At 40.8% G+C, this 72,089-nt stretch overlaps 2 protein-coding genes across 2 annotated transcripts; both read right to left on the reverse strand.

Annotated features, from left to right (window-relative positions):
• Positions 1-2,586: 2,586 nt before the first annotated feature.
• On the reverse strand, positions 2,587-39,767 carry PIWIL4 (piwi like RNA-mediated gene silencing 4). Its single transcript, XM_058545388.1, has 20 exons — positions 39,681-39,767; positions 38,436-38,520; positions 36,235-36,360; positions 33,847-34,061; positions 29,391-29,512; positions 27,658-27,738; positions 26,060-26,257; positions 24,518-24,629; positions 22,172-22,295; positions 20,970-21,087; positions 18,540-18,651; positions 15,656-15,840; positions 13,506-13,578; positions 10,696-10,896; positions 9,611-9,714; positions 7,363-7,433; positions 5,818-5,971; positions 4,038-4,163; positions 3,782-3,929; positions 2,587-3,077 (listed from the first exon to the last, which is right to left on the reverse strand). Exons 1-20 carry the CDS (start codon positions 39,765-39,767, stop codon positions 2,961-2,963), a joined length of 2,559 nt encoding a protein of 852 aa, XP_058401371.1. The 3' UTR covers positions 2,587-2,960.
• A 17,734-nt stretch (positions 39,768-57,501) lies between these two features.
• On the reverse strand, positions 57,502-63,577 carry FUT4 (fucosyltransferase 4). The gene is made up of 2 exons (XM_058546207.1): positions 63,282-63,577; positions 57,502-63,134 (listed from the first exon to the last, which is right to left on the reverse strand). The coding sequence occupies exons 1-2, from the start codon at positions 63,575-63,577 to the stop codon at positions 61,571-61,573; spliced, it is 1,860 nt and encodes a 619-aa protein (XP_058402190.1). The 3' UTR covers positions 57,502-61,570.
• Between the last annotated feature and the right edge of the window lie 8,512 nt (positions 63,578-72,089).

The following is a 72,089-nucleotide window of genomic DNA, read 5'->3' on the forward strand; positions in this document are numbered from 1 at the left end:
TTCCAAGGTTTAGCACCATTGGTCTACTCCAATCTCCTCTCACACTACAGATTGGATAAGTGATTCTCAGAGAGGGGAGGTTATCGCATCCCACAGCTAAAAATGTTGGAACCAGAGCTCAGATGATTTTCCTAATCCCATGGTGCCCTCTGAGAGCTTACTTGAGGCTGACTATTCTTCCACCATCTGTCACACCACAGGGCAAAGGAGAAGGGCTCTGCTCATACGAAAGTCCTTTTGTGCCCCCTGGTGGGTTAAAACGGTAAGGAGCCATTACCTTGGGCATACTTAATAGGTCAAAGGGTAAGGAGCTCTACAGACCTATCTATGTATATTGCCTAATCCAAATGCCGCATGGAGATTTATACAGACTGGCTGTTAGGTGTTGGCGCTTTATAGCATCCTTGTACTTGGAAGGAAGAAAACACCACCACCAACACAAAAACACAACCACTCTGGAATGGCACAGTGCCTTACTCCAAAGACTTGCGATACAGTGCCAACGCTAAACCCTATAATGCACTCCCTCATGTGGGAACTCAGGGAGAAATTTTTTAAATCTTATAGTACCTTTTACTAAGGCAGTACATTCTTGTGATTCACCTCACAGGTTTTGGAGTTAAACACACCCAAGGACAAATTCTAGTTCCATAATTTATTAATTTTATAAACTGGTGAGCTACATGGCATCTTTACTCCTCAGTTTTATCATCTGTAAAATGGTCATTATAGTGCCTAATTCATACAGTTGTTGTGAAGATTAAATGTGTACGCAAAGTCCTTGGCACTGTGCCTGGAATGTATTAACCCCTCTCTACCCTCTTGCCCCACAAATGGTTTTCATTACTATTACTAGAATGGACCCACGTTGGGTGCATTTTTGACACGCCTGGAAAGAACTCTCAAATAGGAAAAGAATGTGTTCAGCAGCATCTCATATGATCTCTGCATTGGCGTCTGCTTCTCCTCACCCCTCAGAGTGAACCTTCAGCTCTCCACAAGCCCCTTCGCTACAGCCTTCCACTGAATCTTTCCTCTGCAAGAGGAATTTGGAACTCGGATCTTTCTTTCATCAAAATACTTTTTGCATGTAGCCATATTCTCATTCTTGGGGCACTCTCACGTGAAAAGGATGAGATGAGGGGAAACCAGCAAAGGAAACTAGGATGAGTGATCAATGCAGTAGGAGAGAAACCAGGAGAGTGTGTTATCCTAGAGGCCACACAGAGTGTCTCACAATGGAGGAAATGATCAAGTGGATCAAACGCTGTGATACGCTAGGTAAGAAGAAGACCGAGAACTGACAAATTCAGCAAAGTGGAAGTTATTGCGACCTTGACTAAAGCAATTTTGACATAGTGGTTGTGATGAAATTCTGACGGAGTAAGAAATTGGATATATCAAGCACAGACTACTCTTTTGAGAAGTTTTTCTGTAAAGAGGAGCAAAGAAATGGGGTGGTAGCTGGAGGGGGAAATTGTTTTTTTTTAAGATGGGAGCAATAATAGCATATTTATAATGCTGATGGGAATGATTCAGCGTGAAGGGAAAACTGATGATGCAGAAGGGAGAGGGGAGAATTGCTAGAGCAGCATGCTTCATGGGTCAGGGGGAATGGGATTTAGTACACAGGTGGAAAGCCTTCCACAGGAGTATAGATAGGGTTCATTTATGACACTGTAGGGGAGGAAGAAATATTCCTCTACTCTTCTAGGTTCTTATGGCTGATCTAAGAACTAAATTGATGTGAGACAGAATAACAGGAGAAAATCAAACAAACTTAATAAGATGTATACATGAGAGAATCCCAGAAAAACTGAGTAACTCACCAAAATGGCTGAAACTATCACCTTAAATACCATCTTCAGCTAAAGACAAAGGAGGATGTTGAGGGTAGTGGTTTTGAAATTCAAAGAGGAGGAAGGTAATTCACATCGAGATAGAAAAGCAAATGTTTGGTAAACAAATGTTTGCCACTACTTGCAAAGACAACGGAGACAGGGAGAGGACTCTGATCAAATGGGCTTTGCTAGGTTCCTCGCTGCCTACCACCCTAGTTCATGTTATACTATAGTTAACTGCAGTATTAGCTCCTTCCTGGAACAGGCCTTCTATCTTAAATTCTTTTAGGCAGTTGGGGGAAGGTCAAAGTTTCTTCCTGAGTCTTTTGTTCTTAAAAACAATCAAGCCAAAGAGACATATTTTGGGGTAGCAAATTCTGCTCCCCCAGGGAGGGGGGACTATACACACAGATGCCCTTAGGTGGGTAGAGGGAATGGGAGCCTGTGCAAGTGCTCTTCTGATGGAATCTGTTTTCTCAGTGCAGTAGGAAGCAAGGTCATCAAAGAGAGTAGTTGCTATTAAGTGAAATAAAGTAACGTCAAGATAGCAAGTGATATATTCGGTTTTAGAAATATAATTCAAAAAGTGATGGTGACGTGGTCTAGTGGTTGAGTCTGCTGAAAACACTTAAATGAGATTCACACGTAACTTCAAGTGAAATTCAAATAACAATAAACACATATGCAATGCTCTGAATTTTATTTTCTAACAACTATTTAAACCACTCTACAAAATGCTCTATAACATTATTTAAGAAAACTTCCATAAAATTTAGGGTGGGAATTAGACCCCCTTTACCTACCATCAAAACATCACGCAAACACTTATTTTCTTAGCGGATATTTAGCTTTGTGGAATTACTTACAAGTGATGGTACATGTTAATTCCATATACCACAATGTGAATTCACTCCAAGCATATAACTCTTTAAAATAAAACAACATAGATTTCTTTTGAATCATTTCAGATTAAGTTGTTTGGGATTTTTTTCCCCCAGAAGTTAAAACTAAGCTTGATCTCCTTTCCCCAGTCACAGCGGGGAGCTCACGGCAGATTTGTACAAAGTATACCAACTACTCCTCGGACTCCTCCTGTAGGGATGCCAATGGTTCACGTCATCACAGGTAGAAGAGAGAATTGGCTAATTCCAAACTTGGTTCTTTATGAATGCTTTGGGCCACCAGAAAGGTCAGCTTGTGTGCATACTGACATGGCGCTGGGATACTGATTAAGCCCTGAGGAGGGAGAAGGATTGACAGTAATTAAGAGGACAACTTGTTCTTCAAAACGATTTTTCTTTCCCGAGTTTTTTCATCTATTAGTTACACAGACAATAGAATGTGTTTGTGAGTAAACGATACACTCAACCAACAAAGAGCAACCTTGCTCACTGGGAACTTACACTCACTGGGCAAGATGCGGTGGAGGGGCAGTCTGGTGGCTTGGTGCTGGGAGCTGGGAGCCATCATACTCAGGGCTAACCTAAGTTTCCTACGACTTGCTGTTCCGAGGGGCTCAGAGCAAATCTTGGCCTGAGACTTTGAGAGCAGCTCTTAGCCTCATGTACAGGAAAACAGAACAGAGCCATGCCTGTTCCTTTCCCACCAGACATAAATCTGAGTTGGCTTTGACTTCCTCATCTGTAACATGGAAACAACAATACCCTGATTTCCTCTTAGGCTTGCATACGATAATGTATATAATAAAGTCCTTTGGAAATTATGAATACTAATCTGTTACAATAGTTTATTTCGTTTCTATGACAGACAGAGTTTCTCCCACTGTGGACTCAAGGAGTCATTCATTCATTCATCCATTCCTCCCTTGTCAAAAGTCAGGCATTGTGGTAGGAGTAGAGATATGAAGGAAAACTGTGTGACAATTCCTGAGTAGGAACTTTGAGTATTAGGACTCACATAAGTAAACAGCTGTCACTCACCGGCCAGTTATAGTACAAGTGGCACAGTTTGAATGTAAGTCTCTGCATGTGGTCAGGTTTCAATCTGTTGTCATCGTAGATGACATTATAGTAGGTGGGATTAACAGTTCCCTGACACGCCACCTGGCTGATCAAGTAAAAGTCATACCTGAGGGAAAAAACAGAATGAATGTGGAAAAGAAGGCAAACATAAGGCCAAACCTGAACAACACACAGTGAATGCTTTGCTAAAAATTTATTTTCTAAGAGCACTTGCCATTCAGAACGAGTTGCTTCTGAATCCACCACGGTGCCAAGTGGTGGGTTCTGTAAGGTCTGGTTCATTTCCATAAAGAATCGCAGCATGCACTTCTTCCTGACCACAACCACTGATAGTTTGGAGCTAGGAACCAGAAAGGCAAAAAATAAGATGGAGAGGAGTAAAACCAAGCCATGCAGCTTTCCATTTATCTTTTTAGGTAATTTTTAAATGGAATAAATAAATTCACTCATTAGAAAAACATTACAAAAGCAAAGAAAATAATAATTACCCCCAACCTCTCCTTCCCCAGAGATACAATTTTTTAAATTAGGGTTTGTCCTCATTTGTTGCAAAAGTGCAGTGTGTCCAGTCTTTTGGCTAGTTTACATCATTTAAAGCAGACGGGGAGAAATGTTTAATAGGGCAATGAACTTCAATTAGCACTTGCCGAATTATCCATGGAGACAAGATTATTTTTCCCATTAGCAATAGTCCCCCATTTTCACCTTCACTCCTCCTCTCAATTTCTGAAAAGCAAAGGAGAACCACAAGTTCCTTTACTCCTCAAATCATCACTCCTGAATCCTGCAAAACCCACACCTGGGAGGATGGACGGACAGACCAAATATACATTTGGGCCAAATGCCGAAGAACCAGATGATAAAGTCAGTAATCAGTCAGGCCAAGGCCAAATCCAAATATTGGCCATCATGGAAGGAGCTTCTGGGATGCAAGGGTCACTGTATTTTATTTATTTTAAGCATTTTAATTATTTAAAAAATATGCTGATGTTTTTAATTTTGAAACTTTCAAAAGTTGATATTATAGTGCGAGAGAAAACTAACTCCTTAGCACTGTCAGCTGCTAAATTTACTCCCGCTATCCCTAAATTGCAGACTTGCGATTCTGAATAGACACGGTCACCTGCCATCAGTGGCGGAGGGAGCTATTTTGGCTGACAGTTTGGAGCCGCTGAAGGTGATACTGCCCCCAAGCTATTCTGCTCTCTGCCTTCTCTAACAGTCACTGATGAGGTCAAGACTCTGCTCCTTTGCGGCTGGGCTCGCGGCTGCAACACTTCTGTTGCCGGTGGAGATGAGGGTGTAACCCTACAGAGCAAGCGCTGTGCAGCTTGGAATAAGATGCTTTCCAAATATTTTACGATGCCAATTTGAGATGATCATCCTCCCCCATTTTCCAGTTATAATATTTTTCTTGCACTTGCCACTTGACATAATCACTGAGGAAAATGTCGTACTGAAACGTTGAACCGAGAAATGCGACAATGGAGCAAGATGCTTGGTGTTCAAGATGGTCTGAGCCCCACACGCAGCTCAGCTCTCACAGCACTCGCACCTTTCCGCACCTGCCGCAGACCTTCGTTGCCCAGCAGTGCCTGCTCTTTAGAGGCTTCAGCCCTGTGTGTCACTTCAGCCCTTCAATGTGAAACCACAGCTTGTTTCTTGCCCTGGCATGTTAATATGCGTGAAGCGTCCTCACCTGCCAGCAGCCCTGCAGGCTTCCTGCTGAATCTCAGTGTCAGCTGCTCAGGAGGTACCTGCCTTCCTCCAGATGCCCCACCCAGGGCCCCCAAAGCTCACACCACCCAGGCTACCACCCGACTACCCTCCAATCTAGGGGAAACCATCCATCCAGCTACAGCCGCATGACGCAGAAACGGAGCGAAACTTAACTGCATGAAAAAAAAGATTTGCTGGCACATAGTAATTTTAATAGTTATGATGAATGTGCTCTACGTAATTGGGAGCGTGGGGAAATAACAATAATTTCATACCTGGTATTTGAACATGCTTCTGTCACGCTGCTCAGCAGCTGTGGAACTTCATACTCAATAAGTGTTTTTAGCTGACCATCCCCTACACCATCACGGTACACAATTATCCGTGCTGGCAAACCATGGTTGTGTTTGTACCATCTGTTGAGTGCTCCTGCAGAATTTGGTGTTAGTAAGAAGAAAATGACTTGTCCAGCGCCAACAAAGAATAAAATTCCCATATATTTCAATGTTTAAATAAGTTTGCTATTTCAAACCACTGTAAAATAGGGTAATACCTAATTTGGGTTGTATTTGCAATAATACAAAAATGGATGACTTTAGGGAACATTCCTGCATCGCTGCTATTTGAGGAATCATTACGGTTTCTATGGCATAATATATTCTTAAACTCAGCATATCTTTTTAGTAAAATTTTAATATTTAAGCAATAAATTAAAATTTAAGTCATGCAATAGACAAATTCCCAAAACCAAAGTAACACTAATTTAGTTTCTTCAAGTCTTTAAATCCTCTCAATATAGACTAGATAATCTTATGTCATTTTCTTCTCTAATGAGCATAAATATGAAAACATAAGGAAAGAACCTGGCTGTTCCTCTGAAAGCATCTCTTCACATGGACACTCAATTAGACTCCAACTCACACTGATAATATGAACTCTGAAAGCATTTCTACCCACTCTAACTAGAAACTGCCGAAAGAGCAGAGCCTAGACAGTAACTCCTACCCAAGAGACACTTTTCATAACCACTAAGAAAAAATGACTAGGTTTTGAAGTGAGGGGAAAGTAATTTGATATAATAATTTTTTTCATGTGTATATTGCACAATTGTTTTAGAAGAGTTTGTTGTCCAGGAAATTTATTTTAGTTCAACAGAAGATGATCATATATGTAAGTCCATTACCAACACATATCACCAAATTCACTTTTTTGGAAAAAAATATTTACAACCCCCCAAAGTTTATAGATGGGAAAACGCAGATGAGGAGAGGGAATGAGTTGCACAATTTGCACTGCTAAAGACTGGCAAAGCCAGATTTGGGCCAGGGCTGGTGAGGAGGCGGGAACCCCAGACACCTCTTTCCACTGCATCCTGCTGTGAAGAGGGCACCCTTCCTCACCTGCTGTCTTTCCCATCTTCTCCTACTATGCCACACTTGATCTGCCAGCATCCCTATCCCAATCCCAAAGGCTTCACTCCTATTTCTAGACCTAACACTGCTCTGTCACAATCCTTGTAGGAATCCTCCAGAGTGGGTTTCTTTTGGCCTTCAAGCTGCTTGCCAGAGCCACCAGCCACTACAAACGCTCCTTCCTCTTGGCTTTCTGTTTATCACACACAGATGACAAATGTAAATCCTATAGAATCTGACTGTTAGCCTGAATCAGAGCACAGCCTTGGGGATCTTCAACTGGGTGACAGTGGACCCAGGCAGGCTTGAGGGGTCTGCTTCCACCCATTTGGTCTGCTATAGGCATGTGGACTTTGGGTCTGAAGGAACAGTTCTTGAAGCCCACCCCCATTGCTATATTTTTAGTACCGGTCATGAAAACTTTTAAGCAATCTGCAACATCAGTTGTTGTTCTCTGAAGGATACAGCGGGAAAACCACCTAAAGTAAGAAAAGAGGAAAAGTAAAGTTCAACTTCAAAATTTCTACTATAAACATGCATTAGTATTAAACTAGTAGAAAACAACCTGTGTCCATCAATGGATGCATGGATAAAGAAGATGTGGTATATATACACTATGGAGTATTATTCAGCCATAAAAAAGACTGAAATCTTGCCATTTGCAAAAACACGGATGGACCTTGAGGGCATTATGCTAAGTGAAATTAGTCAGACAGAGAAATACAAATACCAATGATCTCACTAATATGTGGAATTAAAAAAAATGCTCAGAGATACAGAGAACAGATTGCTGGTTGCCAAAGGTGGGGGTTGGAGGGTGGGTGAAATTGGTGAAGGGGGCCAAAAGGTACAAACTTTCAGTTATAAAATAAATGGTGACTATAGTTAGTAATACTGTGTTGCATATTTTAAGGTTGCTAAGAGAATAGTTCTTAAAAGTTCTCATTACAAAAAAAAGGTTTTTTAATTGTGTATGGTGACAGATGTTAACCAGACTTACTGTGGGGATCATTTCACAATATATACAAACATTGAATCACGACATTGTACATTTGAAACTAATATAGTGTTATATGTTAATTATACCTCAATTTAAAAAAATAAATTGACACTATGAGTAAAAATCAATGCTCATAATTTTGTATATGCTATATGATCACAATTATATTAAAAATCTCCCTTCCCCAAATGAAATTTATTGATAAGAGAAGCTAAAGCATAATGCTGGCCTCAGACATATTATCTGGGTTCAAATCCTGGCTGCCATACACATCAGCTCTGTGACTTTGCTATGTGAACCGAAGCCTCTGTTTCCTCATCTGCACCAAGGAAATATACAAGCTGGTAAGGTGGTTACCACCTCATAGGGTTGTTGTAAAAATTAAATTAGACAATATATACAAAGTACTTAGCCCCATATTTGGCACATAATAAGCAAGAATAAATAGAGGCCACTATGTTATTACTATAAAGGAATTGATTAGTTTAGCAGATCTACTTCAAAATATTCAAAGATTTCTCAAGCATAAACTTCCACTTCTATAGGTGAGCCTTTCGGACTTGAAATCTTAGCATGATTAATTTACTTAGATTTCAGAAGCAAGTTCTCTGGCTAAAGTCATTAATTAAATAAAAGCATTTGGAAAATGAAGATCATGACTTGGTGTTAAGTATGTGTGAACATTATTACAGTTCTCTAAATATATGCAACAGTAATGACACAATTAGGAGTGCTGCTAACAAGCTGGAAGTCCTTTATCTGCTTGATTAACGAAGTGACACACATAACAAGGATCTCACACACCCTGCAATGAAGTCGGCGGCATGCTGCTACTTTTCCTATTTCCCCCAATCACAAATATATACCCGACCACAAATTTAATGGAGTAAATCAAATACTTAAATCTAGGAAGAAAACATGTTGCAACCAGCTCCTACAGCCTCAAAACACATTGTTTAGTTACAAATATTGAAACAATTCTAAGAACTACAATTTAATAAGTACTATAAGTCGATGTTTAATGCGTTATCCCTAATCCTGCTTATGTTCTTCATAGCTGTGTGAACAACCACCACATCAAATATCTGCAAGTAATAATAATAACAATGACAATGACAAGCGGGTATTGAGCATTTACTATGAGTGGTGATGTTCTAAGCACTTTATCTTACATAATTCCTATAGATGCCCTATGAAATAGGCATCATTGTCATTCCCATTTTACAGATGACTACAATGAGGCAAGGTTAAGTAACCAGACCTCAGACACAGAGTAAGTAAGTGGCAGATCAGGATACAACTCTAGGCAATCTGATTCCAAAGCTCGACTGCTTGACCTAATGCAGGTCAAGTTCCTAGTGCCCAATACAGTGCAGATGTTCAGAAAATAAATGCACAAAAATTTCCACGTGTCCATCATTTTGGGAATATGACTGGCATACAAGCAATAGCTTGTCCCAAAGTATGCATAAAAATAGTTCTTAATGAAGCTACATATTACTCCAATATTACCAATCACATTTTTATAAGTATAATTATGACCATAAGTGTTCATATTTTAAATGAGTGAAGATTACAAGCTATTTCTTGCCGTATGGTCTTTAGTTAAACCACAAATAATAATTAAAGAATACGTTAGGGTAATTTTTAAAGTACCTGGTGATTCTGGGGTTCATACTGGCCACAAATCCAACCACCGTCATTCCCTTGTTGAATGCGTCCTTACAGACATCAATGCCGACCACCATCAGGGACTTTAACTGTAAAATTAAATTTTTCATGATATAATGGGATGAGGTATCATTTCCCCAAACAATGATTTAATATAAGGTTTTTAAAAAATGGTCTCCAGTTATTAAATTATTTAAGCTAAGTTACGTGCTGGGGAGATCAAGGACCAGGTGAGGCAGATTATTAAACCAGAAACCAGAGACTTGAGGTGGAAGGAAGAACATGGTACACACTTTGCTTAAGAGACTCACTGTAGTCCAAAATAGCCATCATCCTTTGTGTGGGCGGGCAAGGGCCAGCAGTGGCTCAAGAAATTCTGGGAATGTAGTCCATTTAACCCTTGCCTCTGGGCTGAAGGAATCTGAAGAGGAATTCCCTTCCCATTCTTCAGATGGCTAAGGAATCCTCACTTGGCTATGCTCCTCCAGGAAGGGGCAGCTGGGGGTAACTGTGCACATTCTGGTGATGGAAATGTCAGGGAATGGGCAACATTCCCTCATTTCTCATCCCCTCACTTCATCTCACAGTGGCCATAGTTCAGGAAAGAGAAGAGGGTGTACTCAGTTCCCCCAACAGTTTGGAGGTTCAGATCAAAGGCTCTGCCAGTTCCCCAAGCTCTGGGGAGGCGCCATCCAAGGTGCAACGCTACTCTGAGAGTTAGCACCTGCTGAAGCAGGTGAACGTAGAGGCCACGGAACACAGATTTTCAATAGCAGCTGGAAGGCTCCAAATTAAGTCCCTCCAAGTCCATGCCAACCTCGATTCTCTTTCATGACACAGTCTGTTATCAGCTTAACCGCAGCTCCTTGAGAACAGGAGCCACGCCTCACCTTCTCCTGGGTATCTTCACGGTGGCTTGTGTAATCCCGGAACCCAGAGCAGAGGCTCACCAAACAAACAGAGCAAATACTTCTGGTGTCATGGGAAAATATCTCCTACTTCGATTTAATTTTAAAATTAACTAATATATTGATTGATCACTAAAAGGAAAAGAGAGACAGATTCCTCACAGGGATCTCGACAGCCCACAGCTCGCCTCCGAGTTTACAGGTCATCTGCATGGCAATCTTAGCGGCGACACTCATCAGCATGCCCTGTTTATTCAAGGTCCGGGCAAGCACACACTGGCTTGCGACTGGGCAATCTGAGCTCAAATATTTTTTAATGGAATCATAATAGCTCTTCTGATAAGAAGGCAGAATACACATTACCTAAAAGCAAAAAAAAAGAGCAGAAAAGAAAATCAATTTACTTACACTTAGAAGTAGCTTTAAAAAAAAAAATGAATACATGGATTCTGCAACATCTCTTGCCCTTCAATTCCCAAGGAGCAAATATTAACATGCCTATAGTTCTCTTAAATGGCCTTTAAACCACTGACAATTAATCAATGCCATTTGAAATGCCGTCTCATCAGCCATCCACTCCGCAAAGTCCCACCCCAAACCTACCCATCTCCCTTGGCTTTTCCTTCCTTCTTGTTTCTCTGCTGATTTGATTCTGTGAGTCTCCTCAAATTCCCTTCTAGCCTCGCTTTCTCCAGCTCCCTCTCCTTCTTTTCCTGTCGCTCTCCAGCGCTCATCCCCACTGCCCACTCGCCCAGCTTCACCCACAAGTAAGAATTGGCTTAAACTGTGGTCTTTTTCCCATTAGGTACTAGACAACCAAAATAAAAGAAACGAACAGCAGCAAATGTTTTGTTTACTGGGACTTGAGAGTAGGGATATGGGGGGAAGGAAAGTAAGGAGAAAGAAGCTTCAGCTCCCTGGTTTTTTATTTCCACCCATTTCTGTCACTGGCCCTACTTCTTATCAGGTGTTTCCCTCACAGAAGGACTTCTCCTGGCCTACCTCCATCTTCTTCCCATATTTTATTCCGTACCTTCAAAAACTTGCAAATTATAGAAGAGATAGGCACTGTCATGATTAGCAGAAGAAAATAAAGTGATTTTTTTTTTTTTTTACCTGTACAAGTGTTTAAAACCATAATGTCAAGGGCTAAAATTTTTTACACATAATTATATAAAGCAGGAGAAAATATTTTCAAGTGGTCGGCAAAATTCTCTTAGGGGACTTCCTTCCTTCCATCCTACGAGTTTGGGGCCAAGCGAGGTAGGTGGCAGAACAAGGGAGCAGCCCAACAGGGACCAGGGCAAAAGAAGGCGGGAGCCAAGTGAGATTGGTTACACACCAAGGGATGGAGAAGTAAGCAAACATGTGGAGAATAAGAGGAGCCCTGTTCCTCACTATCAGAGAAAGCAGGAACAAATGAGAAAAGGGGGAACACTTTCCACAGTGTTGGATGGGAACTGGAGGTATGTTTGAACATGTTTTCTATATACATTGATACATATAGTAATAAAATAGATGGAAGTGTGCGTGTATGTGTATGATAGATAGATACATAGATACATGTACATATTTCCCACCTTTGCCCATTGAGAAAATCTAGGGGCAGTGATACCCTAGTATCAAATAAGCACACTCAGTGCCCAGATCTAGGTTTCTAAATACTATTCTCTACTAAAAGGAATCAAGGCTCATTGGAGAAATATCTGATTCCAATGCTGAGAGAGGGAGGGAATGATAAAGCAAATATAAAATATTAACAATTGGGGAATCTGGGTTGAGAGTATATGGGAGTTCTTTGTACTATTCTTGCAAACTTTCTGTAAGTTTGATTTTTTTTTAGGTAAAAAATAAATGCTCTCGGGTAAGAATTCTTTTTGTTTACTATGTAACATCCTTATGGACCATGTTTTGTGTCTGAGCTAAACAAAGAGCTAAACTGCTTTGCAGGGGGGTTGAACAGGAATGTTGGGAGGTGGGATGAGTGAGCTAGGGAGGGGAGATGAGGAGATGGGGCAGGAAAGCACTGCAATACAGTGGGAGGTGAGGCCTGGGAGAAGAGTAAACACTTCCAAAAATTAGGAATGGTGGGGAGCTTTTAAGAACAGGGTAGTCAATTTTAACTTGTCTGGAATGTTGGGATGTGATGTAATCATGCCTTGGTTCCAAACCCACTGCAACGTCAGCTACACACCACACACACCACACACACACACACACACACACACACAGAAGACACTTTGGGAAACCACAATCGCGGATGTCCCACAGGGTGATGCAATGCAGGAGGAAAGGGCACTGGTGAAAGATGAGACACACAGAGGACGGCAAGAATTCAGAGGAAGCAGGAACATGGGGCCATTGGCGACATGGAAAAACCTAAACTCTCCAAGAATCCCCTGAAACACTGGGGAGAACATGGGGTACCCCAACATTTATGGGGTAAGGTGGGAATCAATTTATCTCAAATCTTAAGTAAAAGATGACCCCCAACAAGTTGGAAATATACAGGCATCCAAGAAGCTGATATAGGGCTAACAACAAGCATTTAAAAATTAATATTAGGGGCTGGCCCTGTGGCTTAGCGGTTAAGTGCGCGCGCTCCGCTGCTGGCGGCCCCGGTTCGGATCCCGGGCGCGCACCGGCGCTACCACTTCTCTGGCCATGCTGAGGCCGCGTCCCACATACAGCAACTAGAAGGATGTGCAGCTATGACATATAACTATCTACTGGGGCTTTGGGGGAGAAAATAAATAAATAAATAAAATTAAAAAAAAATTAATATTAGAAATCTGAAAGGGAGATAAAATATCGATTAAAATCCTAAGATTAATACTTCAGTGCTTGGGGAAATGCACAGCGATTTGCAAACATATCATGGGAGAATATGTTCCAATTCCTTCTTTCAATTTTTTCTTTTTCAAGAAAAAATAAAAATTATACATGAAACACAAAGATTATCCTATACTTACCAACTGAACATCAGGATCGACATGTTTCTGTATAGCACTAAGGAACGCAGCTGGATTTTCCTGTACTTTTATGCTACATAAAAGATTAATTTTGAAGATATATAATTCCCTTCTTAGTAGCACATATCATCAAGAATTAAAATAATACAAATGGATTTTTATAACAGACTAGGAATTTGAGAAAAAATCATTAGAAAAAAGTGAAAACCTTTTGAAGCCTAAAATTGTTTCTCCCACTACAAGATACACAAGAAACATTTAACAATCATTTTTATGAGCTTAAAAAATAGTTTGGTGAAAAATGACATTTTCTCAATTGCATGGAATCCCTACAATTAATAATTCTGTTGTTCAAAACGGGGGTGAAAGTGAAGTTTTGAAATCACAAGTCTCAATATCAAGTGTCTGAAACAGGGTTCTAGTTAAACTGGGATTAAGATTTCCCCAATACTGAATCTCCAAGGGAACTTAAAAATAAATGTTTCAAAAATCATCAGGTTAATGAGACCTAGACATTCAGCTAATCTGCATGATTCAGACTAAAAGATTTTTTTTCCTTAGTGGCAGCTTGTTTGGAGCCTGGAATATTTAGCTTTAATCAATCGATCAGTCAGGAAGTACTTATCAGTTATCTGTTCTGTGCTTACACTATGTTAGGGGCCAGAGGCTACCGAAATAATTCCCACACAGAGGAATTTCCAGATCTAGTTTCTTTATGTAGAATCAGTCTCTCATACCTGTATATGATTCTATTGTCCCAATGCCCTGTGGCCTTTTAAAACTTGCCCAGCAGGTGGCAGGACCACTGTCTCCTGCTTGCTGATTTTAACCGAGCTTCAGGAATGGCCTGCAGGTCTGTTAAAACAACTAAATGTTTCTGACTTTTCCAGTTCAATCGCTTGCACACAGATTCAACCGCTATCTTACTGTCCATTCCTTCTAAACTCATCAGGCAAATGTTTCAGATGGGAGAAACTATGCATATAAATCTAACAGATAAATAGATACATCATGGGAAAGAAAAAGGATGGAATGAAATATGGGCTTTCAAATAAAACACGCCAAGAACAGAACGTGAGCACGGGCTTGTTTGTGGAATTCGTGTAAGAAAGAGCCTGTTACGCCAGCCCAGGGTCTGCTGACTGTGGCTTCTTTCATTAATCTTTTCCTGCTTTGTTAGCTCATGGGTTAAGAGAAATTAGAGCAGGTGTAACTCAAACCAGGCGATTTGTTAAGATTTGATAAGAGGAGAATTCTAAACTACAGTGTAAAATGAGACTTTGCGAATATCTATGGTTTTCAACAATGCTTGCACTGCCAATGTAATTAATTAGTAACCATTTGTTTAAAGAATAACTTCCCACCCTGCCAATTAGGATATTTGCACCTCCACTATAACAAAGAAAAAGAAGTTTTTATTGCTCTTACCAAGCATATGAAGCTCAATAAAATGAGGCATGACTAACTTTATGACTTTTCTAAAGCAAAACAATATCCAGTTTTGAGTGTGATTGTGTGATATATGTACGGATCCCTTACTGAACTGGAAGCAATGTATTTATCTTTCTCATCCCCAGCAACTGGCATAGTATCTAGCATATAGTAGATGTTCAATAAATATATGCAAAGACTAAATAAATGACCTTGGTTTTATCAAAAAACTACCTAAATGACTAATCTTATGCTAAGTAACAGAATCAGAAAAGCTTATTTCAGATCTATTTTTACATTAAATTTCAAAGCATAAAATTTATCAAATAAGTCAGGAAATGCACCTTTTATTTTTTTAATATCCTGTTTTTTGTTAAGTTTCATAAATAACTGATAGAAAAGAACTAAGGAAAAAAAGTTAGGACTACAATAGATGGATTTACCAAGGGTTTATACTCCAACTAGTACTGAGAAGATTTTGAAGTGATGAGACTACTGCTTAAAAAACTGTGAAAAAAGTTTTATAAAGACCAACAACATTTTAACTGAATGAAAATTTAATCATTACAAAATCTACTTGTAACTATTTTCTTGGCACATTAGGAATATTTACAGAGATAAAGAAGCTTTTATAGCTACATCAGCCATTATTTCCTATCTTCTAACCAAACCAAATTAATATATGAAAAAGGCTAGGATGATTTTCAGTATATTCTTACATTTTGGGGTAGTCCACGTTAAATCCCATGGAACTTCCAACTCTTCTCAAGCAGGTCAGAAAGTTCTCGGTCACATTTTCAGCTATCTTACTACAAATGACCAACCATTTATTCAAAGACTGTGCACTTAACATCTTGCAAGTTCGCATATCCTTGAACCAATCAGCAGCAGACGCAGGTTGACACTGAGAAAATAATGATCACAAAAGGATTGAATGCATTTATTCAGAGAGCAATTAAATAAAGACAGTGTGGAGATGGTCCATGTTTGTCATAACAGAACTATCTAGTACAGTGTGCTAGTCACAGACTTAAAACACTGATACAAGCAGGGCATATCTGAACAGAATACAAGTGCTTCCTGGAGTGGAGGCATCTGAGCACCATCCCAGGGCAGCCAGATCCGTGGGCAAGTCCCTTTACTCATGGGCCTCCGCTGTGGGCAAAGAAAGGTGTCTGGTTCAAAGATCTCTAGGTTCCCTTCCAGCTCTAAGAATCTCTGACCTTTATTATGAATGGCTCAGGCGAGTGGGCTGTCCCATTTGGTCTCTTTACTTTAGGCATCTAGATATCTCAAACAGAAAATGTTGATTATTGATACTCTAGGTCACCACACTAAAACTAACAAACCCTACAGGACACTTAATAATATACATTACGTCAGGAGTGGCTACATCTAGGAGCAAAGATGAGGCCAGGACACAAATTCCTTCCTCACTTTTGGAAGGTTCCCCAGGCGACCAGGAAAAACAAGCTCCCTGCACTGAAGAGGGGAGACTTTAGACTGGTCACCAGCCCTCTGCTTAGATCCATGGACTGGAATCCAACGGAAATATCCTTGGTGTGGCAAGCTGAGAGCAGCCACTGCTCGAATTAAAAAGGACCGCACTGTAATCTAATCTTGCTACTCCAAGTGCTGTCTTGTAGCAGCATGATTGTTTCCTGAGAGCTTGTTAGAAATGCAGAGTCCCATCCCAGACCCACTGAATCAGAAGCTGCATGCTAACAAGTTCCCAAGTGATTCATCTGTACATTCATGTTTAAGAAGCACCACAATCCCCTTGTTTTACAGACTCCGAAGCTGTGGCTGAGAGAGGTCATGGAGCCAGTTGGTGGCAGCGACAAGTTTAGAATGTTGGTCTTCTTGACATGTAATCAGGGCACTTTCCACCAAGCACTCTGACTTCCAACCACCAGCCACCCTCACAGCGCCTTGCCATCAGGTGGCCAGGTGGGATCTCAGCTCCACGAGGTGACCTTAGCCTGAGAATGATGGGGAAGGGCTAGCCCTCCATAGATGGTATTCTGGAGCCAAGGTTCATTCTTTTCTATTACAGCCAATATGGGGAGAACCACAGCCCTCACCTACACTCCTACCGGCTGTCATCTGATGGGCTAGCGGGAGACCCAGGACAAATGCCCAAGGCCCACTCTGAGGCCTGTGAACCTTTAGTTTACTCAGTTCTTAGAACCCAATTTCAGAAAAGCAGTATTTGCCAAGAAGCCCATGACACAGCAGCCACCACCACCTCTAGGGGGCCGGTTTTCCATATTAGTGCCTCTTCTCCTATGAAGACCTGTTTCCATGTCACAAAAAACTCTGATAAATGTGACTTTACTTATAGACGTAATGAAACAGATCATTTCAAATATCATTAAGTCCCACTTCATATGTGGAACTGAAACTGAGCTTCTCTGTATTGACTCCTGACCAAGATCCTAATGGGGGCCTACATTCTAGTACTTTACAAAGTGTTTTATTTTCAAAAGTAGTTTTTTCTCAGCTTCTCCAATAAGGGTTTTGGTAATTTGGATGGATTATCAAAAGAAATGAGGAAAAAAATCCCTATTCTGCCAACATGAAACATTCGTTGCTCGATTATATTAGTTTAGACATGTCAGTTTATTCTATCAAATAAAGACAAGAAGAGAGCCTTTAAAAATGACATGAGGGGCCAGCCCTGTGGTGTAGTGGTTAAGTTCCTGCGCTCTGCTTTGGTGGCCTGGGGTTCGAAGGTTCGGATCCGGGGCGCCGAGCGACACACCGCTTGTCAAGCCATGCTGTGGCAGCGTCCCATATAAAGTAGAGGAAGATGGGCATGGATGTTAGCCCAGGGCCAATCTTCCTTAGCAAAAAGAGGAAGACTGGCAATGGATGTTAGCTCAGGGCTGATCTTCCTCACAAAAATAAATAAATAAATAAAAATGACATGAAATGTAACTGGCTTTAAAAATGGACAAAACAGAAGGGAAAAGGAGAAAAATAATGCAAAGTTTTCGCATACAATAGGTTTGTTTCTTCAGTTGAAGCCCAAAAGAGGTAATGATATATCTCTTCAGGTTTCAGAATGCCTCTTTTCCTGAGTGCTACGGCTGGGATGGGTTATATGCAAATTTTTTCATGTTTATGCCAGTTCAGCTGCATTTTACTTTGGAATATTAACTCTGGAAGAACTGACACAGCAACTAAAAACCCAACTCTGGTATCAGGAAATACAGTCTATTGCAAGTAACCTTCACCAGTTAATAGAATTTTCTCTGGTACTACAGTTTTTTTTTTTTTTTAAGTGACGTAAGAGAGGCACAACACCCAATAATAGGTGGGCATGTTTTCATTGCAATGGTTTGAAATACCATCTTCTAACGCATCTTTAAAGGACAACACACTGCGCTAACCTGAATCGTGTTTGCTGGGTGCTGCTAAGCCTGCACAAGTGCACACGGATCGGAGGGAACCTCAAGGCTGCAGACTAAGGGAGGGCGGGGACATGGCCATGGAGAAGCCAAATGAAGACTGCAAGCCCACTAGTCACCTTGGCAAATGATCAAACTTACGCATATTCAAGTAAATACTTTTAAATGAAACTAAAATCACAGCACTTACTACTTGGTCTTGCACTAATATTTTTTCTGACGGCACAACCCGGCCAGTCAAAGACATCTGGCATCCAAAACGCAGTCCCCAGGTCTCCAGCTCAAAACGAGCATCCTTGTTTCTGTTGATAGATTTGAATTTTAAATCATTCAAGTGCTTATTTTCTAAATAATTTTAATCATTAGAGATGGAATTCTAAGTTCCTGAATTATTCAGGGGCTGATTTTCTTTAGGCTTTCTGATTTCTATTTCTACTATCACTTTTTTTTTCCCTGCTGAAAAGCATTATGGGACAACTGCACTCATTTGGACCATGCCAGGTGGGAAAAGGCTTCCAGCGTGGCACGTCAGTCGGTTAGCAAAATGGGCCTTTAAGCCGGACAGATCTGGATTTAACTCCTAGCACTAACATATAATATGTGACCTTGGACAAACTCTTAAATCTTTTAAAGCCTTGGGTTTCCTTATTGGCAAAAGGTAGGGATAATAAAACCAGCTGCTTCATAGGGTTGATATAAAGATTAAATATGACAATACACGGAAAGGACTGCCACACTGCCCGGCACATGCTACGTGCTAAATAAATGTGAAATATTATTCCTGATAATAAACTTGTTCATAAAGAGATATTTTGGAGTCTCTGGATGTAGAGATGTCTTCTGGGAATATTTGAATTTGCTGGCTTGGGAGTGGATGAGGGTGATAAAGGAAGGGAACATAAGGACTTAGGCTTCAGAAGGATAGGGCGGTAGGAAGACTATGAGCAGAATATTAGTATTAGCAATAATAACAGTACTTTATATTTGTATAGTACTTTAAGTTTATAAATTACTAAACTTTAATCATAGTTTATGTATTATCTCATTGGATTATGATACATGATAATCTCCATCAAGCTGTAAGCTCCTTTCAGGGAGCAACCTCACTGACTTTGTCTCCTGGTCTCTATTACAGTAGCCGGCACATGGTAAGCGAGACGCTCACAAAGGAGACTGATGAGATTCTTGTTTTTGTTTGCCCATTAAAGCTTCCATTCTCTCTTTAGGGAAGCTTAAGTCTCTTTACCTCTGTCTTTCCATAACAGCTCATTATTTCCATCTATTAATGTTATGTCTGGTCTGGTCACATTAAATACTTTGAATTATTTCGCTTCAGATACCATCTGCCCAAGACGAGATGGATGAGGCAAACACTGGACAGGAAACTGGGCTGGAGCAAATGGGACTACTGACAGGTGGCAGGTAGAAACGTCAGGAAGACGTAGCCACAGCTTGGTATAACAGGAGAGAACCAGGAGGCTTTTCTCAAGTAAGCATGTCTGGGGAATGTCCAGAATAAGTGACATAAAGTGTAGCCATAAAATGGAAAACTATGAAACCACTAGCACAATACTAGAGGTGCAAACTTATCATATGGAAATGATCAAGAAAAAGCAAGTTACAAAACATGATATACAGCACTATGTCATTTTCCTAAAAAGAACATGATCATACACATTTGAGAATATCTGAAAGAAGACACACCATTCAGTTATGATTCATTCATTTCTTAAACAAATATTTACTGAGTAGATACACACACACGTCTTTGTTTTTGCTTATGTAAATTTTCAAATTCCTTCATGAGCTGGTATTACTTCAAAAAAAAACACTTTTGTAAAGGAAAAAAGATCATTCTACAACAGTATTGTTCAGTAAAAATATAAAGCAAGCCACATATATCATTTTAAATTTTCTAGTAGCTGCATTAAAAATAGCATAAAGTAACAAAGTTATTTTTAAAATATATATTATTTAACCCAATATATCCAAAATATGATCATTTCAAGATGTGGCACTAGCCACACTTCAAGTGCCCCCTAGTCACATGAGGCTACAGTACTGGACAGCGAAGTTCTAGGCAGTGAGAAGGGAGAAGCTCATCACAGGTTACAGCAAACTGTTATCAACGAGGGCAGGGATGCAGTCTGAGAATCAGATGAGCCGAACCAAAGCGTACAAAGGTATTCCTAAGTTTAAAGAACACATAGTGGGGCTTCCTAATGATCAGTGTGCTGAGGCCACTATATTAAGATCTGAACGTTCCTGACCCTGAATACTGGGGGCCTGGACTGGCTGATTTTTTTAATGACATCCCTTTTATTCATTCAAAATTTTATCCAGAACTTCAACGTTTTAAATGGATGAGAGCAGAGCCGTCTAGTTGAAGTGAGGTGGTAATTCTGCCAGTGTGGCCTCCAACCACCTCCCTTCGACCTATAGTCCTGAGGCATCTTGGATGAACCTCTGGCTCTGGACAACCCAATTCAAAGGTGCCATGTTCTGAGTCAATAGAGATGAGACATTTTCATCAAGGAATGAAGCGTTTTACAGATTATCCAATTCTATAAACTAGGCCTTAGGCAGGGTACACTCTGGTCCCAGCAAGGCATCTCAGTACCTCTGGATGTCGTCAGCAAGCCTGGCTAGGCGCTGCTGCCTTTCCAGAGGACTGAGACGCATTCCTTCAGCCACAGCCTTCATCAGTTGGAAATCAGAGGTTGCCTTGTCAGTCAGTCCTATTAAATGTAAACGAAAACCAAGTGAAAAAGTGAACCGTATGCAATGGATCCCCAGCCCAACTCAGGTGCAGTGTAAGCTTTTCACTTAAACTGAACTGGATTTAGCATCTGGACAGCACTGTCTAACAGACATGCAAGCCATACATGTCATTTAAAATTTTCTAGTAGCCATGTTAAAAAAAGCCAAAAAGAAACAGAAGAAATTACATAAATAGTATTTATTTATATTTAACTCAATATACACAAAATATTATCATTTTAACATATAATTAATTTAAAAATTTATTAGTAAGTTATTTTCCCTTTTTCCATATGTATTAAGTCTTAGAAATCCAGACTGTATTTTACACTTACAGCATATCTCCATTCAGTCCCTCAGTCGCGCTAGTCACATTTCAAGTGCTCAATAAATGCATGTGGCTAGGGCTACCATATGGGACTGCACAGACCTGGAATATCAGAATACTACTAAGAATGAACATCCCTCCCTTCAAGGATTATATGCTTATTAATTTTTCTAATTGCAAAATAAATATATACACATCATAACTGATTCGAGCAATAGAGAAAAAAGTAAAAAGTAGAAAGTCTTCCCTCCTTAGTCCCACTGTTAATCAAATGAACATGATTAAAAGTACTGGATACAGTTACTCAGATTCTACTGTATAGTGAGACTACCTTCTGGAAGCTCATGCAAAAAGAAAATAAGGATCGTTTTGGCACCACTCAAACAATATACCTGAAGAAAATCAAAGTTATATCGCTCCCTATACTGGTGAAGTTCAAAAAATGGCGAAGAGCAGCTTGGTTTTAGGAAAGTTTCTGGGGGCCTATATTACATCAACATAACAAATAGAATATACGAGATAAAGGAAATAGATAACTGACTGTGCCAAGCAATTTCCAAAGGGCACTGCATCCTCCCACTTTCTCTACTATCAAATAAATTACTTAACAGGCCCATCCCCCATGGGTTAAATCAACGCTCTGGCGCTCAGCTAACTTAAGGAGGCTCTGCCCACTGCTAAGTATCAGGAGCCCATGACCAGGAGCCTGAGAGAGTATAAAACATAAACATTACCTGTAAGAAAGCAGAGCTCGGGTATCAGGTGGGCCATCCGAACCTCAGCGTTATCATTGCTCCTGCTTTTCAACAGACTAACAAGCACTGGCTGATTTAGGTCAGATAAAGTAATATTGTATTGCTACAGAATGCAAGATTAATGAAGGAAAAGTTAATATGGAAACACTGTAAAATGAGCACATCCTTGCTTATAAGCACCAAGTAATCCCAAAATGAATATACAAGCAAATCTTTTCAACGAAGGAAAAAAAAAATCCCATGGTTACCTACTCATTTCTACTTCCTTCCCAGGCTCTATATTTTATATCTGAGGGCCAGTTTTATGATTTTAATTATCTTTTATAATGCAAAACCATTTAAAAAAAATCATTTCCCTGCTCTCTTCTGGGTTTCATCCAGAGTCAGACTAGCCTCCAGCTGGCTCCATAATTAGTGCAATGACCCCACTGGAGCCAACTCAATGCCAGCATTTCCACTACTGATGGCTGAGGCAGACTCGTTCAGTGCTTACATTGCACCGTGAAGGCAGATAGATGACTCCCCTTTACAGACGACACTCCAGGTTTCATGATTTGTCCAAGGTCACACAGCTAGTGCCAGGACTGTCTTACCCAGAGCTTATGTTCCAACCACATTTCTGGGCAGCATTTCAGAAAGGTCTCTCTGGTGGCAGTAAGGATGACAGATCCTTTATGGCCTCCACAAGGAGGCCATAAATCCCGGAGGAAATCCCCAGGACAGGAACCCGTGGGTGGTTCTCCATTAATGCAGTGAATAGGGCTGGAGAGGGGGATGAGTTCCAGGGAGAATTCAAGGATAACGGAGGTGGAACTCATCTTGAACGAGGAAGTGAGGGTGAAGAGGAGGAAGGAAGCAAAATGATTTCCTGAGAGGCAGAATTTCCAAGGAGAAACGGGAGTGGGAAAGACAATGAATGCAGTATGAATTAGGTTAGTTTGACAGGGCTGCAGGATATTCATGCAAATGTTGTCTGAAAATGGAGATGAGCGTGTAATTTAGGAATGAGGGCAAAGCAAAAATATTATATTTGAATGATCTCAAAATTTGCAGGAAGATCCTATACGAGGGAACCATGATGAATAACAGCGTTTAACATTTGGGGGAAAGGATGGGAGAAAACGTCAAAGGAGGCTGAGAAAAAACAACCTGAAATGTAGTGGCAAACCACCAGAGACACAGAAGACAGCAGTTCAGCCACATGGGAGTGGTCACTATGTCAAATGCCACTGAAAGCCCCTTAGGATGAGATCAGTAGCTGGATTTGACCTTTAGACAGCTGTCTCCACAGGAGCAGATCAGGATATCAGACTGCTGAGGCTTCAGGAAGGAAAAATTGAAGAGGTCCTTGGAGCCAGTGTAGATGACCTTCTAAAGAAATGAGCTACTAAGGAGAAAAAGGAAATAGTTTTTCTTGAAGGTGTGGAAAGGTCAAGGAAGGCTTTTTGCTGCTGTTTGTTTTTGTTTTTTAAAACATCCGTGAGATTTCGGAGACCTGAATGTGATTGTACATTAAAGAGAAGGAGGCTCTGAAAGTAACTGAAGACGGAAGGTGGGGTCAGGGGTAATGGTGATAACTGTGAATCAAGCTCCCAGAGGCAGCAGCAGATTCCATCAATAAATGTTTGAGTATCTACTATGTACAAGCTCTGTGCTAGCCCTGGGTATCCAGAAATAAAGAGCTCAAATTTCAGGAAGGGTGTCAGACCATTTGTGTCCTGCCAGTGATAATCTGATGTAGCTAAGCGCAGGGAGGGGAGCCCTGGGGAGAGCATCATGGGGCTCCCCTAAGGGTTGAGGTGAGTTTTGAAGGGTGTTTAGTGATTGGCTGGCTGTGAAGGGTGTCCAGGAGGAGGAAGCAACATGCAAGAAAATGCAGAGGGGAGTAACTGACTCAATGAACCACAAACAGTGAGCAGAAGGTACAAAGTAAACAGAAGTGGTAAGAAATCAGGCTCAAGAGGCAAGGAAGGGCCAGATCATAAAAGGTCTTGGAAACTCTGCCCAGGAGCTTAGATCTGGCTCCTAATCCTAAGGCAACGGGGAGCCATGGAAATATTTTAAGCAGGTAAGTGATATTATCAGATAGGCTTTTAAGGAAGCTCACTCAGACTACAGGAAGAAGGACAACAGGAAAAAGGGATGAGAGTCTGAGCCAAGCTAGAGACAGTGGGGATGGAGGGGAAGGGACGAGGCAGAGCATGATGTCAGAGGAGGCAGACTCCGTCTGACAATTTGGGGGACTTGTTGGACTTGGAAAGGAATGGGGGAGATTTCTCTGAGTTAAGGGGAAGGGAGATGAGGATGAAGGAAAAAAAGTCCTACCTGCTTGTAGTAATCCACATAGGTGATCTCTGCCCCATCCCGCTTCTGAAAGGTGTGCGTGGGCTTCACTGACCAGTCGATGTCATCGATGCGATAGGTTTTGTTATTGTATCTGGTAAATGCAAGAAATCTTTAATTTTTTTGTCCAAATCATACAAGATAAGTGACTATTTCACTACACTTTTAATTCAAAGTATTAGACTCCAGAATTTCAGAAGTTATGAAAGACAGTAACCAAGAATAGTCACTTTTTAAAAAATGATCAGCTCTTATCTGAGAAGAGCACTAATTAACTCTTCAGTAAACAGGAAGACCCCAGTATTCCAATAAAACCAGTGGGAAAGTCATTAGATCACAATCTGTTTTTCTCATGGACACACTAACTTTAGGTAAATCATTCTTAAATGTTCAAGGGCCAAACCAATTGTTCAAAACTTTCCCATCAGCTTCTGGCGTCACACAGATGTTTTGAGGTCCCAGACAGTTTTTCTGATAAAAAGCACAAAAGAAGGCTGATCAACCATGCAATTCTGGTATCCTGCTTCATCTTCCATTTAGGGCTGGCCCTCAGCAAAACTGCAAAGCAGCTCAGCTAAGATCACTCTAAGCTCATTATCCCCTTCAGCACTGTGTGGCCTGGGATATCATCTCACGCTGCCCCAGCCTGGGGCCAGAAACCTCCTCATCGGGTTTCTCCAGGGCTCGTGGTTCCCTGCAAGGTGACTTGGAAATAGCCTTGATCATGACAGGAGGATAAGAGAGCGGCCTTCTCATTCCAAGTCGTGTGGAATTCAACCAGTCCCACCTCTCTGCTATATAACTCAGAAAAGCAACTTTCAGTGGAAATTCCAAGCCAGACTAGGAGAAGGCTAGCAGGTCCTCTAAAAGAAGTATCCGTGGACTAGCAGTCCTATATGGTAAGTTTTTAGTACTCTGGAAGTCACCTAATCTGCCCATGTTTAATGCAGTTCAACGTGCATTGAGGGCAAATCATACATAGACAATCCTAGAGGCTTGACAGGTCTCAGCCTTTAAAGACCTTATAATCTTACAGAGAAGGTGAGAAATGGCCTAATGTTCTGTCCTATAATGTTATTTAAAAAAACAGCTGTTAAGAGGTGGCTATAAGCAACGTGCTATGTGAGCAGCACAGGGGAGTGAACCGAATAATTCCAACTGGGTGGACACGTGGAGGCTTCAGAAAAGCAGTAACATTTGAGCTGGGCTTGGCGGAAATAGAAATTTAAAAGGCAGAATTAGGGGTAGGGAATCCAGGCAGAGGCACCGAAGTAGCAAAGGGCAGACTCTTGGGGCTGGGGGTACAGCAAGAGATAATGCAGGACCACATCTAATTGTGGACAGTCCAGAATGCCACTCGGGGAAGTCTGAACTCTAGACAATTGAGAAGGGCCGGGTCTTCTGACAGGTGAGTGAACTGATCAGATGTGTGCTCAGGCCAATACCCCGGTGCTGATTCCTGTTCCCAAGTACGATAAATTATTCATTCTCTGGAGAAAAGTTCATTTAAATGCGGACTCTTACCTTGTAAGGACAATGAGCCCAATCAGCTGTTTTTCACACGTCTGGGTAAAGCAGGACATGCCAGTTCTCAGGCAGAGACCAGTCATGAATTCCAAAACAGTCTCATGCCGGAGGACTTTATAACTCACATCAGCACTAAATAGGAGCCTGCTTTCAAAGTGTGATATAGAAATGGCAAACCCAGGCCAAAGGGACAACCTTAAAAAAACAAATAAATATTTAGAAATAAATAAAAATTTAAAAATAAATATTTTAAATGTTATATCAGAAAAACAATATACATTTTTAAATGATGGTTCTACATTCCAAGTCTCTAGATTTTTACGAAATAATTTTTTCTTTAGTCTGATTTCTTCCAGTTGCTGACTAAAAACTTTAGCTACTTCCAGCTGTCTTTAAACATATATTTAAGATAAAATATATTCTCTGTAGAGCAGGATTTCTCAGTCTTGGCACTACCAACATTGTGGACTGGATAATTCTTTGTGAAGGGCTGTTCTGTACATTGTACGATGCTTAGCAGCATCCCTGGCCTCTACCCACTGGATGCCAGTAGCAGCCCCCCAGCTGTGACAACCAAAAATGTCTACAGACATTGCCAAATGTTCCCTGGGGGGCAAAACTGCCCTTGGTTGAGAACCACAGCTATAGGATCAATATGGAGTGATCTGTTCCAGCATGAAAACATCTAGGTTCAGAAAAGCACATTGATTCAATGTGAAGACAGTGGATAGACTTAATAATGAGTCTATTACGAAATAATCTAAGTGATATCATGCACAGACATAGAAGAGAAACTGTAGCAGAGGCTACAGCTCCTTTCCACGTTTATGAATGTCACAGACTGAAGTCCTGAATAAGAAAAATTTACGGAAATAGCAGGAAAAAATAAATATTTTTTAAAAATCATTTCGGTTTATATTTTGTGGCCTCCATGCACCGTGATACTAAGCCAGCCTTCAGAACAAGCACATGCACTGAGCACCAACTCCAGCTCAGCACAACACTGGACTTACCAGAACTTCTAACCCAGGTAGAGAGAGAAGTGACAGGGATGAATAGGATGCTTTACATAGATCACTCTGACATACTTAATTAACATACAGAAACCTTACCATTTTTCCTCCACCTGGCAGAAAGCCAAACACCCTGCCCCATTTTCTATCTTTTATGCACCTTTCCCTTTGTTTACGTATCTGCCTTTGGGTTACCGGTTGCCTCTCTGTCTTTGGCTTGACCGCATATTTTGGAGAGCTGAGAAACCACCAGTTCAAGACATAGCTGCCCACTTTCCCTGAAGCATCTACTTCCCCTAAAGCAGAATAAGCTTTCATTATTACTCATCACACACAGAAAATTCAGTGTCTGAATTCCTTCTACTATTTATGATAATGATCTAGCATACTAACATGAGAAAACAGGCTGCTAGCTTTACGGTGACATTCACCATTCTATTAAAACACTTGAAAATTTAAAAAATCCATTATTTTTCATACCACAGAGTCTCTCAGGAGGCATAGTAGTATAATATTACATCATAAATTATGTTGCTCACATTGTAGCAATTTCAGAGTAACAGAAAACATAAATAAACCTACTTGTGCTGGGGAATTTCCACTGGCTCGGAAGGCTTATAGAAGTTCCGTCCAATTTGGTACATGGACAACTTTTTTAAGATCCTGCAAGTATACATTTTTTTAATCTTTGGTAAACATCAGTCAATGACAGTGTAATTCTAAGTTTGTACTCATGCTGAACATGATAAAAATATGCAGAAAGTATAGAACTCTCATTCTTACAGCACTAGAAGGTTTAGATACTAAATACACATATGAGTGTATATCTAAGAACTATCACTTCTTCATACTTGAGAATGATACAGCTGAAATTATTTTTATCTGACTGGATTCAACCACAATGATAAATATGTGGTCACTTACCAGTTATGACTGTGGTTCGAACATTCTGGTTAGTGTGGACGGGGTGAGGCAGGCCATGTCTGAAGGCTCTTCTGGCCTCTTCCCTATTTTGAGGTGAGGAGGCTGTTTCTAATAAGGCTACTCGAGCACCCCAGATCCTACCAAATAACATGCCTGCCTCCTCAGCAGCTAACCTGGTCACCTTTGGAAGTTGACACATCACTGATCTGAGGCTGTCCAGTGCATGGGGGAAACGTGAGAGTTTCGAGTCAGAAAACAGGGGTTCCAACTGCATGATTCTGGCTACCAAATGTCACTGAGCCTCAGTCTCCTTATCTGTAAAATGGGGATTTTAATAGTACCTTCCTCAGGGCGCTTGAGTGAGGATCAAGCAAGATCAGAGACAAGTGAAAAAGCTTTGTAACTGAAAAGCACCCTCCAAATGTTAGCTGACTGAAGAGTCCCCTCGAAGGAGGGCACATGTAAGACTGGCTTCTGAAGAGCATTATGCAACACTGAGTTGAGGCCCAGATATGATCTAAAGACACTCAGCAAGACGTCTGACCAGAATTAGGAAATCATGTATCTGTGTGGAGGAAGTTCCTTTATGAGCCCTACTCAGCAAAACCCCAAACTCCCCCGTCCTCATCCTCTCCAGAGGCCTCTGTTAAGTGAAGGGCTCGAATCCTAGGTTTTTTAACAGACCATCTTACTGATCCACACCAGTAGCATGGAAAACAGTGGTTCTCAAGCTTTCTTGTACCCATGTGTCTCCCGGGAAGCTTGCTAAAAACATAGATTTTCAGGCCCCACTTACGAAATTCTATCTACTGGGTCTAGTGAGGGGCTGGGGAATCTGCATTTTATCGATTTCCACCCAACCTCTCCCAGAGATGACTTTGAAGCAAACGATCCTCAGATCACTTTGATTTCCTTCTGCTCCCTCGGGTGCATATGCGCAAGGAAAGAGGGCTGTGGGCTGGGGGAGAGCAGGAAGCAGATGGCATCAGCCTTTACCCTTAAAATACAACAGCTAGGAGAAGAACAAATCCTTCGGTTCACTAGCCCAGACATACTCAACTTTTAAGTCTGGGAGTGGAGGGTGGGAGGGGGTACAGAAAAAGAAGAGAAGGAAAAAGGCACCCTCTCTGCTACCACTGAGATACCACAACCCTTGATTCCTTTGTCTCAACTCAAATAATACTGGATAACAATGACTGGTGCCAGTTAGAGGCTGTGATGGTCTGTGATGCACATTATTGCACAAGTACATGCAAGTACATGGAAAATTGCCCTAAAGATGACATTGTTTCTGGCACACTGCCTACAAAATGGTTGATAATGTTAATACCCAGGCTCATTGCTGAAAGGCATCATTAGCCTAAATTAAATTCACATTTAAGGCATCTTACTTTTTGAAGATGATACTGAAGACCTGGACGCACACGGGAGAACTTGCTGGCAGCTCCCTCGTCAGAGTGATGGTCATCTTTACAGTCTCACCTCTTTGAGTTTCACTTGACAATTCTGTGACCTGGGAAAAGAAGTACTTAATATGCACGCTACATATTATCTCCAAGTGTGCAAAATGTAGATATGATAAAGCCATCACAATTTAATATGCATTAACAAAAACAAAACTGCAGGTGTTAGTACGTGAGTAATAATCTAATCAACACATTATGTTTGGAGGGGATTTTTTCTCTGTGTCTTGCTAACACTAGAAAAGCAACACATCTCTCTACTCTCTAACTTCTTAACGGAGAATCAAAACCAGACTCAGTGTTCAAAGATTCAATCCAAAGAGAATTCCAGAGTAGTGGTTCTTGACTTTTTTGGGGGCGAGAAGGGGATGGGAGACAAATTGTTTTAGGAGTCTGATAAAAGTTATAGACATTCTCCCAAGAAAATTTCACATATGTTTATACCACAACGACACACAGAAGGTACCCATTTTCAGGGAGTTCATGGATGTCCAGAAGCCTATTAGTGGACTGTCCTGCCCATCCTGGGTTCATGGATTTCAGAGTACAGCCTCTCAAAAGTTTATTCATAAAACAGAAGAGCTGAGAAGAAGAGAGGAAGAAAGCAAAGGAGAAGGGAAAGTATATGTGGGGAGAGAGAGGAGAAAATGCTAGAAGTTTAAACAGATCAGAAATCTGATTTAATTAATTTTTGAAAGGTCCAGAGAAATCCCTAAGGTTCTTATAATCTGGAACAATGTTCTAACAATATAATGAATGCAAAAATAGCTGGTATAGCAAATTCTTGCTATACCAGCTGCCCAACTAAATTTAAAGCTCCTTAGACCAGACATGGCTTGGTACAGATTTTTGGAATAAATGAACAAATCAGTCAATAAAAATCAATGATCAAGGATTTTTCAAAAGGTAAGGAATTAGAAGAGGTCAGTTCATTAGCAAGCATTTATGTATTTTACCCCTTCTTTCTATAGTTAAATTGTAGCTTTAACCACTTTTAGGCTGAACCAAGAATGTAGAGCAGGAATGGCTCATTGCAGGGAAATGAAGAAAAAAGGGTCCTTTCACAGGGGATGAAATATTTCATTGAGGTGATTTCCAGCTTCAGATAAAATTGTGTAGAAGTCAGAAGTGGAGAGCTAGAGCAAGAGGTCCTCAACTTCTGGGAGAAGGCTAGCAGGCAGGAGACACAGGGGGCTCTCAAACTGCTGCAGGGATTTCAGGACAAAGGCTTAAGACAACAAAGGCTGTTGGAGTAGGGGGTCGGGGGTGCAAGCGGGCAGCACATGGTCCATGCTCAGACCTCTATGCAGGAACTGCATTCCTAACAGCCACCTAAGAGCAAACTCATCAGCGTCTCCTGCACCTCCCCACCAAACACCAACTCCTCCTCACTTCCCGTGCCTTCCTCAGACTGAGCTTTCAGTTCTCCTCCATCGACCAGCTAATCGGTTGGCAAGTGTCAGCACTTCTATGCCAGCAATGTCTCTATAATCTATTTCAGCTGTTCCAATACCATTATTTACCACAGAGCTTAAGAGCACGTGATTTGAAATTGGACAGACCCTGGCCCCTGCCTCCTGCAGCCTGTGTGATATGGAGCAAGTTACTTCAACTCTTGAAGACCATTCCCCATCTCTAAAGTGGGAGCGAGTTGTGAAGATTAAATGAGATAATTCAAGGATCTCATCCCTATCTGTAGCAGCACTTTGTTCAAGCCCTTTTGAAATCCTGCCCAGACTATTCCAGTGGCACTGTATTAATCTTTCCACTTTCTCCTGTCAACCACTCAACAGGATGTAATCAGAGTAACTGTAATTAAACCAGCTACCAAAGGCTTCAGTGGTTCTTGGAGGACAGTCCCTATTCCTCAGCAGGACACTTAAAGTTCTCCACCTTTGAAGCCACAACTTCCATTCATTCCTGGCTAAGCCGGAATGAGCAGAAGCTTCTAAAATATGCCCCTCACTCCCTATCCTTGTGCCTTTGCCCCTTCCAGTCCTTCTGTTTAGTAATCTCCCCTGACCCCATCGCCACCCCCTTCATTGATCTAAATGCTATCCAAGAAATGAATTATCACTCCCGCTGAAGTATCCTGCTGGGAAGGATCTTTCCTTTCATCAAGCTCTGTATGAAAACCTTGGGCAAGATACTTAACTTCTCTAAGGCCCCAGGGGTGATGAGAGAATTAAATGAGATCATGCATATAAAGACCCTGGCAGAATGAGTGCTCAACAAGTGTAATCTGGTAGGATAATAGTAGCAGTGGTGGTAGGTGGGACATAAAGTATAGATCTGCTCATCTCAAGAGAGATGTGCTGGGGCTAATCCAGAGGACAACCAAGCACAGCACCTAACACCTAGTAAGTGCTCAGTGAATGTTAGCATAATAAAACTACTAAGTACTATTATGGCACTTATTTCACTCTCCCTTGCGCTGCACAACTTCGGTTCTAAATTGAAATTTTTTTGATAACAAGAACCTTGTTTTATTTATCCTTGTCTCCTCCATGGTGGCATCATCCTGCCAGGTACCCAGTAGGCTCTTTATACCTGTAGAATGAATGCGTAAGAGTGGCAAATGGATGTGACCAGCGATAGTAATCCAGGTCATGGCCACAGATGCACAGATGGGGTCTGGAAGACAGAGGAAGGCCAGGAGGCAGCAGAACAGAACTTCTAGAGCTGCACTATTTACAAGTACAAGAAATAGTGGAAAACCTCTTTCAACTACGATAAGCAACCTGTGAAGTGTGTACGGGATGCATGGGAGTGCAGGACTAAGCCTGAGTCAACATTAAGACCAGAATAAAAAGGTGAGAATGGCAATATCTTCATTAGGACACTATTTCTTTTTACCATTTCTTTTTCACTGTCACTGGGTGACAGGTCATTCATATGTTAATAAGGAATAAGACAACACTATTCCATCTAGACCTAGCATCAACTGTGCCTGGGAAATGAAATCAACTGGCCTGATTTGTCACACCATGTTTTTACTATCTATTTACTTACCTGCCTCCTCATCAGATTCCAGCCCCAACAATAAGGTGTGTGGTACATACTACATGCTCATTTTGAATGAGAAGTGAGTAATATTAACTTATTCCTAGCATCTGTAGAGTACAACTTCACTTTGATTAGGTACAATTGAAGGAAGCTGGGCCATTCAAGGGAGGTACATCATAACAATTTCAATATATCAAAATTTCCAAATTGTTACTACAGATTTATGTACAAGAACAAGAGGATCTTAAATGATAACAATACACTTGAAATATATCATCTAAGCACGAGAGGCCATATTAGCATGCTATCAACATCTGGTCATAGGACAAAATACTGAGGGATCAATAAGGACTTAATAATCAATAAATGATCAATAAAAATGTGTCTAAATTTACAGATCCAGATTTTCCATGCCTTTAAATTTAATCCTGTAGTATAATTTTCAAGTTCCATATCCAGATGAAATAGTCACTCAAGTAGGGCCTATAAAGGTCTCATAAAAGGATAAAGTCCCCAAGAGTGTTCAGAAATGCATTTCTTGAGGAATTCACAGAGATTTATGTGGAGTCTAGAAATCTGCATTTATGCTATTGGTACCATCCTGTTCAAAATGTTGAACTAATGATTAAGCTTTCCAAGGGACAGGCATCAAGTTTTAATCCAATGCTCTGTTTTAATTTTTCATACAGAAACTGGTTCTTTTTTCCTTCTAGTAATTTTAATATTGCTTTAGAAGAAAGAATATGATAAAAACATCAATACCAATATCTTTATTTTAGGACTGAAAATGTTGAAGGTGTAAAAAAATGGATAAAGGAATATGAATCATGAAATTGCCATATTCAATGGCCACACCACTAAAAAATATCCTTAAGACTGATATCAATAACTCATATTTCATATAGTGGAACAGCTCATAAAAGAAATGACAGTTTCAGAGTCAGAGACTGAGGTAAAGTTACTTGTACACTCAGGCACAATTGTGCAGGGGCAAGAAAAGGAGAGTAAATTTAAAGCTTTGAAGTCACAGGCTAAATGGTGTTCCTTAATGTCTTGCCTATTTTGGGAAAAGTTTAAAAAGGATGTCTATTTCAAGGACATTTTGCCTAAAAAAAAATAGTAGTTGAAAAAGTAGTGTTTGTACTACAGCTCTTATTTTTAAAATGCCAGACCATCAGCTTCTTAATTAAGAAATCAATACTGATGAGGTCTTAATTAGGAAGTCTTTTTTCTCTCGGGCATGAGAACGTGAAAGAGGACAAGAATGAGAGAAACGCTTATTCCAACTGTCGTGAAAATCAGCTAACTTCTTAAATATATATGGATGAGTATAAATATATGCATATATGTGTGCATATAAAAATTAACCATACTATACCTTTTCTTCTAGCTTTTGTGAGAGAAAAAGGATGACACCATCGAATGCTTTTGCTTTGTTGGAAAGTTCCCTATGACTATAAAGCAAAGCAATTCTCAGCCTTCGAGATTCTAAATCTGGAATATATGTCACATGATACTGGTACAGCTGCCAGTCCTGGGGCAAATCTAAATTAAAGAGATTTGTGGCCAGCTTCACAGGTATTCCACTGGAACCTGAAGAGGACAAATAAAAAACATTTTTTTAACCAAAAAAAAAACTCCACACCACGTCCATATTAATCACGTCATTTAAAAAATTTATTTGCATAGGCATAGTTGTTGCTGTAAAGCAAGGATTGTTGTTCAGTGACAAAAGACTCTAATAACCCTCAGCCGGATAACTTTATGGAGTCCTGTAAACACATGTTGGGAGTTAAAAAGAAATCATATGTAAAGCAGGCCTCATAAGAACATAAGCACAGACACTGACATTCTTGTCCCTGGGAGAAAAGAAGCATCTGAATTCAACTACCCTAGGACTCCTTCCAAAGTGTGCCTTCCAGCTCTGCTTCCGTGCAATTCAAATCAGCTCGAGTAATATTTTCAGAAGCTGCTCTGAAATCATATTGCTCTCAGATTATGAAGAAACTAGTTCTTACTATGAATCACAACCCCTAACCTCTTAGAAATCCAGACAATCAAAAGTTAACCATACTTTTGAAAATTCTGAAACAGTTCAGTGGTGAGACCGTTCTACAAGTCCCAGAGAAGGCCCTCAGAGACTGAGCGGAGGACTGGGAAGAGAGGAATAAATTACCCATCTTTCCTGTGTGAAAACAGACAGGGTCTCCTGGCTTCTTCTTCTTCTTTTTTTTTTTTATGAGGAAGATTGGCCCTGAGCTAACATCTGCCAATCCTCCTCTTTTTGCTGAGGAAGACTGGCCCTGGGCTAACATCCATGCCCATCTTCCTCCACTTTATATGGAATGCTGCCACAGCATGGCTTGACAAGCAGTGCGTCCGTGTGCGCCTGGGATCCGAACCGGCGAACCCCAGGCCGCCACATCGGAGCGTGTGCACTTAACCGCTTGCACCACCGGGCCAGCCCCACCTGGCTTCTATTTTTTGCAGGCACATGGAGACCATGTGTGCTTCCAGGAATTCCATTCTCTACAGAATTTTTTATTCATCTCTTCAAAGTCTAACTCAGACTTTCAGAGATGGCCACAATGTAGGTGGTCAGCACTCAAGATGGCATAAGTGCCCTCCAGGACAGAATCTAGGAGGGCACAAAGGAAGTACCTTTCACCTCTCTTTGTAGGACTCATCCAGTGTTTGTCGTACAGAAAAGAATTATATCAAATAGGCACTAATTTGCTTTTTTCACGGAGGAAGTGGAAACATGAGCCCCGGAGGTGCTGAGGAAGAAAAAGTATCATGTGTGCCTTAGTATTTCCCCAGCTTTGATCTTTGGTATACACATGGTAGGAGCAAGGAATCAATGTGCTATTTTAATTAAAGAAAAGCTTTCTTTTGTTCTTCCAGATCCTGAGGAAATGGCAACGTAGTTTAGCTGCTCATATTAACGGACAAAGAGAAGTCATCCTAGAATGTCAGAGCTGGCAATACCCTTCGAGATCATCTACACTAGTGTTTTCAAACTGTAGTCATGATCCATTAGTGCTGCAGGTATGAAAGTAAGTGAGGTGAACCATCATGTTTCATGAAAAGACTAGAATACATCAGAATGCACAGGAGTACCTTGCCCAAGTAAGGGCAAGCATTGTTTCATGAAACTTTGTTTCAATTATCCTTGGGTAGTATGTGTACGCTGTATAACAATATTTCTATTTCTTACTTTGCTGGTTTTTAAAAGTTTGAAAAAGATTGATCTGCATCAGTGAGTCTTAACTTCTGGGAGGGTGTCACAAAGCCTTTTGAGAATCCAATGAAAACAACAGACCTACTTCCCTGAAAATGTGTATGTCCACAATTCTGGGTGCAATTTCAGGGATGAGCCTGGAATTTGGGTAAAGAATTCCTGAAATAGGCCATATCTTTCTTTTTATAGCTGAAACTAGAAAGGTTACTATTCCCCATATAGGAAAAGGGTTGGGAAAGAGACAAAGCACCTTTTTTGACCCCTACCCCAGGTGTAAAGAGAAATGTTTTCAACAAGTGAAATGTAGTTTTAAAGAAAATGTTATTATCTCTATTAATAAAAGAGAGAATTAAGGTTAAAATATCTAGTGTCTAGATAATGCCTTGAACATAGCAGTCAGACCATACTGACCATAGATGGTCAACAAATATCTTTTAAGATAATATATGAACTTGTTTGTTTTAGATGTAGGAATTAAAGCTTTTGAGGCAACATTAAAAAGTAAGTAACGTGAAGACTGGGTACCTGTTTTGCAATCTTTCACATGGGCCAATTTCTCTCTAGTATAGACAGCCAAATCCATGAAGTCCTGTCTGATTTTCCCACCTCTTTCCATGAAGGTACTTCCAGCATCACCAGAGGATATGCCATCTTCAGCTAAAATATGAAGAGAACACCATAATGTCTCATATTTCATTATAGTCATATTGTTTACAGCTACTATGTCAAAAACGCATCTAGAAGCATAACTCTGATTTTTGTGGTCTTAATAAAACTGGCCCACATTGCTGAAAACAATCATGACTATATAGCAGTCTTCAGCCTAAAAACTGAAAACTGTGGAGGAAACATGGCACGTTTTGTTAGAAATAACAGACTCTGAGTTAGTCCTACCTCTTCAAATATTTTAGATTGTTCTGATTCTCCCCTCGGCTAAGGAGAAAGCTCTATCTCCCTATGTCCCGCTCCACACCCATTTACGGAAGGTAGCTCTCCCTCCTTCAGCTCTTGTGTAACACTCTGAAGAGTTACAAACTAAGATTGTCACACCAACTTCTGCACAGATTGGGGCTGAATTCTCTCATCTTTCCTAATCACAAGAAGAGAAATGCCCAGAACACTGCCATCAGTTTGTATGCTAGATCATTCCCCGGAGAAAGAAAGCAAGCGTTTTACTTTGGAGAATATCACTTACTGTTAGGTTCTAGAAAGTACGAAATTAAAAATAAAAGTTTCCAAATGAATATTTTCTGTTCAAACGAGTACAAAGAGACGTTGATTTTTTGGATACAACTTTGGCACTTTGAAGATAATGTGAAAATATAAAAATACAGAATACTACTACAAAGTAATATGACTAATAATATCATGAACCTCCAGGACTCCGACTCGACCACTGTCCTCGGTACAGTCACTGCATGCAACTACCCGAAATGGCACTACCACTTGCTCAAAACTGCCCTCTGTATCTTTCTCAGTGGAGTCTGAATCCCCCAGCAAAATCACAAAATTTATTTAATTTTTAAAAATTCAATTATCCTCACAAGATTATTCATAACATTCACCGCTCTTGGTTTCAAAAGATGTTTGGTGGTTTCTAAAAATTGAATCTACCATAGAATGGTAGTTGCCAGGGACTAGGGGGAGGGGGGTAGGGGGAGTTATGGTTTAACGAGTACGAAGTTTCAGTTCTGCAAGATGAAAAAAGTTCTAGAGATGGAGGGCGATGATGGTTGCACAACAATGTGAACGTTCTTAATGACACTGGATTGTAAACTTAAAAACGGTTAAAATGGTAAACTTTATGTTATGCATATTTCACAATTTTAAAAAATAAGTAAAAATTCAATCTATCCTCAAAGGATGAAGGGTTTCCATTACTTGCTAGTGACTAGAATGTGCAGCAAATGTGGAAAGAAATTCCCAAAGAGAAGTTAGGATAACATTTGAATGGTGGCAGTAGTGCTGGAATTATAAGACGATACATTTCTACTGTTCAAGCCACGCCGTCTATGGTACTTTGTCACAGCAACCCTAGCAAACTCGTGCACTGGGCATGCCAACTAGCACTCTGTGATAGTAGCTACCTGCAGAAGCATGTTGACAAGTATTCTGAGGCCAAATCTGGATTTGCAGGGAAAAGAACTACCATCAAATGGTAATGTCTACCACGGACGGGAAAGGAAGGAGAGAGAAGTGGCAGCAGGTGTGCCAGATTTCCACCATCCCTGCAAGGCAATGGTACTGCCATTTATATGTCATAAAGAGTCTTAAAATATTTTTTCAAAATTATTCAGTGAACAGAAAGAATCAGAAACACTGGCTTCTCCTTTTTTTTTTTTTTTTTATTGATGTTTTAATGGTTTCTAACATTGTGAAATTTTGGGTTGTATATTTTTGTTTGTCCATCACCATATATATGACTCCCTTCACCCCTTGTTCCCACCCCCCACCCCCCACCCCCACTGCCCCTGGTAACCACAGTCCAGTTTTCTCTGTCCATGAGAAACACTGGCTTCTTAATGTCTGTGGATTCCCAACTGCCAAGCACGATAAGGAAATTCAGTGGCAGGCTCTGCGTTTGGGAGTCCCAAAGAAACACAACAAACACACGGGGATCCTTCAAGAAAAGGAAAATGGGATGCTCAAGAAGTCACATAAGGCTTAGTAGAGTCCCTCCTGTTCCATTCAGATGGAATGGAACTGAACAGAACAGACTGAGTTGCACTTACATTCCTGTGAAATCCTGCTTGTTCCCATAAAACCACTGCCAGAGGATGCTTCATTGTTACTAAGATCAAAAGATGTAGGCTAAAATGGGAAAAAAAATTTTGGTTAAATTTAAGACGTCGTCATAAATCAAAAGGTTATCACAAAATAAGAACCGTGACATGTCCTAAGTCATTAGATTACCATGAGCTAATGTTAACAGGTAAAACACTTAAGAGATGATGAGAAGAGATTGCCCATCCTAGTAAAAAGCATAAGGATAAGCTAGTTTTCCCCATTCATCAAACTTTGATTTTAGTACCAACTGTGAGCCAGATACAGCTTTAGCCCCTGGAGGTGTAAAGAGGCAGAGATGTGATCCTTGTACTCAGGGAGCTCATCAGAGAGAAGGTGGTACAGATGAGCCTGGACCTCATGCTTCCACAGCCCACAGACATGGGGCCTCCAATGTGAACATGTCTGTAGCAAGGAAATAAATTGAGCCCAGAGGACCTGGGTCACCAGCTCAGATGATGACTCTCCTGAATAAACTGGTCCAAAATTAGTTCACATACTAGTTGAAGGAAACCATTAATATTTTCTCTTTTCACAGTAACTATTTCTCTTTATTCAAGATGGAATATATCTTGGCCTGCTAAAAAATAGATGAGGTCAAGAGAAGACCTCTTCATGAGAGTAAAGGTATAAAGACCACAGACTACTTGCTTGAGTACTTTTGGTCTAAGAGATTGCTCCACCCACTAAGAGTACATAACTTCACCCAAAAGTTGTCGATTTGCTGGTCAATTCAATCTAGTTGCCTGAGCCTGGCAAGGAGCCCTACCCACAGTGGTTGCTCAAGAATCAGTGGCTGAATCTCAACCACAGCTGTGTTTGAAATTATTTATTTTTCTATATTAATTAGCGAGGCGAACCATATTAGATTGTCTGCTATATAACGGTACTATTAAGGTACAGTAATTTTTATCAGGAGACTTAAAACCGAACCAAGTAATTCAAACTCAGAAAGTAGAAAAGAATGACACTTGCCTCCAATTTTCAGTCCTCTTTATGGTCAAAATATCTACAATAATAACTTAAGGGAAAAATGTGAGAAACGCTGGAAAGACTCAAAGTTGATAGAGAAGATAACCCACTACTTCCTAGCAGAGAGGAAGAGATACATGCACAGGAGGACGGTGTCCAAGAAGGAGACAAAGGTAGGAGAGAGCGAGACAAGGTCAGCTAAGCGTTCTACGCACCCGCGGCGAGGCCTGGGTGCGCCCCACTTCCGCGGCGCTGGGGCTGCGGGCGATGCCTCGTGCCCTCACGCGGGCCCGTCCACTCATGTTCCCGAGGAGCCCAGAGTCACTTGAAAGGCAGCAAAGTGTCAATTAGGATGTTTCTGCTTTGGCAGCCAGATGGGAGGCAGTGGAGGACGTGGATCTCTGACTCCCCGGCTGGAAACGCAGCCGAGGCTCACGCGTGGGTGGAGACGGCGCGCACAGCCCGCGGGGTTCCGGCGGGGGTGGGGCGAGGGGCAGTTTGGGGGCCGGGAGGGGGCCGGGAGGGAGGAGGAAGGGCAGGGGCCCAGATTCCCTTTTCTTTCCATCACCCTCGCCTCCCTCCCCCAATTTGGCATTATCCTGCTGTCTGGTTTTTCCCCATCATCTGTGTGTAAGGCTGCATCACACTGTTAGTTTTCTCAGTTTGTCTTTTCCGCTCTCTGGCGTAGGTAAGCACCTCTTCTTATGTGTCATAGCTACGGAGTTTTCCATTCTGTGAGTTGTCCATTTACAACCGTTGCCATTTTTATAATTTGGTTTCTAATGTTTTTCTTTGTGATTTGGAAGAAATTTTCTTTTTTTTGTTTTTTTTTTTTAACATTTTGAATATCTACTATCGATCTATCACTTATTGATTTTGACTATAAAGTCTTTTATGTAACCAAAATCTTTAATTTTGATGTAGTCAAATGTACCAATTTTTAATTTTATAGTTTGTACTTGTTGAAAGAAAATTTTTGCTGCCCTAAGTTTACAAGGACATTATATGCCATTTTCTCTTGACTTTATAAATTTACTGTTCACATTAAATATCTTGTATCCTTCAGGAGTTCATGTATATATATTTGAACATATATATGTATTTGAACATATATATATATGTGATGCGAGGAGAGATCTAACTTTATCTCCAAAGTGAGCCATTTTCCCCTAACATCATCTATTAAACAGTGTATACTTTATGTAATGGTTTGTGAAGCCACCTCCAGCAAATGACAAATTCCCTTATAGTATACCTAGATCTGGTTCTGTGCCCTCCATTTCTATTCTGCTTATCTATATTTGCTCTGCACCAGTACTTTACCACTTTTTATTATTATTTCTTTATAGTATTCATAAAATATAGGAGGGAAGTCTTTACTCTTTGAAATTTCTTCAATTGATTTATTTCTTCACAAACTGTATTCCTCCGTATAAATATTTTAAAAAGTTTGACAAACTTCTTTAAAAATCTTGCTTAATTTTTAATTGGCATTGTATGGAATATATAAATTAATCTGGAAAGAACTGTCATCCTTACAATGTTAGATTTCTCTATTGATTCAAATTTCTCTTTATGTCCTTTAATAACATTTAAATTTTTTTCATAGAAGTCTTGTGTATTGTTTAATTTCTGGAAATTTTGTAGTTTTTGTTACTATTATGAACTGTATCTTGCTTTCACTATATTTCCTAGTCAGTTACGATTAGTACAGACACATGATACTGATTTTTGTAAGTTGATATTGTTTATCAAGTTTACTGAACTCCTTAGGTCTTATAATTTGTCTTTTGATTTCGCTGAGTTTACATGTAGATGATCTTATCATCTACAAATAATAATTTTATCTCATCCTTCTTATTCTTATTTCTTTTTCTTATTATGTTGGTTAGGTTTTCCTGTACAATGTTGAAAGTACTGTAATAGCTAGCATTCTTGTCTGATTTTAAGGAGACTATCTCTGAAATGTCTCCATTTTGTTTAATATAGGCTGTAAATATCTGGTTTATAGTCTTTATCATTTTAAGGAAGCTCCCCTCTTTTGTTCCTAGTTTTCGAAGATTATTTTAGTTATAAATATGTGTAGGACTTTATTAAAGACTGCTGTGGATCTATCGAAAAGTTTGTGCAGAGCTTATAAGGGCACATGTACAGACTGTTCATCAGTTATTTGGGATGGCAGCCTACGTGTCCATCAGAAGGGGCAATAGGTAGATAAAAGGTGGTAGATGCTTAGAGTGGAATATTGGCCAACAGTAAAGAACAATCACCTAGAGATACATTCAGCAGCATGAATAGCTCTTAAACATATTGTGTTGAATGAAGAAAAAGCAAGAAAAGCTTGAGATCTATACAATGGCAGAATATCACATACGTTAATTTTTAAAACAGTAGGGACACATGTATATGGATATGTACTAATTTTTTTCAAGTAAACATGTATATCCAAGGACACCCAACAGACACAATAAATTAGTACTTATATAAGGGAGAAGAATAAGAGTGGGAGTGGGAGAAGTGAAAGGGAAAGCAAAATATAAGACTATAGAACTTACAGATTCATGAGAATCATGTACAATGAATTGAAGAATATGATTCATTCAACTTTCTGTACTTGAGGCACTAAAATTAAATAAATATAATAGCTAATGCTTATTGTATACCTACAGTAGCCCTAGCTTTGTGGAAAACATTATTGGCCTCATTTTGTAGATGAAGAAATTATTTATTTATTTATTTATTTAATTTATTTATTTTGTGAGGAAGATCAGCCCTGAGCTAACATCCATGCTAATCTTCCTCTTTTTGCTGAGGAAGACCGGCTCTGAGCTAACATCTACTGCCAATCCTCCTCCTTTTTTTTCCCCCAAAGCCCCAGTAGATATTTGTATGTCATAGTTGCACATCCTTCTAGTTGCTGTATGTGGGACACGGCCTCAGCATGGCCGGAGAAGCGGTGCGTCGGTGCACGCCCGGGATCCGAACCTGGGCCGCCAGTAGCAGAGCGCGCGCACTTAACTGCTGAGCCACGGGGCCAGCCCTATAGATGAGGAAATTAAAGCTTAGGAAACTTAAGTGACTTGCCCAAGGTGCCACAGCTTGTGTGGCAGAGCTGGGATTTCAACTTAGTTCTGATTATCTGAGCCCACACCGTATCCACTTATCTCCTATTCCCCCACTCCAAGAAAGTGATCTGCATTACTTTAGATACAGCCCTTACTAGAGGAAAAAGCCCAAATCCTTTATAATTTGCCATGCTCTGCCTTCTTTTTATTTCCCGTCAGAATACTCTTTTATCAGGTTCTCTTGGGAAACCATTAATCCTGAGGGCTGGCAAGTACAAGAGGTAATGATGGCCTTGGGTAGAGATGGCCAGTCTTGGACGTGGCTCAGTGGAGCCACTGTAAGGAATTATACATTTCTTTGAAAATGAATGAGTGTGAAGTTGTGAATGATCATAAGCTGCAATGTCAAAAAGGAAGGCAGGTGGAAAGCAGAATCTGGACAAGGAATCTACTTTTGAAAATCTATCCTTTGTTTCTGAACTTAAGAGTAATCTTTATCCCATGTTTTCCAAATTTACCACCTCCTGGTAAATTTGACTTGTTTTGATGTGACAGCACTACAGAGTGACAAGAAAGGCTGAGAATGCACATATGTGACTTTGAACAGTTAAATCCTTCCCATTTTCCAAATACTGACTCATTATAAAATCAGAAGTATCAATTATTTCCAATCATTATTGGCATTTTTCAACTCTTTATCATGATTACTATAATAACTGACATACAAATCAGTCACATTGTGCTCTCCACAATGAGTTTTAAAGGCACTTACGTTTTCCCTGTATAGGGAGACAGTACAGCATGGTTACATGGGCTTTAGAATCAGACAGACTGTAGGTTATATCCCAACTCCGTCACCTACTAGCTCTCTCCTTCCAGAAAATGTAGTCTCAGTTTCTTCAACTGTAAAATGGGGATAAAGATATGCCAGGATTTCTCAATCTTGGCACTATTTACATTTTGGGCCAGATAATTCGCTATTGTGGAAGGGTGTCCTATGCATTATAAGATGTTTAGCAGTATCCCTGGCCTCTACTCACTAGATGCCAGTTATCACCTCTAATTGAGAGAACCAAAACTGTCTTTAGACACTGCCAAATGTCTCTTGGAGGGTAAATCGCCTAAGATTCAGAAGCACTGAGATATGGCCACCTCCCAGGGTTGTTTTGAGGACTAAAGGAAATAATAATGATGATGACGCTTAGTGAAGTGTTTGGCATGTAATAAAAATTGGATAATTTGTTATTATTATTGTAAGAATGTGTGATGGACAAATTTTACAAAAATAGATTTAATACAGTTTTGGTTGTATTTTGTACTTTCAAACTTGTGTCAAATCACTTCCTGTTCACTTAGCAGCTTACAATGTTACTAGTCATAGACAACTCTTGTCTTCTAAGGTCCTTCACATTTTCCTCGGACCATCTTTTAACTCGGGCCATTGCTGTGGCGATCAGCTGCACATGGGTAACCTCAGCTAAACCATACATATCTCACTTCTGTCCCAGGGCTTCCCCGCTGCTGCAGGAATCCACTCGGCCATTCAGACACAGGAGCAAACCTCAAAGTACAAGGGATTTAACACCTCATGGGGCAACCGTTGGCCAGTGTGGGGTGGGAGATGGTGGATAAATCGTTCCTCTTCCATCCACTGGGCAGACAATTTGGTGATGCATTCTATGGCTTCACAGAGGGTCCTGGTGAGATCAGCCATCAGATGCCACAGTGGTAATCAGCTTGATAACGAATCCTTGGATCGACTTCATCCTTCCCTGTTTCGCTCTTCCCAGTCCCTCTCTACTGTTCCTTGTAATCACTTCCCAAAATAAACTAACCGCGTGCAAGCCCTTATCTCAGGTTATATTTTGAAGGGAACATAGACCAGCCTAGTTCAGTAAGAGAATATCATATTCACTCATTTAAAACGTAGATCATGCCTACTGTGGACCTAAGCATTGGTATCTGAATTTTATCAATGAGGAAATATACAACTAAAGATTTACCTAAACTCATCTTACAAGTCAGCTGTAGAATCAATTTTTCAGTTATTCAGTCCTGCGGCTGTAGCTTAATTTTTTAAATGATTTTTATTAGGAAAACCCTGTAAATAATGACAACCCACAAGAGCGGACATGTTCAGATCAGCTAATTTGTTTGTTCAGTATCCATGTTTCCTGCTAGTACAAAATTAATTCCCCAGGCACAGGTATAGATGGTTGAACACCTGTGAAATTAGTGCATCAATGGTGGTGTCTTCTTTGGACCTTATTTCAACAATACTTACTGGATTAATTTTGAACAGTCTCATTTTTTAACCTTTTATTTGGAAATATATCACATTTACAGTAAAGTCACAAGAATAGCCCAAAGAACTTTTCACCAAGATTCATCAGTTAACAATTGGACATATTTGCTTTATTATTTTCTCTCTTTATATGTATATATATATTTTTCTGACCCATTCACAAAGAAGCTGTAGACATCATGCCCTTTGAACTCCAAATATTTTAGTATGTATTTATTAACGTATTTCCCATTCTGTTTTATAACCAAAATACAATCACAAAATTTAACTTGGATAAAATTCTATTGTTGAATCTACAGTCCATAGTTAAATTTTGACCATTGTCCCCAAATGTCTTTTAAAACGTCTTTTCCTCATCCAGAGTACAGTTAGGTCAGTATAATGCATTGCATCTGGTTGGCATGCCTCTTTAGTTTTCTTTAATCTGTAACATGAACAGTCTCCCTCTCTCTTTTTTTTTTAAACAAATTGTGAGAAACACATTATTGAAATGTCCAGAGAAAGCAAAACTCCCATTATGCACTAGATGTTAACTGCTTAACCATTGTGATGGAAATCTTTCCAAAACACATCATCTGTCTCCTGGTCTACAGTGAATGCTCTAAAGGTCAGTTAACTCCTTCCGGAGACCTGAACTTAGAAGTATTGAATATTCTGTCTGTATAGGTATTTCTGTTCATTTATGCATACCCCATTGTGCTCCAGAGAGGATTTAAGATTACTTACATATGTACAAAATAAAACGAAAGTGTTAGTGCTGCTTAAATAGCTATGATAGATATGTAGTCACAGGTTAGCATAAGTTAGCATAAGGGAAGCCATCTTGTAGAAGGGAACCATGTTGGAGCTATAAATAACCCTAATCCACAAGGCACCCCTTTGTTGAGTCTGCAATGCTTTAGTTTGCACGTAGCCTGGATAAATCCACACCTGCTTGTGAGCAATATATATGCTCTGCTACTTTTTCAGCCTTAGCTTATACATAGAGCTCCCTATTGTGATAAGACAGTAACTTTTTGTTCTTTAAGTTTTCCCAGGAATGTAATGACCTTCAGAAAGGAGCCCCTATGCTGGTATCCATCGCCAGTGACAAGAAAAAGGGATGATCTGGCGCCTCCAGGACTACAACACAAGATGGTCACATTCTGAAACCTGCCCATTTACCCTGTATAACTGCTTCAAAAGTTTGTAGTTTTAAGATGGTTCTTTCTGGACACTAGTCCGCCATCTTCCCCCTTGCTAGCAAACTGTAATAATAATAAAAGACCCTTTCTCTCCTACCACCTTGCCTCTGGACTGTTGGCTTGTCTTTGCGGCGAGTAGAAGACCCCTATTTGGTGGTGACAAAAGGAAAATGGTTACAATGGAGAGCGTCTCTACCCTGTTCCTCCTGTAGTTCTCTAGCCATCAGGTTTGTAATTTCCTCCCCCAAGCACTCTCTTTCCCTGTGAAAATCCATCCCTTCCAGCAGGAAGCCCTGCCCAATGACCACAGGGTGGCATTTTGACTTTCCTTGGCCCTAAGGGTGGGCTTTTTCTTTAATTAAAAAAATTATACCTTACAACTTAGATGATATAAAGATGAATATATTAATATTATATATTAAAACATTTTCTTTGACCTCAAAATTTCTCTTCTCCTTTTAAAGGAAATTAAAACATTTCATGCACACTCAGAAGTGTTGTGGGCCTTGGGCACTGAGCCTGCTGTGTCTAAAGCATAAGGCAGCCCTGCTCTTACCCCACATGCATTTCCCAAATTGAGTGATTTGATGCGGAAACATACTCAGGGGCTACAGCAGGAAGGTCAGGACTGGTCCCTGATATCCAATCCCCACAGAAATGCGCAGTAGGTGCGTGAGGGTGGATCCCAGACCCAAGATCAAACCCAAGGGTAGATGTGGGTCTCCAGGTCAGATTTCATTTGCAGTAGTCCCCTCTGGGTGAGTTGCAGGTATGTTCACTTATTTTATTAAATTATGGAACCTGTTAGAGTGATACAGGCACCTCTCCTAGGGACAGGTATAATATGGGTGGGGGCAGTACTGCCTAAACTCACACTGGGAAAGGAAATATTTCCTTAATTTAGCAAGGCTCCTCCTCCTTTCCTGCAAGTAGCATGTCTCCCATTATTGTGTGGAGTTGCCTTTGGTTTCTTTCCAGCCTATCAGAATAAAAAATGAAGTTATAGTCTCTCAACATCGGCTGCTCATTTTGTTACTTCAAGGAAGGGCTCCAAATTTATGACTCCAGTAAAGATTCAATGAAAACTTTTGACTTTCTAAGTCTGGAGGTTGAGAGGGAGGGATATAGTTCATTAGCAACTCTATAACGTAAAGGAGCATTATCAAGAGTCCATAACAAACTGGCTTAACCTTTACAAAGTTTAGAGCTGTTGACTTCAATCTGAAGAATTGAGAACGTAAGACTCTTGCATGTCCTCTGGACTCAGCTCCCAGTAACTCCCTTCTGAACTCATGACTCAAATAACTATGCCCCCAATATGCCCTGTTGTCAGACTTGATGGTCAAAGTCAGGTCTTCCCAAATGAGTTATGATAGCTGAGATTTCTTACGGTGATAAAATTCAATTTGGTGAGATTCCAAGTAACCGAGTCTAATCTTGTTTTAGCCTGATAAGGTGGTAAACGATATATGCACCCCTGGTTCATAACAGCATTATTCACAATAGCCAAGACTTGGAAGCAACTCAAGTGCCCATCAACAGATGAATGGATAAAGAAGATGTGGTATATATATACAATGGAATACTACTCAGCCATAAAAAAAGACAAAATTGTGCCATTTGTGACAACATGGATGGACCTCGAGGGTATTATGCTAAGCAAAATAGGCCAGACAGAGAAAGACAAATACTGTATGATTTCATTCATATCTGGAAGATAAACAAACACGTAATGAGAAGAACAGATTGCTGGTTACCAGAAGGGAAGAAGGTGGGGGGAGGGCAAAAGGGGTAAAGGGGCTTATGTGTATGGTGACAGATAAAAACTAAACTATTGGTGATGAACACAATGCAATCTATAGAGAAGCTGAAATATAATAAGCACACCTGAAATTTACACCATATATAAGCCAATATGATCTCAATAAAATAATTTTTAATAAAAAGTCTACCTCAAGACCTCTTAAGATAATAAAACTCCCAACTCTTTAGATAACTTAGAATATATATATATATACCCATGAGGCAAAGAGAAAGTTCCTGGGACACGATGGAGCTTAGTTATTGAGGGGAAGTTCCTCGGAGGGGTGGGTGAGGGCAGCAGTGGGTGAGGCTCTAACAAAGCACCCCAGCTCCACCAGGACTGCTCTGCTCTAATCTATTTCATATATTGGGGTTCACATACAATTTTGTTTGAGAATTAGTTATCTATAAAATGGGGATCATAAAACTTAACTCACAGGGAGTATTGTGATTGCAAAATGGGATGATGTACACAGGAAAGTACCGAGCTTAGATGGCCACATGGCAGGTTTGATAAAGTCACCTTCTCTGCACTCCCTTTCCCCCTTAGGGGAACCTTATGCCCTCTCCCTGTTAAAGGAACTTCCTTCCTACCCTCTGGTTCAAAACCCATTTTCTCTTATTTGGGCCCAAGCAAAGATAAAAGATGCTGGATATCTTTCTGAACAATGAGCCCTCATGTGGTATAGAAAATTATTTCATTTATTTGGTTACATTTTCTGTTCCCTCCATATGATTCCATCATGAGGACTTGAACTTTGTGTACTCGCTATTTTTTCCCCAGCAATTAGTCAGGGCCCAGCACTTGGCAAAATACTTGTTGGATGATTGAAGATGCTTGAAGACCATGAAAATTCCCTTTAGCTTTTTCTTCTCTGGTTTATATTGTCCTATTACTTCACATTTTTCCATAAAGAACTTTCATTTCAACTCTTTAATCATGTTTCTCAAATGACTCAGCAATTTTAGGAATTATGAAAGCAGAATACTAGTTAAAGTAAGACAAAATTATTACCCTCATGCCTTATGATACACAGAAATAAACTTGAATCTTGCTTACTTAGTTTAACTTGCTCACGGCCTAGAATCTAGGTCCTAGACTGGTATACTTAATAAATAAAGCAAGATATTATATCCCTAATCCCCAGAGAATGCAAATGGAATTTCAAGCAGAATGGCAGATTGCCTAAATTGATGTCTAAATAATTGTGGTTTATGGTCTATGCTACATGTTTATAGAATTACTGGGCAATAAAGAACCTTGATAAATCTTTTAAGAAGGAACAGAGTGGAGTATGACTAATTTCCAAGAGTGGTATATAATACTTTTGATTATTTTATTATGAAAAAAAGTTTAAGACTTTATTAGTCATTCCAGAGGATTACTGGCAAATAAAGTGCTTTCAAATAGAGCAAGGCAGATGTAATGAGTAAAGACATTCATTTCTTTTGGCTTCAAGGAGAGTTCATCTGTTAAGACTGGTGGAAAGAATAAATATAATATACAAAAGTATAAAAACAAAGGAGCAGGGCCGGCCCCGTGGCTTAGCAGTTAAGTGCGCGCGCTCCGCTACTGGCAGACCGGGTTCGGACCCCAGGCGCGCACCGATGCACCGCTTCTCTGGCCATGCTGAGGCCGTGTCCCACATACAGCAACTAGAAGGATGTGCAACTATGACATTCAACTATCTACTGGGGCTTTGGGGGAAAAAAAAGGAGGAGCATTGGCAATAGATGTTAGCTCAGAGCCGGTCTTCCTCAGCAAAAAGAGGAGGATTAGCATGGATGTTAGCTCAGGGCTGATCCTCCTCACAAAAAATAAAAAAATAAAAAAATAAAAAACAAAGGAGCAAATGGATTTTGTAATTGGAAACTTTTAAAACGGCATCTGAATTACTGAGGATTTTCTATTCAATTATATATGGAGTGTGATAAACAGATGCTTATTTAAAAGTGTAACTCAGAAAATACCACAGGCAAAGTGTTTATGCCCTGAGAACTCAGGTACATGGCTAAGTGGAAAGAAAGAGCAACTTTGTAGTCGGTCTTACTGATTTGCTTTACACATTGAGAGTTAGAGAGCAAAGCTGCCTGTGCTACTATGAATTAATCACCTTCATCTCATATCATTCCCTCTTAATAAATGAATAACAGGATGTGCTTATCTATTTGTATGCGGGAGCCTACTCTAGGCTTCCTAAGTGTCCTGACCCAAAACAGTAGTACTGATTTAAAACTAAGGATAACACCACTTGAAGTTGGCCCATTGACCATTTTAGTCTCCTGGGCAAGAATATCTTAAACCATTTCCTTTCCAGTACATAAAGTAAAAGGATAGTATTGTCAGACCTTTAAATTACAACAAAGAAGAAGAAGAATGTGGCAGTAGTAACTAAGGCAACAATGAAATAATAATTTCTTCTTATTTCTTAGGACATAAAAACCTGAGAGAATATGATTAACTGGCACAGTTCAAGGTATAAACGTAAATAACTGAACTCTTACCATATGACCCAGCAATTGCACTCAGTGGTATTTTCCCAAAGGAGTTGAAAACTTATGTACACACAAAAACCTGCACGTGGATGTTTATAGAAGCTTTATTCATAATTGCCAAAACTTGGAAGCTACCAAGATGTCCTTCAGTAGGTGAATGGATAAATAAACTGTGGTACATCCAGACAATGGAATATTATTCAACTCTAAAAAGAAATGAGGTATCAAGCCATTAAAGATATGAGGGAAACTTAAATGCATATTACTAAGTGAAAGAAACCAATCTGAAAAGGCTACATAGTCTATAATTCCAACTATATGACATTCTAGAAAAGGCAAAACTAGGGAGACAATAAAAAGATCAGTGGTTTCCAGGGGTTGAGGGGCAGGAGGAGCAAATACTTGGAGCAAAGAGGATTTTAAGGCAATGAAATTACTCTGTATGAAAGCAGAATGGTGAATACATGTCATTATCCATTTGTCCAACCCCATAAGATGTACAACTTCAAGAGTGAACCCTACTGTAAACTATAGACTTTGGGTAATTATGATGTGTCGTGTAGCAAATGTTCCACTCTGGTGGGGATACTGATAATGAGGGAGACTATGCATGTGTTGGGGTAGGAGGTATATGGGAAATATCTGTACTTTCCCCTCAATTTTGCTGTGACCCTAAAACTGCTCTAAAATATAAAGTCTATTAAATATATGTATATATGATAAAGAACTTGTATACAAAATACACAAAGATTTAATGGAATATTATTCAGCAATAAAAAGGAAGGAACTACTGATACAGCAACAACATTGAAGAGTCTCAAATGCATTATGTTAAGCAAAAGAAGCCAGATTGAAAGGTTACATACTGCTCAGTTTCACTTATGACATTTTAGAAAAAGCAAAGTATAGCAACAGAAAACAGATCAGTGGTTGTCAAGAGATGGGGTGGTGGGAGAAGCTGTGTCCAAAGGCGTGAGGACGATTTGGGGAATAATAAAACTTGACCACAAGACCTGGTTCCTAGATCCTGGAGTGGCCTTGGTAGTGCTGCACCCCCAGAATCACTGAAGTGAATTAATTGAACTAACTTTCATTAGGCTGCAGACATGCAAATGGAACATGGTGAACTGAACACCTGCGATTGCTATCTGCTCAAAAATCTGTAAGGAGAGGAAGCATTGGCAAAGGTCACGTCTCCGGTTTGGTATTTATTCTGAATTCTTCAATGGTTCCCCTCACTTTTAGGAAACAATCCAAAATTCTTAGTCCCATTTTCAAAGCTCTTCATGATCAGACCCTGCTCTCCTCTCCAGAATCATCTCTTACCCTCCTTAGCTCCCACTCTTGTCCCAAGCAAACCTTTGTCTTCTAGTCCAGGATAACATGCAGTGCCTCTAACTTACCATAGTCTCTCACATGTATGGACTTTTGCCAAATTCATATCTCTTATACTCACCTCTAAAGTGTACTGGCAACTCCTCTTCATACTTAAAGACTTAAGATTCACCCAAACATCTCTTCTAGCTCAGGGACACCTTCCCTAATCTCCGCTCGCTCTCAACACCCATACTGAATTAGACACCCATTATCTATGCTCCCATTACACTCCATACATTCCTCTGCCACGACTCTAATGAAGCCACTTGAAAACTGTTGCTTCATTTGTCTGTGTCTGCTTCTAGACTGTGATCTGTTTGAGGGCAGGGACCATGTTTTTCACCTCTGTGTCCCCAGAATCTAGCATTATACCTATTATGTGTAAATATATATTGATTAAATGAATAGCTGGCTGGATTCTTGGATGGATGTGGATGGATGAATTATGGATGGATAGATAGATAAAGGTTACAAAATAAGTACGTAAAAAGCACTCTGGGAACTATACACTGTGTCTCTGGTGCATTAATAAATCTGATTTACTAACACTGATTTGGATTTCTAGTGATCCCACCACCACTCCCTGTTTTCAGATATGAAATTTATACAGATTAAGGTAGATTATAATAGCTGTAGGAGATAATACATACCAAGTTGGAGGGGACTCAGGTATTTTAGCATTGATTGGTTATGGATCACCCACATGGCAGCACCATTAGGGAAATTCTAGTCTCATCGCTTACACAATGCCCAGACGACCAGGCAAATCAGGCTAGCCAAAGTTACTGCATGCTTCCAATTTGATCATGGTTCTATAAACCCAGATTTCATCTCAAGTATAATGTCAAATAACTGAAATATAACTATAATTCTGCCTACTCTGCATTGAAGAAAAGGAGAAGCGACAGGAATGAAGAGAAGGAGAGGAGGACTAGAAGGACTAGAAGACTTTACTTAGATAATGAGTTGAGGACAGAGCTAGGCTTAGATAAATGAAACAAAAATAATTAAATAACTACACATGAAGGAACGACCTAAAAATAAAAAAAGCACCTTTAATATCTACTTTTGGCATAACAACGTTTTCTTCCAAATGTCTTTTAAATTTATTAAGTTGGTACAACATACAATTCAAGTAATATAAATAATAACTATAAATATGCACATAATGTGGCATGAAAAGAAAAGTAACCAATTGTCAGGCTGTTATTAAAATAGTATTGAAAGTCAGTGTAATAATTTTGAGTTCTGGTAATTGGAATAACTATTGCCCAAATTTTATCACAGCTTCCTGTTATTTCTGTTTACCTGTTTTAAGTAATATAAATCTATTAATAATAGAAACATAATTCTAGAACACAGATGCCTTAGATCTGAACATAATTCCAGAGTAATGATATTATTACAAGACAGGAAAGAGCTGATATTTAAGAGGCGATAGATATATTCTAGTGTTCCAGTTTTAGAGAAGCCCATGTAAGGAGAAAAACATAAATCCACACTGTGTCAATAACACATAGATTAAAATGCTGTAGATAGCTACTAAATTCCTTTGCAAAACGTTTTTTAAGTATTGTTAGAAGTTTTCAGACTAAATCCAAGAAACCATCTCCTGAATATGGTAAATTCTTTTCTAAACTTCTGGTTCTCTAAAAGCAAAGAAGTAATCAAAAGCCCCCAGTGGGCAGCTCAGCAACATCTCCCTGGCCCCCCAACATGCACACACCTCCCCTCCCCATTCACTCACAGACAAACAGATGTTGTCCTGATTGGATTGGGGCATTGACCACAGATGGCATAAACCTTCAATCACCAATCCATGAGCAGGGAGGCTGCCCTCCAAAGTTATGGTATCACACTTTAAAACCTAAAACTGGGAAATGGGGATAAATATGCATTCATTACAAAATATTGTAAATTGGGGCATTGAGACAATCCAGGGCTTCGGCTGCAATAAGTTGGGAGCTGGAATCCATGGCTGTGGCTCCATATCACTCTAGAGCCAGTACTATTTCTTCATGTTCCCAGTATTCCCTGTCCTTCCATCACAGAATGCAGAGAACTAGAAAGCTAGTGATGTGATGAGGAACCTGGCACCAGAGGAACCCATCGAGCAGTTGTGTTTTCCAGCCTCTCCTTCCCCAGCCCTGCTCAGAAGACCTAGAATCTTCTCTAGCTCTTGCCAACCTCATCCTCCCAGGGACAGGACCCCATTTCCTGCACTCCTAGCCCGTGGCTGTGATCTTGCTTTAAACTACAGGGACTGACCACCTGAAAAAGGCGGGTTGCTGCTGCCTATCTGGCCAAAGTCATGTCTACCTGAAGACTCTTGTACTTGGCCCATAAAATCACAACTGCTGTTAACTTGATACTGGCCCTCCCCTGAGGTCTCTAGGCTCTTGCAGATTCCATGGTAAGAGCTGCTGGTCACCATGCAAAGGCATTGCCCTTAGTGAGTCACCTGACCTTGTCTAAGCCCTTCCCAATCCTGGCTCCCGCTTATTTCCAAATGTCCAGACATTGAGGTCCCAGCAAGCTTCCTGGTAAGCCAATGCTAGATATGTGCCCCCATATCTCATAGATGAGAATATCCAAATTCAGAGTAGTTTGCCCATCTAAGCAGCTGAAGATTAGTAAAACGTATGTAAACTAGGACAGAGAGGCATACATCACAATTATTGTAAAACTTAGACATAATGACAGAGTACTATAATGAAAGAAAGATTTGGAATCAAATGGGCATATGTTAGAATTCTGGTTGATGGCAGAATTCATAGCATGATTGTAGATGATTAATCTTATCTCTAAAATGGGGATAATGCCCGCATTAGTTATCTATTGTCGCATAACTAATACCCGCATACAAACCCTAAAACAATCAACATTTACTATCTCACAGATTCTGCGGGTCAGGAATCCGGTGTGTGGCTCACCTGGAGACCTCTGACTCAAGGTGTCAGTTAAGAAGCCAGGCCTGGTCTCATCTGAAGGCTCAGCTTGGGGAGAATTGCCTCCAAGCTCACTCATCTAGTTGGCAGGACTGAATTTCTCTGGAGCGGTAGGACTGAGGCTTCAGTTCCTCTCTGGGGTCGGCCACAGGGCAGCTCACATGTCAGTCAGCTTCTCTCAGAAAGAGCAAGCCAGAAAGCAAGCAAGGGCCTTCAAGATGGAAAACCAGGCTTTCTATAATCTGATCTCAGAAGTTTCAGCCTTTCACTTCTGCCAAACTCTCTTCTTTAGAAAGGAGTCACTAAATCCAGACCAAACTCAAGGGGAGATGATTACTGAAGGGGATACTAGGATGCCGGAACCAATGGGGGTCATCTTAGAGGCTGCCTACCACAATGCCTTTAATGTAAAGAGCAAAACAAATAGAAAAAATATATATACGTAAGGCACCCTGCAAATATCAGGAGCTTAATAAATAACAAATATTAGTGAACTACAATTTTTGGCAAAGAATCCTCCTTTAAAAGCCACAAATTTGTACCTCCCAAAGAAGGAGTTTTGATAAATCATTAGATAAGATTCATTTTTATCTAAAAGTATTTCTGTTTGGTGACTAAGCTGATTGTGCTTAATTGTATTTCAGACTAAGTTTCAGGAAGTGGAACAGAGATTTCTAAAATGTTTACCTAACGTTATGAGAACAAGAAAAATCATAGGGTGAGGGCAGGTGTTCCTGGTTGCTAGGAGAGCAAAATGCCTATAGAGATTCAACATGTTGAAGGTGATGCTTAATAATGACATTTATTTTTAACTGTAATATTAGTGAAAATAATCAGAGAGACAAGTGTTGAGACCAGAGGCTGTCATATGTGTATTTTTCGGAAAGAACATTAAGAAGACTTAGTTTGTGCTGAAGGAAGTTCATTCCTGACATGTAATCCTCTGACCCCTCGGAGCTTCCTACTGAGAGTTTGCTCTTTTTCCCTTAAATTCTGTGATTCTGCACGATCTAATGCATTTTCCTATGACATACCTTTATTATGACAAGACTACTGTTTTAGGATTATTTGTCAACATGTCTGTTTCTCCCACTAGAACATACGCTTTTGAGCGCAGAGTCCTTGCCTTACTTTTATTTACATCTCCAAGTCCTAGTACATAGAAGGCACTCAAGAAATGTGTGTTAAATGTTGTTGAATAGTCCACTTTCCTCCTTTTAAAGATAATTCAGATTAAGATTTTTAGCACTCATGGTCTAACAGGGCATTATTTTTTAGTATATTTAGGTAAGATTCAGTAATTTTTAAAAACATTAATTCAAATATCTCAAAAATCCAATTCTTTACAACTTAGTTGAAATAATTTTTTAATAGGGTTCCATAGCACACTAATAAGTGTACTAAATGTACCGAGTCCCTCACATATTCTCCTCTGACTCTTCTTCAAAAAGAGTCAAGTGGTGATTATGGCTATGTAAAAAAATATAAATTTCTCTAAAAGTGGATCTTGAGTACATTTGAAGTATGCCGACTGGAAATGAAAAAAAACCTGCAATGAATGTGATTTTTCCAAGATGAAAAAGAAGCATTCATAAGAGTTCAAGAATAAGTCGTAATGAATCAAGGGATGGTGTTATATTTCTGCTGAAAGGTTAGTTTATTCCTTGGTAAGTTCCTGACTTTCCCTGTCAGTGAGCTCAGGCTTCTTGATTTCACTCTCCATTTGCCAACAGATGCAGCTGGAACAAAGGTTTCTTTTCAGAAAAGCGGCATTGAGTGGTGGATTTTACACTATTCCCTCTTTCTCTGTGCATATGTTTCTCCTCTATCTCTCTCTCTCATCGTCATCTGACTCTTATCTTCCCTCCTTTTTTTCTCTCCGATCTTCTCACTTTCTCTTCAAACACTTCTTATTCATTTACCCCCATGTCTTTCTTTTTTCCTTTACTCCCCATCTATATTCACCACCTGTCTACTTTATAATGCACTTTTCTTTTCACTCATTCATTATTGAATCCTCCTTTCTTGTCACTGCTGCTCCCACCCTCAGCTGGCCATCACTTTTCAAAATCTGTACTTCAACGAGCAGCATGTCAGCGTGTGTGTGTTGGAGGAGGGAAAGCAGAGACAATATTCAGTGTTTTTTTCCAACTTCATATTTTCCCCTTTCAATAATTTCATCATCAGCTGTTAAGAAGAAAGACACCTCTGCCCACTATCAGGTTCTCAGTCTTCATTCCACCTCTTTAAAAAAATGTCATGATTTAATTTAGTGAACAGGAGCTAGAGACAGTACAGAGGGCATCAGAGCACTTAGTAAAATAAACTGGACTGAGAGAAAGGAGTTTTCTTCTTATGCCTTGGAGATGAGTCACCAGGTTAAAGGGAAGAAGACAGGTGAGCAAAACAAGAGGACGAGCTGAACTGGATCTGGGACGACTTAGAAGAGGCAAAGGCATCCCATTTCAGTTACCAATCAAGAACCAAGCTAGAACCAATCTAGAACCAATGAACTTCAGAAACCCCTTGACCAAGAAACAGCCCATGTATCATGGTTGAACACATTAGTGCCTGGCGGAATATGCAGTATAAACAAAGAGTCGTTTTCCATCTTATTACTTTAATCATTTTGTAAAACAATCTGAACATGCGTACATAAATACTTGATTTGTTATATGAATGTGTAGCATAAAAGTCCCTGAGACACATCCAAGAATCACTTGAAACGTATTCAAAGCAATTATTCACCATACTAATTACCAAGGACTTGGCTCCTTTCCCTGATATCTAAGGCATGTGACACTTTAATATATATAATATTAAATATATAATATATATAATAAATATAATTATACGTAATTTTTTAGTACTAAATCAGAGTCTCCATCTCTGGTGCCTGGTTTCCTGCCAGTTTACTGCTGCTGTGTAGTAAGTCATTTCCAGACTGTAAGGAAGGCACATTGGGAGGTGAATTAGATCTTGAAGCCCTAGGGTGCCAGTTAGTAGAATGATGGCAAGTGGAACTAGAAAGTCCCAGGAGATGATTTTGTCCAATCCCCTCATTTTGCAATTCAAGCGACAGGCTGAATTAGTTATGACTTGCACAACATGGCTGGTTCTGCCACTACTACTGTAACCTTAGGCAAATCCTTCAATGGGTCTGGACCTCAGCTCCTTTCTCTGTAAAATGGGCTGGTGATAATCACAGCTAACATTTTTCAGATGCTTCTTATGTGCCAGATGCTGTTCTGAGTACTTTAAATGTCTTATTTAATTCTCCCAACACCTCCATAAATTATACATGATTACCCTCAATTAGAGCTGAGAATATCAAAACAAAGAGAGCTGAAATAATTTGCCAAGATAAGACAATTAGGAAATGTTGCAAATCTGGTTTAGGAACCCAGGAATATCGGCCTCCAAAATTCTTAAATTCCAATTCTTAAATCCCTTCTGAGAAACCCCCTCAGGTAGGTTCTCAAATTCCTTATATCTCTAAGTCTAGAGCAGAGTTAACAAACTATGGCCCTTGGGCCAAACCCAGGCAACTCATTTATTTACGAATTGTCAATGGCTGCTTTTGCACTACACAGCAGTGTTGAGTAGTGGCAGCAGAAACTTTACAGCCTGCAAAGCCTGAAATATTTATTCTCTGGCCCCTTACAGAAAAAGTTTGCCACCCCTCCTCTAGAGGCTTGAAAATTTAGAGCATCCTGTAACTGTACAGCATTTTACAATGTACAAAGCACCTTGGACATCAAGGTACATCATCACATTTAATCCTTGTTTTGTAGGGACATGCATGCATTATAAAGGAGGAAGCTTAAACTCAGAGAGTTTAAGTAACTTGCCTAATCAGGGCCACAGGGGCAGAGCCACATACCTGGTTCTGACTCCAAATTGCAAGCTCTTTCCATAAAGCCACTCTGTCTCCCCTAAATTACTGCCAGGGAAGGGCTGGGAGACTGAAAAGAAACTGTGAATACTGAAAGCAAGTCAGACTGTCTTCCTGAGGCAAATATCATTCAAGGTGCACTCATGTAATTAGTCAAGTGCTAAAAATATTAAATTAAATTTGTAATAAATTTGAAAGAAAAGTTTATGCCTTAAAGGAAGGGCATGACAATCATAGGAAATACATATTGAAATATATGATGCATTTATATGCATTTTTATGTTAATGGATATGAAATTTTAACATACTCAATTTAGAATAGGAAAAATAAAATAACATAAAATGAGCCATTGCCACATTTCTTTTGCTCTTTGATGAGATTAGCCTAAAAAAAATTCTGTTTGTTCCACACTCAAAATTTGCACATGAACAACGCAATTATACCTTCCTCATGCTAAATACTCAATAAATATGTGGTTAGTTTTAAATAGACAATACTAAGAAGAGCATTAGTAAAATAATGGATAATTATTTAACTGTATGAAAACCAAAACAAAAACAAAAAAATTCTTTTTTCAAAGAAAGCATAGGTGCTTCCTCCTAGTCTGCAAATTCAAGCTCAACCTAAAGGGCAATGATGATTCTTGAAATAATATGGCTTAGCTTTAGGGACTCATTTGAAATACACAATATGAGGCCTGTTCCTTTTTATTTCATATATATTCTGTGACATACCTTGAGATTTAATTTTTGACATATAAATGGATATGGAGGGCCCCTGAAATCACTGCAAGAAGGAAAAAAAAATCACTCTTACCAATTGGGTGATAACTATTTGTTAGGCATCTTTACTTACTTTATTTCCTGAGACGCTCACATGAGCTGTGAAGTACTTTCCTTCCCCATTCTACAGATAAGGAAGCCGAGGCTCAGAGTTATTACTAATTTGCCCAAGGTCACACAGCTGGAATTCAAATCTAAGCCAGATTACCTTCAAAACCAAACTCCCACTTCCCCATGTAGATTTCCAATAACACCAAGATCATTGGCCAAATGTCATAAACACTCATTTTAAGAAGAGAATTTTTCCTTTTTCTTTAATGGATGGCTGCTACTTTGTAATTCTGCCATACTGTGATATTTTAATAAGGAGATTTTATCCAGGGATTTTAATTTCTCCTTTTAAGCAAAAGGGAGAATTGAAGCACCTAGATTTTCGCGAGCTCTGCAAGTGAGTCTGAAACAAATGTACATGGAGATAAAACTTACTTTATGATTCAGCTAATTATACTAATCAAATGCAAAATTACTGTTTACACCAGAACCCTCTATAAACCTAATTAATCTTGGACCCTACTCATAATAATTAGTCACTATGGGTCCTTTATAATAAATAGAGTAGGGAAAAAACCCCATTATTTCAAGCTTTAAATCAACTGGCTTTCTAATAATTGATTTATGGTCTGTCTTATTAAGAATGTCACTTTAAACAAACAGGTTCTGCCAAGTGACTTATCCAAGTTCACTATTTACTTCTTGGCAGTGGTAGACTGTAAGAGCTTTAAGGAGAAGGACCTTGCCTTATACATTTTTGTGTCTTTCCTGGCACCCCAAGCCCAGTGTTTGGCACAGAGTAGGCACATGGTAACACCTATTTCATATGCTGTTCATTCAACAACTTTTAAAGTCAATGCATAGATTTTCACAGTTGTTCCCATGGCACAGTCTCAAGGGCACTAGAAATGTGAGGATACATCATACTACTATGCAGACTAGGAGGAGAACCTGCTGGCCCCAGAGAGAATGGCAGATTTAGCCTTTAACAAAAGACAAAGTTCATTGCAGGCACTAATTTAGTTCCATTCCCTCACAACTAAATATTTAACTAAAAACGGACAGAAACAAAAACCGCCATTAACAGACACCATGAAACTTTTTTCCTTTTGCATGATACCAAAATGCAGTACAATCTCTTTCATTGTTCTGCAGACAGATAATTCCAGCACCCCTGGAAGACTGACATTCTGGTTTAAATTCTGGTCCTTATTTCCACAAAATCATTTTGTGCAAAGTGACACTGTGGCTTCTTTCTCTTCTGTTTGTAAACACAGGCTGGTTTTCTGGGAAGAGGGGAGAAGAATGTTGCTTCTGCATTACTTCCACATCTGTAATTTTAATATGCTTTTTAAAAAATTCAGGTTATAGAAAAACATAGACACAGAAGGAATAAATTAGGAGATGATTATTCACATTGTAAAGGGATTTGCCATAGGATTTCATTAAATACTGAACTCTCATCAAGCAGTGAATCTGGGATTTGATTTGAAAGCAGCTTTTCAGGAATACATTTGTATAAAGTGAGGTACACCGATATATTCATCCTAATCTTCTCCAAGGACCATCAAGCATCTTGTTTCCATTCATAGGGCAGGAGGACAAACAGTACTTGTTAAGGAACAACCAAGGGATTCGTGGACCACCCTCTTTACCTTTCTTAGGAGCTGAGTCTTTGAGGAATTCAACCAACAAAGAGAAAGACCCACTTGTGGCCACAGTCCTTGCACTATTCAGCAACAACGCTCTTGCTAAAACCAGGGGTTTGCTGCACGTTGGCCCCGGAAATGTTGAGTTGAGGAGTAGTGTGTATGAGATTTGGACTCGGCACAGGCCACAAACATGGCCTGTGGCAGATGAGGCAACTCAGAGCAACTGACTCAACAGTCTTCTTGTAGCTAAACTGCTTCTTCACCTCTGCACTGGTTACAGGGTGAGAAAGGGCCCCCTTCGTCACCCCTCAACACTGATATCCATCAACAACCAAGGGAGCCCAACTTCTAGCTGTGCAAAAAACTTGAGAACCGGGGATCCTCCCCACCTCGTCTTTGTGCTGAATAATATTAACTGCTACATCACTTTTTTCCCATAGAGTAAAAATGGGTGTTCGGCACGATTCGGCAGTCAAGGAGATGCACGGCAGAGGATCAAAACGCTGACGACCTGGCCTCCCGGGTTACCCCCAGGGGGGCACGGCCTCACCGCTCAAACCAGCGAGCCAAGTTGGGTACGCTCTTGGGCCGGTCCCCAGCCATCTGCACAGCCTGGCAGGCCCGGCACCAAGGCTCGTCCCAGAAGGAGGTGATGTGCACGGCGTAGCTCCGGCGCCAGTAGAAGTAGCGGCGGTAGACAGCTGGGTTTCGGTCGAGGAAGAGCAGGTAGGCGGCCAGGGACGAGGCACTAGGGAAGTCGTCCACGTGGATGAAGGCACCGCGAGGCACGAAGCGCTCGTAATTGGCACGCTCGGGGCCCAGCACCACGGGCACCGCCCCGGCCAGCAACGAGTTGCGCCAGAGCTTCTCGGTGATATAATCCAGGTGCTGCGAGTTCTCGAAGGCCAGGTAGAACTTGTAGCGGGCCACAGTGTGCAGGAGCCCAATGTCCGGCACCGGCCGCCCATGCCCGCCCTTGCCGAAAACGTCCACGGGCACGTGCTGGCTCAGCTGGTGGTAGTAGCGGACCCGGACCTGGCGCTCATCCCAGTTGCTCACCACCCAGGCCACCAGCCCCCGTTTCCGGGCCAGCGGCGGGGCCAAGCCTGGTGGCTGCTCGCCAGGATGGGTCCTGGGGTAGAGGTAGCCATATGGAACGAAGACGTCCGAGTCCGCCCGGTAGGAGAGCGTCCAGTTGAAGAGATTAGCTGCCAGGCTTCGCAGCCCCGGGGAGTGGGAGGGCGACTCGAAGTTCATCCACACCCAGCGCTGGCCCGGGGGTCTGGGGCCCGAGACGGCTAGGGCTTCGGCAGCCGCCGCCGCCGCCGCTTCCTCCTCGTCGTCCAACACCCGCAGCTCCAGCTCCTCTGCCGTGTGCACTTGGACGCCCCAGGGCGGGGGCCAGTCGGGAGGTCCCTTCACGAGGTCTCGGTGGTGGAAAAGCACAGCCTGCGCCTCCCCGTAGGCCGCACGGTCGGTGAGCAGGCGGCAGCCGCTGATGTTGAAGCGCAGCCAGCAGTCGGGGGGCGGCCTCGCGGCGCTGTCGCGCCTCCGGAAGGGCTCCCACCACAGCAGCACGCCCACCGGCCGCGGCGGGGCGGAGGATGCCCAGGGCAGCGGCGGCAGCTGCCCCCAGCAGGCGTAGGCGGCCAGAGCGGTGCACAGCAGGCCGGCGGCCGCCAGCGCCCGGGCGGTCCGTGGCAGCCCTCGGCCTTTGCGCAGCCCGCGCGGCCAGACGGCCGCCCGGCCCCACTGCGCCCCCATGGAGCGCTCAGGCAGAGCCGCCGCCGCTCGCCGCGCGTCCGCAGGCGTGGAGCAGCGGCGCCCGCTCTCATACTGCCGCTGCGGCTCCAGCCGTCGTTGCCGCTCGCCGCTGGCCCTGGAGCGGGAGAGGGCGGTCCCGGAATCCAAAGGCCCGCGGGTCTGGCTCCCCTCCCCGCGAGTCCCCGCGGGGCGCGCCGCCAGGGCGAGGTGAGCGGGCCGGGCAGCCCGGCCGGGCGCCGCCCCGTCCTTCTCCACTGCGCCCCCAGCCCGACCAGCCCGGCCAGACCCGGGGCGTTTCCTGCTGCACCTCCGCCCACTCCCCACCCCCTCCACCGCGCCTCGCAGGCTTCTCACCCACTACTCTGGATCCCGTCTCAGGGGGTCCCGGGCCTTTCTGCACGTGCCCACCGCCCTGGCCTTGCGCCCGAGTCCGCGCGGAGCTCCCCCCACCAGCTGCGCCCCGGATCTCTATCGCAGTGGCCCGAACCCTCGCCTTCCCGAGTGAAGGCCCGGTTCATCCCTGGGCGCGTGCAGGGGGCGCGAGTGCAGGCGCAGACACGGAAGGAAGGCGGGCTGGGGATGCCGAAACTCCTGGCAGGACGGAGGCACGGAATCAGCTTCCTTTCTCACCGCCCTGCTGCGGCCAGCGACTCCTGCCGGAGGGAGGGAGCCCGAGAGGCTGCGGGCAAAGGCTCTGCCACCGCGTGGGTGACGGTGAGCTCGTGACCCGCCGAGACGGGCCAGTTGTGCAGTCGGCCCCCCGCGGCGCGGCCCACGAAGGTGGTGCATTTTGTGAAACCAAGTTTTCAAGGCGCATAGTTAAACCTAACTGTCATAAGAACATTTCCTTTGCCTACCGCCCCAGCAGAGAATGGAGAACAATAAAACGTTTTGTGAGCAATCAAAACACGTTCTTTTCCTTCGCTCCGCCACTGAACACTTCTAACTGCCAGCTCATAGCATTCTTTGTACTAGGGCTACGAGGACTCATAAACCAAAGATAAAGATAGGCCTCTTGAGCTCTTTGTCCTATAGGAACTTCCTGCCTGTTCAGTGAGATCAATGAATGAATCACTGTTAATTTTACCAAGCACTTAAGAAACAACTTAATTTCTGCACTCATGAAGATTATGCAAAACGCTCTGGACTTATAAAATGATGACTAAGATAAATATCATAGCACCCAATTTTAGGCTGTAAAGGATGAGTATCACACTGGCCTCCTCATGTTTATCAGTGAGGCAACAATGGAGGCATCTACTTCTACAGTCACTCGAGGAATTTTTTTTTTCCTACAGCTTGAATTTGAATTTATGGGTTTTGGCTTTCATTTGTGTTATTACACTTTTATTCAGCGAAATTCTAAATGGACCATAAGTGGGCTGCCGACCTAAGAAGAGGAGGCAGTTTTGAGAAGTTTTAGTAGATCACAGCTGTGTATTGGTGGTGCCCCAGCCCAGTGCCATATAAATTACAGAATGTTGGGGGAGAAATAGACTTGCTGGGAATGAGGCCAACCTGTCAGGTGTTTTGACATTATGCATACGGAAAATAAACTTCGGTTTGCTGTTTGGATTTATTGTGAAGAACTTTTTCATTAAAAATCAAGTACAGATTGTAGCAGCTTCAATAAAAGTGGTTTCAGGTGGCACCACCTGCCAGCTTGCAGTGACAGTTTGAAAGCTGAATGGATGGCTTTAGGTGCTCTGGCTATACTCATCAACCTAGTGACACTTTCTCCTGCACACTAAACCCTTTTATAATGTTTTTGGGTTTTTTTTAAATTTCATAGAATCATTTTCATCTAGTTAAGCAAACTGTCATTGAAATTAAGAATTTCAGTGATTCTCCACTCTGTTATTTTTAATTTTTTTAAAAAAGCTATAAATGCAAAAATAACTTTTTTCAACCAAATGAAGGAAAGGACATATTGGTTTTTCTTTTTATGCAATTCAAATATCTATACATTTATGCACATTCCTCGTCCACTTCAGTTAAATTAGACATCATAAATAGAGCCTAACACTGTATCCGGCATATCATAGGTAGGCATTTGGTAAATGTTAACCTGGTTCCTTGCTTCCTAACCCCACTCCCAATTTTCCCTTAAGTCCTCCAGATATTCCAGTTAAACCAACTTTTTACTGGTGAAATGGCTCAGATCTCATGAATATCAGTTTCCATTGTGTCCACTTGGTAGGGTGCAGGACTGCAAACTGTCCCTACTTTAGTCTTATCTTGGTGGAAAGAGAGGATACCCAGCAAGAGGGATGGCTGGATCAATGGAAATCAATCACAACTTCTCTACAAACTACTGATTGAAGGCCACACACATTGATTTATTCACAGGACAATGGCTTGTTCTTATTTAAAAGGAATGGAGGGGAGGAAGAAAGGGGAAGAAAGGCTTTAAAGGAAAGTAATAAAGCTAGGTATTCTCATTTATTCATTTAACCAATTGGCAAACTGGGACAAAAAAACACTATTTTCACCTTCAAAAATCTATAAGAGAAACAGACAGTGGAGAGGGAAGGGATCTTGGAAGGCTTTGAGGTGGGGACTCCTGGAATAAATAGGAATGATTAAAATGGGGGAGGAAGAGAGCTGAGAAGCTGGTCTAAACACAAGCAGCAGCATACGCAAAGGCCAGGCAGTGAGGACTGGGATGGTGGGTTAGGAATTACCAGCGTTTAGTTTGTCTAAGGAGATGGGGTTTTATCCTGAGGGCTGTGGAGAGTCCTTAAAAGGTTTTAACAAAACAAGGGAGCAATATAATAAATTAGTATTTTTAAAAGCTCATTTGTGAGGGGAGGTGAGTATATGGAAGGGGATATGAGGTAGGCTTCTGGTCTGCTGGCCATGTTTATTGATGTAGGCACTGGTTAATGGGTGTGTTTGGCTGAGGAAATTCATCAAGCTGTATGCTTACATATGTACTTTTATATATATATATGTGTATATATATATAATGCTTCAGTAAAATGTTTCCAAGAAAAAAATCATTTTGTCATCAGTAAAGAATGAGTTGGGTATTAGGGACCAGAATAAGAGCAGAAGTTTCTAGTCCAATTGGAAAGCTATTTATATAATTCAGAAGTAAAACAAAAAGGGCCTGCACTAAGACAGTAGCTGTGAGAATGGGATTAAAATAAAATTAAAGGAGAACAGATTCAGAGATATTTAGCAGGCCAGTCCCTTTCTCCAGGAAGCCTTCCTGGACACCCATATGCCCATATCCAGGGTAGGTTACTTGCCCCTCCTGTGTGCTCCTATATATACATCTTTCAGAACATCATGGAGCAGGGATCATGAATGTTTCATTCATAACGCCATCCCTAGCATGGAACCAGGCATGTAGTAGTATTCATCATCTCATCGAATACTTGTTGAATGAATGAATGCTCTTAATGTATTACTGAAATGATCTGTCAGTACCTCTGTTCCCCACTAGAAAGTGAGTTGGTATCAGGAGAAATTGGCTATGTGAATGACTTGCTGTGGCCTTAAGAAGCCCCTTAAGCTTTCAGTGGAAAATGCTACATATGCATTAATGGGAACTCTGATGAGAAGCATCAGAAACTCCATCAAATTAGGCTGGCTCTCGTTGGCTCAACCTGGACCAGGTGCTCATTCTTGAAGCAGTCACTGTGGTCAGGGGATATGGACTCTCTTTAGACCCTTTTCTGGAGCTGTGGGTAGAATCAGCCCCATTTCAACCTCATGGACTAACAGTGGGGAAGGGTAGTTTCCCGAAGGAAAAAATGAAGTGCCATTACCTGAAGAAGAGGGAAGGGATGGTGGGCAGGCCAAAACAACATGTCTGTGTAAAGAATTATTATTATTCTAAATGAACTCTAAATCACCTTAGAACTTTAAACATCCTATGATTCTTTTTAATTTGGTAAAAATAAACAAATGATTCTTTGTGTATTTAAAGACCTCTCAGTTTTTACAAAATATGACACAGGGAAGAGCTGGCTTTCAGTTGCAAGCATGAAGACCACAAAGTTGGGCGTAAAGAAGGGCTTTTGGCCCCTGAGGATTGCTAAAGCTGGGTAGAAGAGAGCTCCATGATTCAAAGCTCGTTTTGTCAAGCTGAATGAACAGTCAACTCACAATGTGTCCAAGAATGACCTATTCAGTCCCAAAATTTAATATAGGACAGAATTCTCTGGGGGAAGAAGTAGGCCAACTGTGGCTTCTAAAAGCCTAGCTCATTCTTTGCTCTTTCTCAGGAAAATTGTTCATTTTAAGCCTGTCCTCGTGTTCCTCACCAGAGACATTTGCCATTTCCTAGGGAAGCCCCAGAACATGTTTTTCCTTGAAGAGAGAAAAGGGCAGTTCAAAGTCCCTCCCAGTATTATGTACTTACTGGGAAATGGGGAGCAGCCAGTGAGCAGGTATGGTTGGAAAGGGTGTGTGTAGGCAAATAGGTGGAGATTGTTTCCTTTGTCGGGTACAATTTTTTTTTTAATTTTATTTATTTATTTTTTCCCCCAAAGCCCCAGTAGATAGTTGTATGTCATGGTTGCACATCCTTCTAGTTGCTGTATGTGGCCTCAGCATGGCCGGAGAAGCGGTGCTTCGGTGTGCGCCCGGGATCCGAACCCAGGCCGCCAGCAGTAGAGCGTGCGCACCTAACCGCTAAGCCACGGGGCCGGCGGCCCTGTCAGGTACAATTTTTTAAGGGTGTATAATTGGGCAGATAAGTATGGAAATAATTGTTAGTTAAAAAGTATTCGGAACTGTGTAAGTTCAACAACATCACAATTTATTGTTCATTGCCCTATTAAATCCTTGATGGAAAAAGAAACCTAACATCAACTTATAAGGTCTTTTCTTTTTATCCAGGTGCAAATATTTACCCTAAATATGGTGTTATGAATGGTCAATATGAGAACTTATTATATTTATTTTAGGGTTTTACTCTTTATACACTCAAGTTCTTCCTGGAGTAACTTGTACACTTACTTGACTGAACAAGTACTGCAAGAATTTTGGACATTCAGAAAAATATATATAGTGAAATTTTGGTTACAGTCAGAAATATTTGTATGCTATTTTTAAATATTTGGAGGGTTTACCTCTGCATTCTTCTTGTTAAACTATCCTTTCCTAAAATACAGATTATTTGCAATCACATGTAAAACTTATGGAATACAAGAAAATTATTTTGACATTGAAATGAACATGTTGATATCAGACAGTGCAATGCCTGGCACATAGGAGGTGTTTAATAAATACGTGTTAAATAAATGAATAGATGAATGAGTGAGTGAATGAGTGAACACTACTATTAATTTTACATTTCATGAAGCACTTATGAAACAATTCAATTTCTGCACTCATGAAGATTATGCAAAAGACTTTGAACTGTAAAATAATGACTAACATAAATAAAATAGCACCCAAGTGTAGGGTAAAAATGGTAAGTATCGTACTGGCCTTCCCAAATCCTTATCAGGTTCACCAGCACTAGCCTCCTATCCCCACCCCAAGTCTACCTGGGTCCTCAGTCAAATGAGTTAGCACAAATCGTGCACAGTTTCAGAAATTCAAACATATCTGATCTGGGCTTACTGTAGTACCTGCCCCACATCAGTACTTACATTTGGCCACACTCAAAGCAACCAGGCCCAAACTCAGGGTGCAGCCCAACTCTCTGCAGATGGAGGAAGGGATCTTGACTACTCTCCCTCTCCCCCTGTCCTGACCCCATTTCTCCTCATGTCCTAACTCCACAGACCCTAGGAATGATTCATGAAAGAAAATGGAGAGGAGATGCATTTTTCCTCGAAGTCAAGTAATTCTGCTTTGACCAGTAAATTCCCCCCAAGCAGCCAATCAGAACACAACAGTGGTTGGACTGGGTTCCATCACAATTCATTCCTGTGATTCTTCCTCTGAAAGGGGTCTGAGGCACTTGCAGAAAGAAATTCTTGTCGGATTAAAGTAAACAATATTAGTGACATATAAATGATTTTGAAAAAGTGTGAAAATGGAAGGGTAAATGCATGTTGCTCATGTGGCAAGGGAAAAAACACTCCTGAAGAAGTGGGACAGCCAAATTTTATAATTCTAGGTCAAGCTTACTGTGGCTAAATAAACCACAGCCCGGAAATCTTGCATGATGCATGAGGGTGAAATCACATGAATAATGCAGGTTATAATTTATAATAAGATTATTTTCAACCACTCCAGAAAGAACCTTTGGTTTGTATTTATCCTTGGTAATGTTCAGTGCAATTCCACAATCATTTGGTCTTGGGAGAAAGAGAAAGACACATGAATAAACACTGCCCGACAGTCTAACTGCATTGCAGGGACCACTTCTGTCCTGGCAGCACCACTGCATTAAAAAGCTCTGCATAAAAAGGAAACTTCTTTCTTGAGTGAGGTCACTGTTCAACTTAATTTCCTGGATCATCCAAGACAGCAGGGAAATAGCAGCAACTCTTAAAGTCAGAGAAGAGAAATTAGACGTGAATGAAAGAGGTAGACGCTGTCTGACTACTCATTCAGAGAGCCCACCGTTCATCACTTCCACCACTGAACAAATGTTTTGCGTCTTTGGCTCCCTTGAAGCTCTTGTGGGCGCATTTCCTGGTTTACAGTTTGAGAAAGAGTGATGGAGATTGTTGTTAGATTTTGAGATAATGACCCAGAATTTGCTGTGTTACTTTAAAAGATAAAATATTTGTTTTTCTTTACTTTGATATATTTTGGCATGACTTCTTTGTCATTATCAGCTTGTAGAGCTGTTTCTAAAGTGTTTTCCAAGCAATACAGGACTGAGAATTGTCCTATACTGACATTTGCAGGGCTACATTGGGGTCTGGCCTTGTTTGGGCTTGTAAACCTACAAAAGCTATAACTTCATGCAATACCATTTCTTGAAAGCCAGTTATGTGCAGGTACATGAAGTATATCTGAACAAACATTTCTGCCCTTGTGGGATATGCCAGCCATCACACTCAACCCACCCATTTGAATTATAGCTTTAGAGCAATTCCAGACCTAAAGAGTCCAAAGGTGGACATCAGAAGCTGTGATGTATTAGGCCTTCAGTAACCCTGCCCACTTGCCTCTAGAAGCATTTCCGTGATTACTTTGTTAATTTGTTGTTTGTCACTTCTGTATTGATCAAGTGTCATTGTCAGTGTAGAAAATTCCTTTAGGCACCTATCTTTACAACTGTCTTATCTCCACTTATGATTAATTAGGCAAGGTTTCTCAGATTGTCAAGGAAGTTTTTCAAGTTTAAGGGAAGCAAGTTTTTATTGGGGCAAGGGGGTAGACATGAGTCCACCCAAAGTAGTACCACCCCAAAGTCTCCACTCTCTCTCCTTTAGTTATAGAGATGTGGAATTATAAACCAGAAGGAAGCTATTTGGCCTACACACATGTGCTCCAAGCAAGCACTATAATTAAGCCAGATAAAACTAAAGGCAGTTAGTATTAGTAAGGATTCTTTTGGTTGCAATTACAGTGACTTACTGGAGGCAACTTTAGACAAAAAAAAAAAGGGCAAGGTGGGGGGCAAAATTGACTATTGTGTGAGTAGGTCTCATAGAGACCCACTTTTCTTCTATAGTTAAAGAGTTTTATTAAAGATAGTAAAAAAGCTAATATAATTAAGTTAAACAGTCATTAGGCAGAAATTTCCTTAAATGATAATGAGAGACTTAACCCTTCTGTGAGACCAAAGGCCTCCTCCACTGAGGACAATCTCCAGTGACATCGTCCAGGCCCAGTGGTTCCCAGGCTGTCAGCTGACGCTCACCAGTAGCTAAGGTCTTGGTGTCCTGCTCCCAAGGCTAGCCTGTGACAGAGTGCTCCCTTGGACAAAATTTACTATCAGGGAGAAGTGGGTCTCATAGACCCTAAGAGGAGAACTACAGCTGGCCCTCAGGGAGAGATGAAAACAGGGCAGAGAATACTGTCAGAATTCTGCATCTGCTTCATCCTCTTCCTTCCCCTCCCACCCCCACCCCCACCCTCTAGATCAGCTTTATGTGTTTCTGCAGTTCACTTGGCAGAATATAGTTCTCCCTGGCTCTGGAGTTCTCCAACAGCAGATTCTGACGAGCAGATTTTGAATCTCGATTTTAAATCTTTGGCAGCAAGAATCCAACTGGACCATCTTGAGCCTGGTGTTCACCTTGGTGAAACTAGCTATGGCCTAGAACAGAGTCCAGAGTGATAGTGGTCCGCGGGTTGGTGGGGGCAGGGAGTGGGGGATGGTGAATTCTCAGAGGAATGAACATCTTTGTGAGAGGTGTGAGAGGTGAGTTCTGGAGAGGTGTCTACCTCTTGAGTTTGTTTTGTGTTTCAATAGATGACCAAGGAAGGAACTTCCTCAGTCTCTCTATTATTTCCATAAACAAATGCTTCCTTATGTCTAAAGTAAATACTTGAAAACAATTTGTAATGAAAAACTTTAAACATACACAAAGTAGAAAGAATAGGGTGATGAACCCCTAATTCCCTTTATCAAGATTCAACAATTATAATGGGGCCAGCCCTGTGGCGTAGTGGTTAAATTCGGCGTGCTCCGCTTCGCTGGCCTGGGTTTGAGGGTTCAGATCCCTGGCACAGACCACCACCACTCCTCAGCCACGCTGAGGTGGCAACCCACATACAAAATGGAGGAAGATTGGCACAGATGTTATCTCAGGGCTAATCTTCCTCAAGTGAAGAAAAGAAGATTGGCGACAGATGTTAGCTCAAGGCTAAACCTCCTCACCAAAAAAAAAAAAAAAAGATTCAACAATTATAAAGATTGCCCACATATGCTTCACCTAATTCTTTTATTTCTGATATATTTTAAAGTAAATTCCATATATCATGCCATTTCACTCCTACATAATTCAGTGTGCATCTTAAAAATATATAGATATCTTCTTACATGACCACAATGCTATTATCAGACTATAAATTTGACAAAACTGTCCTGGAATTTTCTAAAACACAGTCTAATTTTTTAAATTAAATTTTAAAAATTAAAATTAAATTTTCTCAATTGTTTCAAAATTGTCTTTTTAACAGGGCTTGTTTGAATCAGTATGTAAAGAAGGTCCGAACATTACATCTTGTTGTTATATCTTTTAAGTTTCTTTTTATCTTAAGTAGTACTTATCTTAAGTATGACATTTAAACTTGTGTCATTGACTTGTACAGAAACTGGGTCAATTGTTCTGTACAATGTTCCACCTTCTGGATCTGTCCTTTGCTTCCTGGTAGTGTCATTTACCTTGTTCCTCTTATCTCTGTACTTCCTATAAACAGAAGTTTCCTGTGG

The sequence above is a fragment of the Diceros bicornis genome, chromosome 7 (assembly GCF_020826845.1).
Source record: "Diceros bicornis minor isolate mBicDic1 chromosome 7, mDicBic1.mat.cur, whole genome shotgun sequence".
NCBI classification, from domain to species: Eukaryota; Metazoa; Chordata; class Mammalia; order Perissodactyla; family Rhinocerotidae; genus Diceros; species Diceros bicornis.

Coding starts and splice junctions, on each gene's coding strand:
- FUT4 (XM_058546207.1), bottom strand. CDS start 63,577: ATGCACCACCTTCGTGGGCCGCGCCGCGGGGGGCCGACTGCACAACTG. Junction 63,135..63,281: donor CCGGGCCTTCACTCGGGAAG/GCGAGGGTTCGG, acceptor GTGGGTGAGAAG/CCTGCGAGGCGCGGTGGAGG.
- PIWIL4 (XM_058545388.1), bottom strand. CDS start 39,767: ATGAGTGGACGGGCCCGCGTGAGGGCACGAGGCATCGCCCGCAGCCCC. Junction 18,652..20,969: donor CTTGCTGACGACATCCAGAG/GTACTGAGATGC, acceptor ATCTATCAACAG/AAACAAGGATGCTCGTTTTG. Junction 7,434..9,610: donor ATGAACCCCAGAATCACCAG/GTACTTTAAAAA, acceptor TTCTTACTTTAG/GTGGTTTTCCCGCTGTATCC.